A 62,553-nucleotide genomic window follows, 5' to 3' on the forward strand; every position below is an offset into this window, starting at 1 on the left:
CTTGGCTTGGTTGCTGAGTGACTGAATGGGGACAAAAAGAAAAGGAGTACTTGTGGCACCTTAGAGACTAACAAATTTATTAGAGCATAAGCTTTCGTGAGCTACAGCTCACTTCATCGGATGCAATGGGAACAGAGGCTACTGCATAAAGCAATTAAAGCCCTTTCCTTGCCATCCGGTTACCAGTTGTTGTTTTTTTTTAACCTGATGGATCAGTCTAGGGTTTATGCTAATAAACAGCCTCTGACCTGAGTAGTCTCCGCTCTGTAAGTAACGAAGCTTCCTCGCTGTTATTGTTAGTTAAAGGGTTTTATTCCATCTCCCTGTAACATATTCATACATTGTCTCACGCCCACATCTTGCTACTGAGAATAGTATGGTAACACCCATTGTTACATGTTCTCTGTGTATATAAATCGCCCCACTGTATTTTCCACTGAATGCATCCGATGAAGTGAGCTGTAGCTCACGAACGCTTATGCTCAAATAAATGTGTTAGTCTCTAAGGTGCCACAAGTCCTCCTTTTCTTTTTGCGGATACAGACTAACACAGCTGCCACTCTGAAACATCTCACAATTGGAGTTGTGGGGGGGGGGAGAGAAGAGAGAGCCTCCCCCTTCAAATATACTCTAGACCAGCGGGTGGTGCACCCACCTGTCCTGAGAGCTATTTATATGCTCAGGTACTTCGCAGCCCTCCTCCCCCAGCCCAAGGAGGCAGTCAACTATTTGCCTCCGATGAAGTGAGCTGTAGCTCATGAAAGCTGATGCGCAAATAAATTTGTTAGTCTCTCAGGTGCCACAAGTCCTCCGTTTCTTTTTGTGGATACAGACTAACACGGCTGCTACTCTGAAACCTGAGACTAGATGGGGCTTGTTAACTCACCAAGGGGCTATGGGCTGCCAGCTGTTGTGTAGCAGGGATATTATTTTTCTTTTATATAGCGTGACTCGCCCTTTTTATCACCGGCTTATTGAACACTCTCTGAGGATTTTGTGGTGTCCAAGGTACGGTACATTTGGGCCGCTGCTGTGTGTTAGTCTAGCTGGGTTCAGGGATTAGCCCAATGGTCTACCATGCAGGCTGCAAGAGCTAACAACTGAGGTGCTCGCAAATATACTTTTAATACAGGGGAATGTGCAGTGCTCAGATTTCTAGGAGGCAGGACATGTTGCAGGGAAAGTCTCTGGGTTCAGGCTGAACGTTGCAATGATTTGGGGTGAGTTCCTGGCCCCAGTGATGCTAATGGCTGAACCCCAGTTAGCTTCTGAAGGGGCACCCTTTGTAGTTCATTCTGCTTGGAATTTTAAAACTAGAAGGAAGCAATTGCAGTTGGTCTGATGAATGTGTCAAGGAGCTGAGTTCTGCTTCGGCTGCTTTGGAAAGTCAGCCTGGATCACGTTCAATAGCTTATGTTGCTGAGATCTTTATGAATTAACCCCCACCAGCCCACCTTGCAGCATATTGTGAACCCTGTGCTATTGGGCTACATAGTGCCCCCAAGATCCCGACGTGGAGAAGACCCCCACCGTCACCACTGATTGACCCCCCTGCATGGAAAGAGGACTCAGGTAAAGTCTGTGGCCGCATTCTCCCTTCCAGGTTTCCTGATGTCCAGCCCTACGGTTGCTCCAAAGGTGTCACTGTCTGTACTGGCTTTCCTTTGGCCTGGAGGCCTGTCCGCTCTAGGGGCGCCATAAAGCAGCCACCTAGAAATGCTGCTTTTGTATATGAAACTCTAGACCCCAGGGGATGACAGCTCTTCAAGGGAGCAATGCCTCTGCGGCGCCTGGGATACTTGGGTATCCTTCCTCGAGACCCCAGGGGAGCAGCAGCATCTGCTGTCAGGTTCTGGGAGGGAGTGATCATCGAGACCCATCACGAGGGGGGGGGGGTCAGAGGCAGGAGGCCCTGCAGATCAGTGGAGATATGGGGGGAAGCTGGCAGAAGGAAGGAGTCTGTGTGAGACCAAGCCCTGAGTTACCCAGCTGATATGTCTCAGCTTTCCACACTTTGTGCCTTTCACAGGTGGGTTGCAGATGTTGGGTGAGTCTCCAAGTCCCCAGAGCTGGGTTAGGGGTGTAGAGATCAGTGTTCAGAATGCCACACCGAGGGCTGGGCTGGGTGCAAGACCCCAGCCAGCTACAGCAAGGCAATGCACCCCTCCAGGGTAAGAGGCAGCTGCTGGTTTAAAGTGCCCAGCAAGGCTACGCTGCAGTGCAGGGTAGGACGTGAGGACTAATGCTGCAGGCAGTTGGGGTGGGGGACAGAGCAAGTTGGGGCAGAGGGTGGAGAGGCAGCTGGGCTCTGCACTGAGACTGCAGGGCTGAGGCAGGGAAAGGGAATTCTCTCTGCAGCAAGGGCGGATGTGGAAGGGGCAGTTTGGAGGAGAAGGCAGCAGCGTCACCAGCCAAGAGCCCTGCAGCTGCCAAACAATCCATTTGCACCAGGCCAGGGCCAGCTTTTCACCAGAGCTCAGTGCAAGGGGTGCCGGTTGGGTGCTGAGTTCTTTGGAAAATCGGGCCCCAGAGGTGGGCCCTGAGTGCCTGAAAACGTGGCCTGAAAGGCTCAGGCCCTCGGCTTCCCAGCTCTGCAGAAAGAAAGCAGCAGTGTGCCCCCCCCAGCCCCAGCACACTGCTGGGGTGTTAGCTTAGTTAAAGAAGAGAGACATCAGCTGAGCCAGCCATGCCGCTTCCTGCAGCATAACGTGACTGGATCCCGTCTTGCAGCCAGGGCTAAGTGGGTGTAATACGCTGCATTACAAATCTTTAGCAAATCTGCTCCCATGTGCTTATCATAGACTCATAGAAGATCAAGGTTGGAAGAGACCTCAGGAGGTCATCTAGTCCCACCCCTGGTCAAAGTAGGACCAACCCCCAATTTTTGCCCCAGATCACTAAATGGCCCCCTCAAGGATTGAACTCACAAACCACTGAGCTATCCTTCCCCCCAGCTATCCCTCCCCGCAGAGGTCAGCAACGTGTCTGTGGTAAACATGTCGAAGTCCGCGGTAATGAATGACATAACTCTCCCGATGTCCGTCACTACGTCCGGGAATTCTGTCAAGTGTCCGTCGTGCAACATGGTGGTGCCAACCCCTGGTCCCCCCCCACCTCTTTGACTGTCCCGTCCACGCCCCATCATCCTCATGGATCCCATTTCATGCTCTGCCTCATGGCTTTGCTAACACCGGTGCCCCCCACCCTGGCCACCTGCTTATGCCGCTCCTTGCAGGGGGACCCAGCCGCAGCTTCCCCCAGGGGAGTGTGACTGGCCCTTCCAGGGGCCCACAGGCAGTCTGAGCCCTGCCTGGCCCCATGGGCAGGGGTGCTCAGTTTCAGTTGCTAAGGCAGAGCCCCTGCTGCTCAGAAGCGCTGCACCCCCATCACACAGCTCCTGCCCCCAAACTGCCCCCTTGCAGCTCCAGATGCTCCAGCAGCCATGCATGGGGAAAAGACTCTCATCTCCCCCCAGCCCCACACACACACTGCCAGCTTGTGAGGCTGGTCCAGAATCCCGACAACCGAAACAAACCTGTGCTCTCTCCAGCCTGATGCTCAGGCTCAGCCCAGTGCTAACCCCTCCCTGACCAGTAGGGACCCCTCCTTCCTGGGTGCAGAGCTCCCTTGGGCTCCTGCCCATTGAGCACCTAAAGGAAAAGCAGCCCAGCCCCTGCCCCAGAGCCTTGCTTTGGCTCAGCCCCCACCCTGCCTTGCCCGCAGAGACCACGTAGCCGCGCCTCGCACGCTCAGTGGGAAGCTTTTTATTGTCACAGCTAAAGGCACGTTGGGGACTGGAGCGCCGGAGCAGGGCTGCCGCCACAGGACACTGCTTCAGAGCGGGACAGAGCTGAAGACGATCCCAGGTCTGGGGACAGGGCCAAAGCCAGCAGGCTCCGGGGTCCACTGCATTTCTGCTGCCCACGCTACCAAGTGGCAACTTCACTCCAAGCTGCAGCTTCCGTCTATGGAGCAAAGAGAGCAGGCCTGAGCCAGCGGGACGGTGCCATGCTGAGACCGGAGCCGCCGGGGCTGGGGGGCAAGGAGAGGCTGTGCAACCCGTCTGTCCAGCTTCAGAGGGGAAAGCCTGGCCCAGAGCTGCTTCCCGACGCCCACACAGGGTCCTCTCATGCTCTGGCCTAGCTCTCTTCCTACAGACGTGTCCTGCCCCTTGCCCCTCCCACTGTATGGCCAGGCACCAGCTCCACTCATCTGTCTCCCCACTGGCCCCGTCCTACTCCCCCTGCATGAGCACCAAGGGCCCAGGCTTGGACCCCCATATACAGATGCTCCCCAGAATCCGACCGATGCTTTGCTCTCCCTGTACATGCCCACCCCCTACCCTCCATGCGTCCGGCTACACTCATTTCCCTGTTTGTGACCATGGATGTCTCCCAAAGACTCTGTGCTCCCCAACACGCCAGAGGTCCCCTCACCCACATGCCCACTAATGACACAGGGCTCTCCACACACCTCCACCCTTACCCCACCCACCCCCACCCAGCACGGCCCCAGGATTGGGAACGACTTCTCTCACAGGGCTTGGCTTGTCACCAGACTCACACAGTGAGAGCAAGGCCCGGGTCTCTGCTCCCCATCCCCACCATGCTGCACTGGCCAGAATATGCCCTATCGCGCAAACAGCCCTCTCTCCACCAGCAGGCGGTCCACAGGGGGCAAGCGGGGATGGTACTGATCACACAACCTAAAATGTAGCAACCGTGTTTGGGTCCTTGGGGCCGGATGCCCCTGCCCCAACTGGCCTGATTATAGCCCCATCTAGACGCCAACCTACCTTGTCCTTCCTCAGACCCGCCACACGGCCCTCACTGGGGTACTGTGAAAAACAATCCCATAGCGGAGTCAGGAAACTGCCCCTTGGGCCTTTGCCACTCGTGCTGCAGGTCAACGCCATCCTTCATTTCCACCACCATCTTCTCTGCCCTGCCCCTCAAGTTCTGCCCTCATGGGGGGGCCACAAACCCCGCTCTCAGGGAATCCAGTACCCAGACCCACTCGTCTGATGTAGGAATGTTTCTCTGTCCATTCCGCCTTGGCTTCAAGCCACCACCTGTTGCCCTGCCACCATCGGGTCCCTTGCCATCTTCCCAGGCTGTGTGCGCTCCTCCTCTTCCTATTCTTCCCCTAAAGGTATTGGCAGCTGCACTCATGGCCGCTCCGCTTTGCTGGACTGCACGCACAGCTCCCATGGCTCCTAGTCACGAACCCAGGTGTCATCTCCTTACCTGTCTTTGTGGTGCTCTAGCTTTTCCAGCCTGGGCCAGGGCTCTGGAGAGTGACACTGTCCCCACCTGAGGGCTTGGCTCCCCTAGGGTCCATGTGACTCCCCTATGTCGGTCACTAGCCCTAGCTTCTACAGCCACATCACACTCTCCAGAAGTGGGTCCGCACCAGCTCAGCCCGCTGGGGTCCTGTCACTGCAGATGCATTTACGCCGACAGAATAAGTACGCTTAGCCCAGCAAGGATGCAGCCACAGTGATGCTGAGCCACTATTGTAGATGGGGACTGAGGGGGCGTGAACCCTCCCTCAGCTGTGAGGCCTGCCAGGGCTGGGCCTGTTTGGTATCTCCACTGAGTCCTCTCAGGGGGTGCCAGTGAGCGACTGGACATTCACATCCCTACGTCAGCTGGCAACTGACGGGGACGGGCTCTCATTGACTGTGGGTGCTGGTGCTGGGTGGGGGGGTGGCACCTGTTTTGAGGTCACCCCAGAGCAGGCAGCAGGGCAAGCTCCAGGGGGTGCTGATGGGCAGTGCCAGCTCATTCCAGGGAGGGGATAGGCCCCACCATGGTGGTTCTCCAGTGGAGCCATTTGCAGGCGATAGCAGGTCCCCAGGCGCCTTCTAGCATCTTCAACTGAGCCAGGAGCTGTGTCCCTTTTCCCCGCTGATCCCTGCAATGCTGGGTCCTAGGCCCAGCCCCTCTGTGCAGAAGGGTTATGTCGAGCATGTCACTTGGCGCTGCCCTGCAGGGCTAGTCAAAAGCTGCAGGTTGTGCAACACGGCTGCCCGATGTCGGCAGGGCAAGCCAATGTGAACACCCAACACCTGTGCCCAAGCCCCGCTCAGGCTTCACTTTCGGGTGTGATTCAAGCTGTTAATACTAGAGCCCCTCAGACAGTCTCAGGACGACATGTCCTCATCGCCTCTCCATTATGAGCAGCTGCAATGCTCTTGCTCACCTCCCAGGGGCAGTGGTAAGGTAGCAGGCTCTCAGCCACAGAACCACTCCCACTCGTGGCCCGACAGAGGCCAAGTTTGGTGACTTCTAGGCCGCGAAGCCAGGCGTGTCTGTTCAGCCTAGCTGCTTAGGGGGCTACTTGTGCAGGATGTAAGGGGTGTGGCCAGCAGCTGGGTTGCTAGTTTATATTGTGGGGAGAGGGGTGCCTAGAGCGGCGATCTGGCTAACTGGCTAGTAGCTTCCTACTTTCAGCCTTCCCAATGGAGGTGCCCTTGTGTGCTCTTGTGTGCCACTGCCATTGCCTGGTCGCCAGACAGCGCTCCTGGTTCCCTGTACACTGTGGCAGCTCAGCAGATGGGCTCTGGCTGGCTGCACCCCACACCAGCCTGAAACCCTAGCGCAGCTGTTACAAAGCCCAGTGTATAGCCAGAGGCTCTTTGCCACCCCTGGAGCCTAATATCCCAGCCACAGAGCTCAGCTTAAAGAGATCGCAGTAGGGCAATACGGTGACGCTGTGGCACTCCAGAGGGAGGAAACATGGATCGCCACGGGACAGTTCCTCATTCCAGCCAGGGGCGTCTAGGGGAGCCAGGCACAAATCCGGCTCATCTAGCCGCAGCCGTGGGGCTATAGCATCTGGGTGCCGGGCCTTGTGCACAAAGGCCACGTGAGATGGATAAGGGACGTTCTACTGGAAACCCAGAGGCCTTCCAGCCTGAGCGCACCTCTCTTACCCGCCCCGGGGAGCGAGCTGGGAAGGCTCTGAGAATGGCAATGAGGTCGTGGCCCGGAGAGCCACGACTAGCTGGCAGCTGCTCAGTGAGGGACCTAGGCCCCGCTTTGGTGGACAGCTTTCCGCATCACAACGGTTCTGGCCACATGTCCATGGGGGGTGCTGAGCGCTTTGGAAAACCGGGGCACAGATGAAGATGCTGAGCCCTTGGAATGGGGCTCTCGCTGGCTCTCCTATTAGCAGTCTCCACCCAGCAGTCTCCACCTGATGGGCTATGGAGGATGCACGCCCTACCCAACCCATCAAGGTGCTTATATGGTCCTCCTCACTCCCAAAGTACTAATGAAGGGCCGGCCTGGGGCCCTTCCCTATGGGCATTGGGTGCTCATCCACCGCCTATGCTGCACCAAGGGTAGCATCTGTCTCTAGGGCTGTAGAAGGTGCTGGGAATGTCCTAACTAGAGCCTGCTGCCTATCACCTTAAATCTGGGGCAGATACAGCCCTTCCCCCATGACACAGTCATGTCACCCACTGAGGAGTGGGTGTTACAGGTCCCCCGCTGGGCCAGACTGTCAGAAGGGCAGGGAGGGAGGTTTGACTCTTTAGCTCAAACTGGCACCATTCATGCTTTTCGCTCTGGAGGGCCCCGGTTCAATCCCTGCTGTCCCTCAAAATGGCAGCCGTCAGAGCCTCCTACATACAGTGAGGCAGGAGGAGATTCCAATGCAATGCCGTGGGTTTCAGTAAACCATTCAGGGTTGAGATTTAAAAAAGCCTAATGCCCCAGATCTCAGTAAGACCCAGGCACCGAAGGCTCCTGGACATCTCAGGCTGTGATTTTCAAAGACAAGCAACCCCAGTGCTGGGACGAGGAACAGATCCACAAGAGCCGCCAGCCTTACCTTTCACATCAAGCCTACAGTCCACCGAGGCTTCCCCGAGGGGATTGACCGCTTTGCAGGTATAGATCCCTCCGTCGAATGGGCTAGGTTTCCGGATTTCCAGCGAGCAAACCCCCTCATTGATCACTGCAATGTACTTGGGGTCTTCCCGAATCTCCATCTGGTTTTTCAGCCAGATGATTTTGGGCTGAAAGACAGCGAGTTTCATTAGCCATAGAAATGAACTCGTTTCCCGAACAGCTGCTCGCGGCAGCTGGAGGCACCTCACCAGCCCAAAGCATCTTCCTGTAGCCAGTGCTGTGCCTCTGGTCGTCTTCACGGCTTTTTTGCACTGGTCCTGGCAGTGAGACCTTTGAAGAGCCCCTTTGCCATGGTGAATTAGAAACCACCCAGCTGGTGTGATCTGTCAGTTTCTGGACAGGAACCTCAGGGCATGCAGCAGGGCCTTTGGGGGAACAGCCGTCCAGGGCCCCATGCCCATCGCTGACAGGGCAATGGGGTAGCTCCCTGTGTGTGCGTGTAATGGGCTTGGTGCAGCAGAGGAGTGGGTTAACCACACAGGTGGCACTGTTCCCTTGGTGGTGGTAAAACACCTTGATGCCATGGAGAGGGGCACCTTAGATACTAACACACTTGCCCTCCGCAGCCCCGTGGGGAAACCGGCAAGTATTACTAGCCTCGTTTTAGAGATGGAAAAATTAAGGCTGAGGTGACGTGACTTGCCTGAGGCTGTAAATAAGCAGCACCAGCAAGATTAGAACCCAGGTCCTGCAGCGGCTGGCCCCGCATTCCAGCCACTGCCTCGTCAAGGCCATAGTGAAGTCCATGTGAGGAGGGCAGTGCATGTGGCTGGGGAGCCCGGGCAGAGTTTCTGCACCCCCCCTCCCACAGGGTTGGCGTGCTCCCCTAACCTGCCAAAACAGGGCGCTGCAGTCCCAGTGCTCTCAGATAACTCCTCCAGCCCCTTCAGACACCGACCCCACTAATGGAGCAGCCTCCGAGCCCACTCCTTCCTGCCGGTCATCTGGTGCCACCTAAGCACCCAGCACAGTCACACTGCAGGCTCTGGCAGTCGCTCAGGCACCCTCCCCGTGACAAGACGTGCAAGGGAGGGCGGAGGAAAGGCGGGGTAAGGAAAGGGCGGAGTCTCACCTTGGGGAAGGCACGGACGCAGCAGAAGAGCTGGGTGTTGTAGCCTCTGGTGGTGGACCTGTCCGCCAAGGGCTGGGTGAATTTGGGAGCTTCGGAGAAGTCCCGGCCCAAGTATTTCTCGGGCTGGTAAACAATTTCTAGGAAACAAACAGCAGGTCACTGCAGCAGCTGCCTGTGCCCCGGTGCTCGTGCCAGACAGAGGTGGGGCTCGGGGCGCCCTCAGCCGAGAAGCACGGACTCCTCCAGAACACCGTCCTCCCAGGAACAGAATCAAACCCTGCCAGGAGAAGGTCACTGGAATGTGACCCCGCCCCATGCTCTGTACCAGCCCAGGGGAACCCCCACCCCACAACAGCCTGATGTCCCTTGAGATCCCACCTCAGCCCCCCAGCTTTTCTCAGAGGCCCAACATCTCATGCTGGGAGAGCAGCTCTGAGGCCGTGCCACCCCATGCTACCTGGCAGGAGATCACAGGAGAGAAAGCAATGGGTTGCGGGGAAATTACCAGGGAGACCACTCCTCCTGGAAAAAAAGCTATTTTAGAAAGGTTTAAGAGAGTCATTTATTGGGACTATTTTTCATATCCTTCCGCCTTTGGAGCTAGGGGCTGAATCCAATGTTAGGGATCCCAAAGAGGTCCACAGAGCTTCCCAAAAGTGCTCTAAGCTAGCTGTGTGCCTTTCACACCGTACCGTCCACTACCGCAGGCTCTTGGGTGGGGTCAGGAACAAGGGCTGGGCTAGGACTCCCCCGTTCTAATGAGAGATCGCTCCCGTTTCGAGGCAGGCAGGGCCCGAGCCATCGGAGCTGAACGCTGCAACCTTTCGACGTCAAGAAAACCCTGGGTCTCCTCCTTTCACTCACATCAGCATTGCTGAGCAGCGGCCGGCTGCAGCTTCCCCAGCCAAGCTGTCTGGCCCCCGCCCTGGGATCTGGCTGGAGATCCCGCTTCTGCCATTGGCCACCTCTTAGGGAGAGTGTCTCCTCCCCACCCGGCCGCTCCTCTTTGTTGGGCGCCCCCAGCACCCACCTGGTTTCGGGATGTGGGCCAGCTCCGTGGTGACAGCCGCCATGGCGCTGTGCCCGCAGGCGTTCTCCGAGAACACCCGGAAGGAGTAGCTGTTGCCGATGATGAGGTCCGAGACAGTGCAGCTGAGCCGGGGGCAGCGCTCCACCACGGTGAACCATTGCTGGAAGCCAAGGGGAGCCGGGCTGTTAGTGCAGGGACTGGCAGACCCCACCCAGCCCCCGGGGCTCTTCCCGTTGCAAGCCCCAGGGCTGGGAGAGTGGGGTCAACCCTCCGCCATGGTTACAGCACAGGTTGGCAGGCAGCCCCTCAGCCCAGACCCTGGGGGGAGCCCGGGGCCCTGGCGCTCCAGCTATGGGCCCGGGCTCCATCCAGGCACCGAGTCGGTCTTTCCATGCCTGCATCCCCGCTGCAGCCCCTCTGCCTTGAGCAGCCGAACCCAGCTTGGCCGAGGCCTCACCCTCCCATGAGGCACCGGGCAGGAGCTGAGATTCCCTAGATGGACACGCCGCCCGAGCCAGCATGGCAGCCAGCTTTGGCCCCCCTCCACCCTCCCCCATCTTTTCTCTCCTCCTCACCTCCGCATTAACAGCTCTCTCCCTGCTCCACGGCACTCCCAGCCATCACCCCACTCCACCTTCACCCTCTCCTCCAACCCACTCGCACCCACCCCCCCCACTCAGTGTGAACCCCCTGCCCTGCCCTCCATCCCACCCTCAGCGAATGCTGCTCACCCCAGAGCCTGGTGGTGGCCTGGCCCTTCTGCTCTCCTCAGACCTCTGCTGGATCCTTGACCTCAGCCCCTCTGACCTGCCCAACACTCTCCATTGGCCCGTCGCTCTCCGCAGGCTCTTTTCTCCCGGATTTTACCATCTCCCCTCTCATAATCCCTCCCTTGAGCCTCCCCGCCAGCCCCTCACAGCCAAGATCCTCAGACACGCAGCCTTGGCAGTCCAGCTTTAACATCTCACCCCAGGCACCCAGTGGCCACCTGGCCCCTTCTCCAGCCTCATCTCCCTGGACATTCCCACCGTCTCTGATCCTGTTGATTGCACCACCTGTCTCAGCTGCCTCTCCCGGGCATGGCTGGTTCTCCCCCCGCCTCTGATGCCCTCAAGTTACAGAGAATCCACCACTGACACTAGTATAAACCTGCAAGTGACCCATGTCCTATGATGCAGAGGAAGGTGAAAACCCCCCAGGGTCTCTGCCGATCCGACCTGGGGCGGGGGTATTCCTTCACAACTCCAAACATGGTATCATAAATAAAGGGAAGGGTAACCACCTTTCTGTATACAGTCCTATAAAATCCCTCCTGGCCAGAGGCAACATCCTGTTACCTGGAAAGGGTTAAGAAGCTCAGCTAACCTGGCTGGCACCTGATCCAAAGGACCAATAAGGGAACAAGATACTTTCAAATTTTTGGGGGGAAAGGCTTTTCTTTGTGCTCTTTGTTTACATGTTTGTTCTCTCTTGGGACTGAAAGAGGCCAGACAGAAATCCATCTTCTCCAACCCATCCTAATCTAAGTCTCCAATATTGCAACCAGTATAGGTAAGCCAGGCAAGGTGGATTAGTTTATCTTTTGTTTTATGTGAATTTTCCCTATGGTAAGAGGGAGGTTTATTCCTGTTTTCTGTAACTTTAAGGTTTTGCCCAGAGGGGGATCCTCTGTGTTTTGAATCTGAATACTCTGTAAAGTATTTTCCATCCTGATTTTACAGAGGTGATTCCTTCACCTTTTCTTTAATTAAAATTCTTCTTTTAAGAACCTGATTCATTTTTCATTGTTCTTAAGATCCAAGGGTTTGGGTCTGTGTTCACCTGTACAAATTGGTAAGGATTATTATCAAGCCTTCCCCGGGAAAGGGGGTGTAGGGCTTGGGGGGATATTTTGGGGGAAGATGTCTCCAATTGGGCTCTGTCCCAGTTCTTTGTTTAACACGCTTGGTGGTGGCAGCGTACGGTTCAAGGCCAAGGCAAAGTTTGTACCTTGGGGAAGTTTTTAACCTAAGGTAGTAAGAATAAGCTCAGGGAGGTCTTTCATGTGGGTCCCCACATGTGTACACTAGAATTCAGAGTGGGGAAGGAACCCTGACACATGGTGAGTAGTTAGACCCTGAGCATGTGGGCAAGACCCACCAGCCAGACATCTGGGAAGAAATTCTCTGTAGTAACTCAGAGCCTTTCCCATCTGGTGGCCCATCTCCAGCCGTTGGAGATATTGGCTGCTAGCAGTCACAGATCGGCTCCGTGCCACTATAGGCAGACTCCTCACACCATCCCTTTCTTCACCAAGAAGAAAGTCAAGGAAACTGTGGGCTCCTTACTGAATGAGGGAGGCAACCTAGTGACAGAGAATGTGGAAAAAGCGAATGTACTCAATGCTTTTTTTGCCTGTCTTCACGAACAAGGTCAGCTCCTAGACTACTGCACTGAGCAGCACAGCATGGGGAGGAGGTGACCAGCCCTCTATGGAGAAAGAAGTGGTTCGGGACTATTTAGAAAAGCTGGACGAGCACAATCCATGGGGCCAGATGCGCTAAATCCGAGAGTGCTAAAGGAGTTGGCGGATGTGATTGCAGAGCCATTGGCCATTATCTTTGAAAACTCATGACGATCGGGGGAAGTCCCAGATGACTGGAAAAAGGCTGATGTAGTGCCCATCTTTAAAAAAGGGAGGAAGGAGGATCCTGGGAACTACAGGCTAGTCAGCCGCACCTCAGTCCCTGGAAAAATCATGGAGCAGCTCCTCAAGGAATCAATTCTGAAGCACTTAGAGGAGAGGAAAGTGATCAGGAACAGTCAGCATGGATTCACCAAGGGCAAGTTGTGCCTGACTAATCTAATTGCCTTCTATGACGAGATAACTGGCTCTGTGGATGAGTGGAAAAGAGTGGACATGTTGTTCCTTGACTTTAGCAAAGCTTTTGACAGTCTCCCACAGTATCCTTGCCAGCAAGTTAAAGAAGTATGGGCTGGATGAATGGACTATAAGGTGGATAGAAAGTTGGCTAGACTGTCGGGCTCAACGGGTAGTGATCAATGGCTCCATGTCTAGTTGGCAGCCCGGTATCAAGTGGAGTGCCCCAAGGGTCGGTCCTCAGGCCGATTTTGTTCAATATCTTCATAAATGATCGGGAGGATGGCGTGGATTGCACCCTCAGCAAGTTTGCAGATGACACTAAATTGGGAGGGGAGGTAGATACACTGGAGGGTAGGGATAGGATACAGAGGGACCTAGACAAATTAGAGGATTGGGCCAAAAGAAATCTGATGAGGTTCAACAAGGACAAGTGCAGAGTCCTGCACTTAGGATGGAAGAATCCCATGCACCGCTACAGACTAGGGACCGAATGGCTTGGCAGCAGTTCTGCAGAAAAGGACCTAGGGGTTACAGTGGATGAGAAGCTGGATATGAGTCAACAGTGTGCCCTTGTTGCCAAGAAGGCCAATGGCATTCTGGGATGTATAAGTAGGGGCATTGCCAGCAGATCGAGGGACGTGATCGTTCTCCTCTATTCGACATTAGTGAGGCCTCATCTGGAGTACTGTGTTCAGTTTTCGGCCCCACACTACAAAAAGAACGTGGAAAAATTGGAAAACATCCAGCGGAGGGCAACAAAAATGATTAGGGGACTGGAACACATGACTTATGAGGAGAGATGAGGGAAGTGGGATTGTTTAGTCTGCAGAAGAGACAAATGAGGGGGGATTTGGTAGCTGCTTTTAACTACCTGAAAGGGGGCTCCAAAGAGGATGGATCTAGACCGTTCTCAGTGGTAGCAGATGACAGAACAAGGAGTAATGGTCTCAAGTTGCAGTGGGGAAGGTTTAGGTTGGATATTAGGAAAAACTTTTTCACTAGGAGGATGGTGAAACACTGGAATGCGTTATCTAGGGAGGTGGTGGAATCTCCTTCCTTAGAAGTTTTTAAGGTCACGCTTGACGAAGCCCTGGCTGGGATGATTTAGTTGGGAATTGGTCCTGCTTTGAGCAGGGGGTGGGACTAGATGACCTCCTGAGGTCCCTTCCAACCCTGATATTCTATGATTCTATGATCCCTGTCAAAAACTTATCAAGTTCAGTCTTGAATCCAGTTAGGGTTTTTTGCCCGCACTGTGCCCCTTGGGAGGCTGCTCCAGAACTTCACTCCTCTGATGGTTAGAAACCTTCACCTAATTTCAAGCCTAAACTTGTTGATAGCCAGTTTATATTGCCCAATAGAGAATCCAGGGCCTGTCCCATTACTCAGTCCTTGGGGCCACCCTTGGGGCCAAAAATAAGCCATGTAGCCGCAGCAGTGGGAGCAACAGGGAGGGGTGAACAGAAAGAGATTCCTCATCTGGGCAACCCTGATACCTTCCCCCTCAATTGTCATTTTAGCCTATTAATTACCCATAGGGCAGATGAAAAAACAAAAACCAACACAGCCCACAACTCCGATTTCCTCCAGGAGGAGACACGTGGTTGTCTTCTCTGTGCAAACCTCTGATACACAGATGGGCAGATTTGTCTCCCCTTGGGATAACCTCGAGAATGACTTGGGGACCTTTTGCTTGGCGAGCTACAGAAAAAGGCACTGACAGAAGATGCCGTTCTTGATAGCTCAGATCGTTACTGAGATACCAGCCTCATGATTTTCTCTTTGACGTTGTTCTGGTGGAGAATCTTCCCTCAGCTGCAAAAAGTACAAGCCACTGAATGCCCCGAGCAAGACAGACAAGGCATGGCAGCTGGCCCTCAGCCAGGGTGAGTCGTTAATGCACAGGGTAAGCAATTTGCTCATGGAGAGGCTGCAGTTGTTGACACAACAGAGAACAGTTGCCCTTGTGCCTGACTCAGCGGGTCCTGCCTGCATGACATTCTCCCTTTCGCCTGCGCCCAAGCATCATTCAGCAGCGACTGGTCTTTTAACAGGTGCCTGTGGGGTTGGGCAACGGGAATCTCACTGCTTTAAAGGCTGAAAAGCAAGAGATGCTGAAACTGGCAGGCCTCCTCCCGTCCCCAGGCCACCCCACCTCCCCGCCTTCCTCTTCCCTATTCCCAGATGCTTCCTCGGGACAGTCCCTCCCGTGACCTCCTCCAGTAGCAGCAGTGGGGAGTGGGGGGAGCTGCCATGACCTCTACATCTGCCCACTCCCCCGCCCGACAATTAATTCCACCCTCCAACCCCCAGATCAATCCTGTCCCCCATCAATTCTGCCCCTCCATCTGTTCTGTCACATCTCTCCTCCTGCAGTTCCTGGGGTTCTTCACCTTCTTCTCCCAGGCCTGGGGAGGGGCTGCAGCGGGGTCCCCTCTCCAGGCAGGATGTTGCATGCAGGGAGGGGAGAGGCAGAGCAGACCCCGTTGCTCACAAGGGGAAGAGTGGGGAGGAAGTGGAGCTGCTGGGGTCTCTCTGCTCTCCCTCAGTCCCCCGCTTGACAAGGTGGCATGTCATTGGGAGGGAGGACAGAACCTTGTCTACCTCCTGCACAGATCTGATTGGCTGCTCTTCCCCAGGAGGTGGGTAAGTGGGGAAAGCAGCCAATCGGGGGCAGTCCCCAAGTGGTACTAACTATGTGCCCCACTGAGACAGTTTATGGCCCGGGTCTGCGTCCCGTTGCACCGTGAGGCTTGAGCACTGGGTAGTGAGGGGCCTGGCAGTGACTCTCCACTCATATCGGAAGGGCACCCGCCTCTTCCTCAGCCCTGGGCCCAGGGCTAATCACTGCTCTCCAGCCTTCAGGGCAGCAGCCAGCCACCCCATAGGCAGCAGCAGCTGGAAACGAGATGCCCCGGCTAGAGGCACCGCACCTCAGAGTGCTTCCCCGGGAAAACTCCACTTGACAGACCATCTCCATGGCAGGTGGTTCTGATCACGTCTGTCCCTCGAGCCCCATGCCCCACCACCAGCTCCTCCTTCTCCACGTCATCACACACAAGCTTCTGCTCCTTTCCTTTCAGGTCCTGCACAGCTTAGTGCCTCCCTGCTTATCCACATCACGTGGCCCTGACTTCCCCTCCTCTGCTGCCCCTACAGCGCCAACCTCCGCGCCCAAAGCCACTGGTGCATCTTCTTCGGATCACCCCCTGGGGTGGGCAGCGTCCTCCTGGAGTGACCTGTGCCCTCGCCTCTTTCAAGCCCCTCTCCGAGGCTCACTTCACTGGGCCACCTACGGGCGACTCCCAGCTGAGAACGTCGGGTCTGTAGGGACCTTGGACAGACACCTGATTTCTCGCTCACTTTGTTATTTTTTGGAAATAGCCAATTTCAAACCACCTCACTGTGAACAGAGCTGGCCTGGGTAAAGGCATGGGCCACCCCCCACCCCATGCTTTCCAGCTGTTACAGCCACTTGCTTTGTCTTGCCTGCGAGCCCTGGCTGTGCAGCACCCGGCCCAACGGGACCCGGATCCCGATTGGGGGCTGTTGTGCAAATAACCGAACACATGCAGAGCTGGGAACCCAACCCTTTCGGAGGCACCCAAGAATGCCCCGTGCAAAGCACTCCTGGGCTGCGACATGAGGACTCGCCTACACTGCGCAAACAGACCCCAGGAGGGGGCTCCATCTCCACAGCGCTGCCTCCTGTGGGAGGTTATGAGGCTATCGACACCAACACCCCCCCGTCCCCCGCTGCCATGTCCGCAGTGTCTGACTCAGCTCAGGCCGTACACCCTCCCCAGGTCCTGCTGCTCAGAGGGATATGCCAGGCAGTCGCCACAGACTCACCCCACTCTTCCTGTCCGATTTCTGGACCGTGTACCCTTTGAGGGCTGCGTTCCCGTTGTCCTTCGGCGGGCTCCACTCTAGCGCCACGTTAAACCCCCACACGTCAACCAGCTTCAGGTTCTCTGGAGGGCCCGGCTGCTCTGCAATGACAACCAGAGACTCATACCCGCCATTGAGGGCATCTCCTGGCAGGCACGGGGTGGGCACGGCAGCTCACAGCAGTAGCCAGAGAGCTCATGCAGCCACCTGCCTGCGGAGACAGCAGCTGCTTTGCTGAGTCCATGGGTTGTGGCTCTGTGGATCAGTATGGGGTGGGAGTAACTTGGGGAACCCTGGCTGGTCCCTCACCCAGAATCTGCCCCATCTCTTACGAATCTATAGCGCCCATCACCATGGTGACAGAGCAGGGAGAGACCTGCATGTGTGTCTGTCTAATTTCATGGGTTATTCATGTGTGCAGGAGCCTACAGCAGCATCCAGGAGTCTAGCAAGAATATGTACCCTGTCCCCCAATCCCCACATCAGTTCTGCCCCCCACCCCATAATGACCCTCTCTCCGTCCCTACCTGCTATCCATTTTGTACCCTCTAATTCATCCCTTTAGGGCATCTTAGCCTTATGCCCATAAGCAAACCCCAAACCCTGCAGTGTTTCTCATGCAGACCTTTCCTCCTGAACATACATAGGGCAGTGGGCCGAGCACCCTGCTCGGGGAGGTGCTGCAGGAGTTTCCAGCGTCTCACACATAAGGACAACGAACCCACTCTCTCCCCACGTTGCTGGGTGCTGGCAACACCATCCCCAGCCACACCAGGGCTTGGCTAGCCCAGCTGGAGCTGCCAGGTGGCAGAAGTGAATCCTAGGGGTCCCGTGCTGCAGGGAATCTTGCTTGATGGCTGCAGGCCCATGAGAGCCAGCAGAGGCTCAAAGCTCCATCCAGGCACTGCCCCGTGCCCAGTGCTTGTACCGTTCTTACCGATCACGCGGATGTCAATGGTAGCTTTGTCCTCCAGCCTGTCTATCTTGACGCTCAGCTGGTACTGGCCAGAGTCACTGCGCTCTGCCTTGCGAATGAAGAAAATGGTGTCCCTGTCACCATTGCGCACGGTCACCCTCTTGGGATCCAGAGGCTGGCCGGCTTTGCTCCAGCTCACCTGGGGCCTCGGCTTTCCCTAGGACAAAGGTGGAGGAGAAAGCTCAGGAGAGCAGGTCAGCTCCATTCCACCAGCCGAGCACCGCCCAGCCAGCTCTATGCCAGTGGTCCCTGTGCGGTCTTTGCTGGTGATGCACAGGATAGGGCAGAGACGTGCCTTCTGAGAGCACTTTTGAGATGTCAGATTTTTAGGGGGCGAATGGCTTTGCCTAGTGGGTGAATCTGTGGCTTGTCTGCAATGCCATTTCCAATGCCCCGTCTTCCGATTTCCCCTGCAGCTGTGGTACCTGGGAGCAGTCGCTGCTAGTCAACAGCCTCAAGAGGACAATGCCAGCTGGGTCCACGCATGCTAAGACTACGGCTAACAATACAGCATCCATCCAAAAAATACAGCATCCATCCGAAAGCGGATAGCCTGTGGCCCTGATCCTCCCGTGGGAGCCACAGAGGATCATCTCGATGGCCCCGCCCTGCTCCCGGCTCTGGCCACCCACTCTTACAATCTAGTCTAATTAGCTGCAACAGTGTCCAATTCTCGTTTTGTCTTGCCTTTGCTAGAGAGACCAGAATGTGCGGACAGCGGGGCGGGGGGAAGGTTGCTGCTCTGGAGCACTCAGCGTTTGCATTGAGTGTCACCCACTGAAGGGCACTGACAGTTAATTACGGCCGTGCTTTAATTGGCACAATATCCAGATCACAGCACCAGGCACCTGGCTGGAGAATGCACAGCACTTTGCAGGCACCTACTCGGCCGCACGAGCCAGGGCAGGAGGATCGCAGGGTACGCGGAATAGACCTTTGCAGCTGTTTGGTTAGGTAAACAGACAGGGCGGCCCTAGGGCAGAACGCTCAGCCCCCATTGGGGCCCCTAGGCTCTTCACATGGCGTTGGGGCCAACAGCTACCACTGGGGCCAAAGAGAGTTGGGGGATGCCCTGTCCTAGCCAGTCACTGGTGCACGTGGCGTGCAAGGTGAGCAAGGGAAACACAGCCCCAAGCCCCCGAGTCACGCTCCTGGTAGCAGGCAGGAACCCCCTCCTCCACTCTGCAGGGGTCCCACCAACCCCTCTCTGCGTTGGGGCAGGGCATGGAGGACAGCCCTGGGGATGCAGCAGCCTCCCTACTCCTGCCAGGTGTGAAGACCCTGATGGTATGGCTCTAGCCCCTCCCACCCAGTCAGTGGGGCAGTAAGTATGTTCCCAGTACCCCCCATGTGGTTGGGGGGTAAAATCCCACTGGGGCCTTCCCCCAAGACCTGGTGCCAAGGAGCTGGGGGAGGGGTGAATGGCTTTGACTGAGGGGAGAAAGGGCATTTCCCCATGCCCTGTAATTGTCAGAGCTCCTTTCTCCCTCCAGCCTGTCCCATATCTCAGCCCAGCTCTCCGCCACCTCCCGAGTAGCGTGGGCCCGGCTGACCTCCCAAGGCCACCACCTGGGCTCTCAACCAGGCCTCCTCGTCAACCCTCCAGAGCCAGGCAGCATCCCATTATCATCTCTTCTTCCTCCGGCATGTGGCCTTCCCGTTCTGTCCCGGGGGCCTAAACTCCCCTCCAGGTCTCCTCTGCCTTGACCCTCTCGAGCCATGCAAAGTGCAGCTGCTGACACCTCTCTATGGTGCTTTCCTGGCTCTCCTCACCTCGCGCCTCTGAGCACCTGCCGACCTTTACCATACTTACCCTCACACAGGCCTGAGAGGCAGGGCACTGCTAGTCCCCATTGGCCAGCTGGGGAACTGAGGCACACAGAGACTAAGGGACGTGCCCAAGGTGGCACAGGGACTCTGTGGCAGAACCAGGCATTGAACCAGTGGCTCTTCAGTTGCAGGCTAACCACTCTTTTCTCTTTGCTCTCCACATGCCTTTTGGAGCCCTCCACTAGCTCCCCCTGTTTCACCCCACCAAGTTCAAGCTTCTCTTCCCTCCCCACTTGTCCGCCACTGTCTGTTCTGGTGGTCTCCTTTGAGCCACCTGCTACAAGGATGGAGCCCCCCTCCTCCCCCCAGCATTTCCACACATGGGAGAGGGCTTGCTGTGTAGACAGAGGCCAAGCCCAAGAGCTATTCACTGGAAACATCAATCACCTACCTGGAAAGGAATTAACAGGTTCACCGCCTCCCCAACGGGCCGGATGTACGTCTGCCGCAGGTGGCGCGGCACTCGGATCTTCGGGTGCTCTAGACAAAGCAGACGTCACACACGCCCGTCGTTTTCATGAGAGCTTCGGGAAATCAGATCTCGGGCCCCCAGAGCACTTCTTGTCCCAGGTATCCCCAGCTGCTCCCAGCCTGGGCAGCACAGGATTGGCTGACTTGGCACTAAAATGCAGCCACCTCTTGGCTGGAGCGTGGCTACTAGCTCACACCAGTAACACAACACAAGGGGATTACGGAGCAAGTGGGGAATTACTTCTCCAGCAGAACCTGGGCAGGTTGCTGTTGGGCCAGAACATCCCGTCTCTAATGAACAGGGGCTGCGGAGCTGTTACTGCCCACAGGTGGTCACGGTGTTGGTATTTTTATTGCAGCTTAATGGCTGTGACTCCTGCAGTGTAGCACGAAATAATGCTATTGCTGGGACCGGAACTCGCTCCAGAAAGAGCGCCCCCTACTGAGTCACCCATGCCGCTCCCTGCAGCATAGCGCCCCCTAGCACCACTCTGGGTCATTGGGGTCAGTGCTCACCCACTGGAGAGAGCGCCCCCTACAGAGTCATCCAACACCCCTCCCTGTAGCACAGCGCCTCCTAGTGGGGAAATTGGTTCTCTACGGACTCAGGAGAGAGAGCCCTTCTAAAAGTCATGCAGCACCATTTCCTGCAGCAGCTGGGGTTCCCTGCTTGACTGTGAGCTGAGAGAAGAGTGCAGGCCAGACGGTGAGGGGTACGAACTGGGACCTCTGGTGCTAACACCATGTGCTGGAAACTTACTTCTGTGTTCCCTGGGGAACGTACAGAGAGAAGCAGAGAATGTTTGCGTGTGTATACGGACTTTCTGTCTCCTTTACCAGAGTCAAAATAGCAGCAGGGTAACTCTACCATGGCTGCATTTGTTGGTAGTTCCTTTGGGGGCAAAGGATTTATGCTAGTACATAATAAGAGAAGCGTGTGCCTCTCCCAGGATTAAACGTGCAGGGGCTTACCTCTAGGAGGGATATTGTATTGTGGGGGTGTCTAGAATCAAATCTGAGTTGAATGATGCCTAAACAGCTGTGGGAGTAAAACATAGGCAGTGCGGTGCGGGTAGCGAAGGAATGCCTGACATTCCCAGATGGCCTGCCCAACAGCTGAGCTAGCATCTCCTCCTCGCACGCTTCTATTTGGTCCTGGAATTTCTCCCTGATGCCCACGCTTGCCCTTATCAGTCTCAGTGGAACAAAGCAATCTCACACCCCCAAGAAAAAATGTTAATTCATGTGTATCCTTCTCAGCACCTATACACACACATCGTCAGGTGTAACTTACCCTGGCAGAGACGTCATGATAATTGTTTCCCCAGGTATGAAACACTTCTTCCTGCCCTAGTTACATGTGAAATGTGCATTGTGTTGACTGTCCAACAGATACATCACAATTCCCGATTCCTGCTTTTAACTGTCTGTCTAGGGGTCTGCTGCTATTTAAAATCTCTTCTGAGCACTCCACATGATTTGTTGAAACAAGTAAACTGCATCAATAAATAAGTGAAAATTGAAGATAACAGATGGAGCAGAGTGACGTACGCACAGTAGGGTTTAGCAGAACAAACATGCAACATTAATAAGCCATGCACAGTATTTGTTCCCAGCACAGCGAGGAAAGCAGTGACAGGTACATATTTAGAATTAAATGCAAAAATTAGATTAATGCCACTTTCTGGTTGAGATTTTAGCTTAACAGAAACCAGGAAACTCAAAACTGTAACTTGGCCCCAGGGCATAAGCATGAAGGCATCAAACTGGCCAACATACCATAGATACAGAAAAATAAAATACCACGCAAGGTGGCCAAGTTACAGTTTGCTCAGGAGCAGAGTTCCTTTTTTCATTTCCAATGTTTTCGGTTTGGCGGCTGAACCAAAATATCCATCCCCCCCCAAAAAAAATCTTGTTTGATTCAACCTGAAATAAATGTTTTCATCAACTAACTTGAAAAAGTTTCATTTGGAATCAAAATGTTGGTCGACTCAAAATAAAATTATTATTTTTTAGTTTTTCATTCTAATTTTGGCCTTTCAGGTGTTTCCCACCCTTTATGTGTGTGTGTGTGTGTGTGTGTGTGTGTGTGTGTGTGTGTGTGTGTGTTATAAACTGGGCAGATTTAAAACTGAAACACTGTTTTGAATGAAAAAATCTAAACAAAACGTTTTAAAACAAAAGAGTCGAAATAAAAAATGTCACCTTTTTTGGAAACAATTTCCAGTTGAAACTATTCATCGAATTCAAATTCGGCAAATGTTTCGGACCCTGAAAAATGCATTTTTCAGCAAAAAACAAAGCAAAAGAATTGCTTTATTCACTAACAAAATTTCACCCTGTACTATTCAGGACCCATCTTTGAATTTCCTGATTCAAACATTTGCCCACGGTAGTGCAGTGTTCTTTATTTAGCATGCGTTTTCAGAAGTGACTGTGTTTTCAGAAAGCTGCTGGGTGATGGTTAGTGGCCTGTGAGATACAGGAGTTAAGACTTGATGTTGATCTCTTCTGACCTTAAACTCTGTAGGCCCGTCTTACTGCGTGGCAAGCCAGGCATGTGACTCTAGAGCACACCAGCTTGCCGTGCAATAACTCATCCTTTGCACGTTGCTACAGTGCAGTGAAAGTCCCAGAGTGTGGCTTAGTTCGCATGGAAATTGGTGTGCTATAGATTCACATGCCTGGCTTCCCACCCAGCAAATCACCATGTAGATTAGCCCTGGCATGTCTACACAGGGACACTCAGGAAAATTAATCTGAACTAACTAAAGGTGTGAATTTACAGTGGATTCGTGAAACCACATTAAACTCCTCTGTGGACACTCATTTGGAAATAAACGGCCTTAATTTGATTTAGTTTAATTCACTTGCAGAGTGAACTAAAACAGGCCTCCTCTCCACTGGGACATCAGCTAAAATTACCAGTTGATCTGCTTCTGGAAGCACAGGTGTTGACAAGGTGCTGGTGGCTGCAGGCATATTAAACAATGGTTTGTGTACAATTGCTCTGAGCAGGGTTAAACAACGCTGCCTGCAACATCCTGGCAGAGGCCAGAGGCCCTGCATATGCTAATAACACACTGGAGCTAAGGTGGCAGTAGCAATCAAAATACATCAATTCAAATACATCAAAGAATCCTTATGTGAATACCGACACAGTTTGTGCTCCTGCCTGACGGGATTACAAATTGCATTACCTCCGCTGTCAACTGCGTTCCTGGGGAGGGGGCTCATCGAGAGAACATCGTCCACCAGCACGATGGTTTAATCCTAATCCCTCTCCACAGTGATCATAGAAACCATGATCTGTAACCACATGAGCTGATGGGACGCATAGTCCTGCTGCCAATGATGTACAGGGCCTCAGCATTCCACACTCCACATGGGATACTGCAGGGCAGGCGTAGCAATGGCCATTCAAGCTTTACATCCCTTTTTCAGCTGCTGATAGCTTTATCAGAGTTTTCCTGTGGGGTTATTTCTCAGAAGCAATTTATTTTCTTTTGGGGGGGCGGGGGGAGTGTTTAAAGAAAATCCACTGAGCTCTTTGAGTTACAGGAACATGAAAACACACAGGTTAACAATTTCTCAGTCCTGTCTGCTCTTGGCTAGCTGACAAATAGCTTTGTGTTCCCATGTCACAAGTGGCATGTTCATAGCCCGCCGAGAGGAACAGGAGCTTTGCTGAGTGTGGGGACCATGATTCTTTAGCCAGTTCAAAGTGAGTCACGTTCCCATGTTGCACACAGACAGTGCGTAACTCTTCCGAGCAAAATAAACTGGCATCATTCTAGCACACAGACAGTTGCATACATGTGTGTGAATGTGCAACAACACATGAGTGTGCAAAGGACAAGTGAGCCAACAGATGATATGAGTGTATAAATAGAGGAGTGTGAGTGCACACACTGAAATAACACAGCAAATGTTTATTTCAATGATTAGAACGTTCAAATGAACGCCTTTTGCTGGCGGTCTGACGATACATGGACATTCCATGAGCTATCTAGTGGTCTTTCAGGAAGTGTCTAGACACAGGTCAGGGACATCCAAATGGTGTGCCCTGAAATCAATGAAAGTTGCACCCATTTATATCCAGGCTGAATTTGACCCAGTAACTATTATTTGAGAAATAGCATTTGATCACAATCGAAAACCATACTGTAATGCATCAGTGGGCAGAGTTAAGGGTTAGTGAGAATTCAACCTTAGCTGAGCACATACTGACTTCCGTGCTTCTTTGTGCTATCATAATGTTGCACCAGTGTCGCCTCTGTATAGGCTGCACAGAGTGAGGACAATACCATACCAAGTATCTCTCTGATGACAACAGGCTGTTCCAGGACAGCTGGAACACTCATGCCCCCAGCATTCACTGCCTTCACGCGAATCTGAAGTCTATCTCCGGATGTCAGGTTGCGGATCGTGAACCAGGTAGAAAGAAAGAGTTCTTTGTTAGCAGCTACCCAGTCTTCAGCTGGAGCAAACAAACAAAAGATCTTCCTTAATCAGACAGCAGGTTACAAGCGGAAAAAAGCTAACTGCCAAATAAAGTAAATGACGGAAGTTAAATGGATTCTGACAATGTTCATAGGCCCAATGTGGGACCAGTTTTGTGGCAGTGCAATGCACCTGTCTACAAAATCTAATTCTCTCCATACGGGAGTTTCCCAAAACTACTTCAATGCACCTGTGCCACCGTTCAAATCCCTAGCTAGCAAGTTGTCAATTTCATTCCCCACAGAATGCAACCCAAAAGACCTCTGTGCAGCCTCCTCCATCCGCAGCAGAGCTGGTTAAAGAGTGAGTAATGCTGGTTTGGTGAGTTTTAATCAGACTTGCAGTGGGACTCTGCTTACTTGATTCAGGCAAAGACAGCAGAAAGTTATAACGGTCAGGTTATCCAGTCAGGGAATAGAAACAATGCCATGTGGCTAGAGGTGACCATTTGCACAGTGTGACTATGGAACGGTGAATACCAGATACTCGAAGGAGTGCTCATGCAGGCTGAAATTTACTCACACAAAATATCCATCAAACAATCTGGAACAGCAGACAACTTTCAAACAGGAAAAAGGGGCAAAACTCACTGAATAAATTGCTCGTTCTGAACTGTTCACCCAGCGCTCGGCCTCAGTAAACCAACACTCACCAGCCCCCTTGGATCCACCAACCAACCAGGGCTTGTTAGCCATCCCCACCAGCCAGCTCATTCGTATTTATCAACCTCTCAGAAACAAAACTAGTGTCCCATCCAGTGTCCAAATGGGGCACAGCCTGCAGAAGGGAAATGGCCCACAAGTGAGGAACTTTACACATTCAGGTGCTGCACAGAATCTAGTGCATTGCTGCTTCCCCCTCGGGACCGTACAGCTGCGAGCCTCAGGCTCCATCCTGCTCCACTTTGTACGTTCCCACTGCACCTCTGGTGAGTCAGTAGCGTAGCAGGCAACACCACAAGTTGCTGGTGAGTTGACAGCCACATAGCAGGGCTTGTCATCCACCCTAACATACCAATCTTCATGCCCTGGCCTCCCCAAGCCAACTCATTGGGGCTCCCTGACCAGGGCTTGACAGCTGCACCAAAACAAGCAATAGGCTAGGACTCCTCTACCATCCGCTAAACACTAACTAGGGCTTGCTGGCCAACCTCAGCCAGAGCTAATCAGCTGCCTTCAACCAGCCACAGCTTGGGAGCACAATACCTCTAACATGCTAGACAGCCAAGGCTTGGGAGCCTCCAAAAGTCAATCAAAGTAAGGACTGCCAGCCATGCCATCCAACCAGAAACATCCATGCCTTGGAAGAAGTCCTCAAGACCCACCGGTCCGTCCCCCCCAAAGCAGCCCCCCAGAGCTAGCTTGCCTCAGCACCCAAACAAGCGAAGGTCAAAAGCCCTCCCTTCCACCCCCAGCCACCAGCAAGGTTTGTGCATCAGCCAAAACTTTCCAACCAACCAAAACTCTCATGCCGGCCCCAACCAACCAACAGCCCAGATCCAACCAGCTAGCCAGGGCACAACAGCTACCCACTGCCAGATGGCCAGGGCTCCCTTACCAACTAACCAGGCCCTATACAATCAAGGATCATAGCAGACTGGATATTAGCCCAGCTCTCTCCAAACAGGTGCTTGGTTTAGCACCAGACGTGGGACTGTCAGGTTGTGAAGCACTTTTTCCTCCTTCACTACACAGTTCAGTGTTAGGTGCTGGTGGCAATGTAACCTACATTAAGGCAGCTTCCCATCCTACCAAGGCTCATGGGTTACCCCAAGCCAGCCAGTGCCCCTAAACCTCTCCGGGGCTAGCACTCTGCCCCAAACCCACCAACCAGGGTCTGCGGCAACCAGACATCATGGACCCCCACTATCCAACTGAACAACCAAAGGTTCACATAGCATCCTGCTCACACAACCCTGCCAGGCTCATGAACCGCCCCACACATCCAGCTAATGTTAATCTCCCACCAACAAACCCAGCCAGAGCTCCCCAGCATCCTCCAAAACTCAACGCACCAACAAATGCAAATAGGGCATCCCCAACCACCAGTCTGAAAAACACAATGGAGCAAATCCTTCCACCAGCCAAGGATCAGCCCCAAAGAATCAGCCAGCCGACGCCAATGAGAACTTGCCAAATGCCACCAGCCAATAAGGTCTCCTTCCCTAGGCTGCCCTATTCCATCAACCAGCAAAGCAACCAGTGGGCTAATCAGAGACCATCAACTTGCCAACCAGAGCCTGCCAGCTGCCACCAGCCCGCCAAGTTTCACTAGCCTAGTCCAATCCAGTTTGCCACCATCCAGCTCATCACCAGTCCTCAACCCAGGAACCAACGCCTACAGCTTCAGCCAAGCATAACTTGCCAGCTCTCCCCAATCCTCTCTTCCTATTCCTTACATTTCCTTTCAGATCCATGAGGATTAAATATTTCCCCTCTCTCTGCCTATCTCCACCCCCTCACCAATCATCCTGAGTCTGAAGCCAAAATATATTGCACCTGCTGATCAAACATAACGCCAACATGTTCAAAATTCAGTGCCTCAAATTAGGGATCTATGTCTATATATAGGCACCTAAATATATGAACTGCTTTTCAGAGGCACTGAACAGCCACAATACCTGCTGATTTCAACAGACCACTGAAAATCAGGTCATTTATTTAGGAGACAAAATAGAGACACAGACCTATATCCTCAAAAGGATTTAGGCACCTAATGTCCATTGAAATCAATGGGAATTAGGTGCCTAAATACCTTTGCGGATCTGGGCCACAGGGCCCTGAAGTGAGGTACACAAGTTTGAAAATTCGGGACTGACCTTCTTAGTGCCCCTCCGTTTAGCCCTAGCCTCCCACCCCCTGCTGTTCCTCTGCAAACTTTTTCCTCCTCCTGATGTTTTTACAGCTTTCTTGCATCCAGATCTACATTCATATGTAGTGATTCAAATGTTCAGAGACTCCAACATAGGACAAGGAACCACCCTGCTGTTCCCACCGCTGTCTCTTGACTCCAGTATGCAGCTCAGGAAGAGAGACTTGGCTTCATAGATTTACAGATTCCAAGGCCAGAAGGGACTGCTGTGATCATCCAGTCTGACCTCTGATATAACACAGGCCAGAGACCTGCCCCAATATAATTCCTAGAGCAGAACTTTTAGAAAGACATCCTATCATGATTTTAAAATGGTCAGCCATGCAGAATCCACCACGACCTTCAGTAAATTGTCCCAATGGTTATTTACCCTTGCCATTAAAACTATACACCTAATTTCCAGATTGAATTTGTCTAGCTTCAACCTCCAGCCATTGGATCATGTTAGACCTTCCTCTGCTAGACTGAAGAGCCCATTATTAAAAATATGTTCCCCGTGTAGCTACTTATCGACATAATCAAGTCTCTTTATCCCATGGGAGCAATGCTTCCACTACCGGTTGTCACTGGAGATTAAACCTGTGGCCTTCAGCACCAAAAGCATGGCCCTCTTCCCGTTGAGTTATTGGCGTCAACCCACTATCTGGCACCAATAGTAAGCTCCTATCCTCTATAGAGTGCTGGCCAACTTTTATTTATTTGGAACTTTCAAAGAAAAAAGAAATTTTACACAAAAATGTTTTGCTGGTTTTCAACCAGCTCCTCCCCTGTGTGGCCTGTCCATGAGTCAGGGACATGACACACTCAGCCAGTGTGTCACACAATCTTCCCCATTAACATACAGCTCTTCATGCTTATAAAGGAGTAAAGCTCAAGCCTACTTCCATCTCTGCAGCACTCCACCAGGTATCCATCCAGGCCAGTGGAGCCTGCCTGCTCTGGGGCTTTCCATGTCAGGGACACCGAGTTATCATTCACGTCCTCCACTGCCAGGTGCAACGGGCAGCTGGGTGGCTCTGTAATAAACACAGACATGTTAGAAAGACACAGAACCCCCATTGACACAACCCCTCCGGCTTGGCCTGTTCACTACACACAGCTTCTCAATGCATTCCCCTAGTGCCTAACACACTCCCACCTCAGCCTCCCAACACCCCCACGGGACTCCCACCCCAGCCTCCCCCTCCCACCCCATCCACTCAGAGATACCCACCCCAGCCTCCCCCATCCATCCCCAGCCACCCACCACAGCCTCCCCCACCCACCACCCACAAGACACCCACCCCAGCCTCCCCTGCCCAACCCCCCAAGACACCCACCCCAGCCTCCCCCCGACAAGCCCCAGCCACCTACCCCAGCCTCCCCTGGCCCCCCATCCACCCATGGACACCCACCCTAGCCTCCCCTGCCCACACCCTGTGACATCCACCCCAGGCTCCCCTGCCCACCCCCCTGAGACACCCACCCCAGCCTCCTCCATCCAACCCCAGCCACCCATCCCAGCCTCCCCTGGCCCCCCATCCACCCATGGACACTCACCCCAGCCTCCCTCACCCACCCCCCACAAGACACTGAGACACCCACCCCAGCCTCCCCTGGCCCCTCATCCACCCATGGACACCCACCTCAGCCTTCCCCACCCAACCCCCACAAGACACCCACCCCAGCCTCCCCTGCCCACCCTCCGAGACACCCACCCCAGCCTCCCCCATCCAACCCCAGTCACCCACCCCAGCCTCCCCTGGCCCCTCATCCACCCATAGACACCCACCTCAGCCTTCCCCACCCAACCCCCACAAGACACCCACCCCAGCTTCCCCTGCCCACCCTCCGAGACATCCACCCCAGCCTCCCTCGCCCACCCCGCACAAGACACTCACCCCAGCCTCCCTTGCCCACCCCCATCCACCCAAATACACCCACCCCAGTTTCCCCTGCCCAACCCATTCCCTCCTAAATGCATCCACCAGCCTCCCCATGACCCAAAACTCACCCCATTCCCCTCTGCCCACCCCAGCCCTCCAATAACCCACCTCAGCCCCCTTGCCCACACCCATGCACCCAGACACACACATTCCAGCCTCCCCTGCTCATCCCAGCCTCCCAATACACCCCCAGCCTCTTCATCCACCCCCATCTCCCAGTACACCCCCCCCCCAGCCTACACTGCCCACGCCCCTACTCCCGGATACCTATCAATGTAAGAGGGGCCATACCAGGTCAGACCAATGGTCTGTCTAGCCCAGTATCCTGTCTCTGACAGACAGGGCCAGGTACTTCAAAGGGAATGAGCAGAACAGGGCAATTAATGAGTGACCCATCCCCTGCTGTCCAGTCGGAGGTTTTGGGACACCCAGAGCATGGAGTGTGTCCCTGACAATCTTGGCTAATAGCCATGGATGGACCTGTCCCCCATTGAATTATCTAATTCCTTTGGAACCCTGTCATACTTTTGGGCACCTCAGCCTCCCACTGCCTACCCCATCCCCTAAATACATCCCCTCCCCCTGCCAGCCTAACCGCCACCCCTCTATACACTCCCAGCAGCCCCCTGCCCAACCCATCCCCTAAAAATACCCTCCCCCACCGGCCAGACTAACCCTCTCCCCTCTTTATACCCCCCAGTCTCCCTCTGCCCACCCCATCCCCCTAAATACATCCCTCCCTCCACCAGCCTAACCTCCTCCCCTCTTTGCACCCCCTGCCCACCCTATCCCCTAAATACAACCCTCCCCCACCAGACTAACCCCTCCCCTCTATGCACCCCCAGCCTCCCCCTGCCCACCCCATCCCCCTAAATACACCCTTCCCCCACCAGACTAACCCCCTCCCCTCTTTGCACCCCCTGCCCACCCCATCCCCTAAATACAACCCTCCCCCACCAGACTAACCCCTCCCCTCTATGCACCCCCAGCCTCCCCCTGCCCACCCCATCCCCCTAAATACACCCCTCCCCCACCAGACTAACCCCCTCCCCTCTTTGCACCCCCTGCCCACCCCATCCCCTAAATACACCCCTCCCCCACCAGACTAACCCCCTCCCCTCTATGCACCCCCAGCCTCCCCCTGCCCACCCCGAACCCCGAGGATAGGCTCCCAGGTCCGCCTGGTTCCCCGGCACAGACGCTCCTCTCTGATCAGATCCCTGTTCCCCTCCCCTGCACCTGCTTTAGCCTCCCCGCGCTCCGGAGCACTGGCCGGGGGCTGGGGCTCAGGCGACAGGGCGCCCCCTGCTGGCGAGGCGGGAGCCGCTTCTGCTGCCCGGGTTTCGGCCGGTTCGGCTGCTGGGGTCGCCTGGGCCAGCTCTGGGTCTGGTTCTTTGCCGGGCATGACCGTAAGGTCTGGGGGCTCAGCTCTAGGGGGGAAGAGGGCTCTGCTCCGGATGGGACCGGGTCTCTGCTCCGGATCTGGGGGCACCGCTCCGGGTGGGACCGGGTCTCTGCTCAGGATCTGGGGGCACCGCTCCGGCTGGGACCGGGTCTCTGCTCAGGATCTGGGGGCACCGCTCCGGCTGGGACCGGGTCTCTGCTCAGGATCCGGGGGCACCGCTCCGCCTGGAACCGGGTCTCTGCTCCGGATCCGGGGGCTCCGCTCCGCCTGGAACCGGGTCTCTGCTCCGGATCTGGGGGGCTCCGCTCCGCCGGGAACCGGGTCTCTGCTCCGGATCCGGGGGCTCCGCGCGAGGGGACCGGGTCTCTGCTCCGGATCCGGGGGCTCCGCTCCGCCTGGAACCGGGTCTCTGCTCCGGATCCGGGGGCTCCGCTCCGCCGGGAACCGGGTCTCTGCTCCGGATCCGGGGGCTCCGCGCGAGGGGACCGGGTCTCTGCTCCGGATCCGGGGGCTCCGCTCCGCCTGGAACCGGGTCTCTGCTCCGGATCTGGGGGGCTCCGCTCCGCCTGGAACCGGGTCTCTGCTCCGGATCTGGGGGGCTCCGCTCCGCCGGGAACCGGGTCTCTGCTCCGGATCCGGGGGCTCCGCTCCGCCGGGAACCGGGTCTCTGCTCCGGATCCGGGGGCTCCGCTCCGCCTGGAACCGGGTCTCTGCTCCGGATCCGGGGGCTCCGCTCCGCCGGGAACCGGGTCTCTGCTCCGGATCCGGGGGCTCCGCGCGAGGGGACCGGGTCTGTGAGTCGCTGGAGGCTCTGGAATTTTTATAGGCTCCGGCTGCCACCTGTCACCTCCCCGCAGCCCCCTGCCGCGGGCGGGGGCCGCCGCCAGGAATAGCCGCCCGGGAGCTGCGCGTGCCGGACTCCCCCCCCCGGCCACCCCCCCGGCCCGGAGCTGCGGGGCTCCTGACTCCGCCACCCCGGGACCGGCCCCGTGCGCCGCCGCCCCGCAGCGGGCCCCCAGCGCCCCCAGGGCAGAGCGGGGCGCTCCCCAACCCCGAGGGCCACAGAGTCTCCTAAAGTGAGCCGGCTGTGGGTACTGTTCTCCTGACCCCCATTCCCAGAGTCACCCCCCCACACCCCCACTCCCTGACCCACCCCCCCTCCTACCCTGACCCCCACTTCCTGAGTCACCCCCCGACCTACCCTGTTAAGTATCCTCACACCTTCTTGTCAGCTGTCTAAATGGGCCATCTTGATGATCACTACAAAAGTTTTTTTCTCCTGCTGATAATAGCTCATCTTAATTAATTAGCCTCTCACAGTTTGTATGGCAACTTCCACCTTCTCTGTATAATGACAGGTTTCAGAGTAGCAGCCCTGTTAGTCTGTATTCACAAAAAGAAAAGGAGGACTTGTGACACCTTAGAGACTAATACATTTGTTAGTCTCTAAGGTGCCACAAGTACTCCTTTTCTTCTCTGTATGTATATATATCTATCTATCTTCTTACTATATGTTCCATTCTATGCATCCGATGAAGTGAGCTGTAGCCCATGAAAGCTTATGATCTAATAAATTTGTTAGTCTTTAAGGTGCCACAAGTCCTCCTGTTCTTTTTGGGGATACAGACTAACTCAGCTGCTACTCTGAAACCTGAACTCCATGAATGACTCACCTGTTCCCGCCTGCCACTTCCTGGGTCACTGGCATCCATATTAGTCATCTTGGGTTGCAAACAAGGTGAGCAGGTGCCCCCTCCTTCTCAACAGGGTCTAGTGGACATGGGAGCAGGGGTTACTCAGTCCAGTTGCCTGTGGGCCAAGAGGGGAGGAGGCTTTGTTCTTTTAACAGAAATAAAGTCCACTCAAGTTGTATCAAATTCACCCACAAAGCAAGAATAGCACTGAAGGATTAAGCACTCTTTGCTCTCTCTCTCTCTCTCTCTCTCTCCCCCTCCATTTTTACCACACTCATCTCTGCATGCCAGTGCCTAACAGAACTGTCATCACCACTGTATAAAGACCCCACGTGGTCTCTTTTCCTCCCTACCTTTCCCTGAGGCAACCAGAAAGTTTTCTCCTCTTTCTCCACATTTGTAGTTGTCTACGTTATGGCTGGGGAAAAGTTTTATGGTGTCTGTTTCCACCTTTCTGGGCCAGCTGCAGAGAAAGCTCTGTCCGCTGCCCTGGTGGGCTTTGCCCTGGGGGCGCACGATTTCATAGTCCCTGAGAAACTTGCCTGCCTAGGGAAATCATGGCTGCAGAGAGGCAGGCTTGGGCCAGTTATCTGGAGGGTATTAAAGCCTGAATCTAAGCCACTCTGGGGCACAGGGAGCCACTGCAGTGAGCAGTGTACCAGGATGATGTTCTCGCAGCAGCCCATCTGGCTGAGGAGATGGGCTGCTGCACGCTGGACTAATTAAAGCATTTTTAATGTTGGGGGGCTCATTCCTAGGTGGGGTGAGCTGCAGCAATCCAAGAGGGAGGGCATGAAAGCATAGAACACCACGGCCTAGTCAGCGTCTGCAAGGAGAGGGACAAGCTCTGAGCAGCTGTGCTGAGGAGGAGACATTTTTAGCCACAGTAGTCATCTGAGTATCAACATCAGCAGCACAAGGTCCAGAAGGCCCCAGGCTGCACACTGCTCTGAGCATCTGAAAGCAGACTCAGTAGAGGGCAAAGTTTTAGCGGTGGCCAGATCTTCCGAATGTTTCCCTCTTCAGTCACCAGGTTTAGTTTCAGCCAACCGCCAACCATCCAGGTGCCAGTATCAGCCAGGCACTGGGCCTGCTGAGAGATAGGAGCATTCACAGTGGCAGACGTAAATGATATGTTAAATGACGTGTAATCTGCATGTTGCCGGCACTTGAGATTCAGTCCCTGAGTCCTGCAAAACCCGCCAGGACGATACTTTTATGGGGAGCCAGAACAGCATCTGCTGGCACTTCCAGTATTTCCAGTATTTGCATTCTCCAGCACAGCGCTCACCTGCCAATGTGTCCGTGATATCTCATGATCCCCCCATGGCCTCGTGGAGGTGTTAAACAGGATGAGGAAAAGAACAGAACCAGGTGGAACTCCACAAGGTATTCACTATTCTTTAGGAACTGCAGAAAGAAAGGGTTGGGCCCATCTTGGCACTTTTCTGTTAACTCCTGCTTTAGCTTCATGCCAGGAGAGTAATTGATGATGATCATTAGCATCCAAAACCACCGAGAGATCCACTAATATGGATATGGACATTCTGACCATAGTCCAGCGTCATTCTCCTTCTGTCCATTCAGCAGCATGGCCAGCATTATTTTCATTCCACACCCCAGCCCGGAGGGATCTAGAACACAGGTGTAGTTGTAAATGACTCTTTACTGGTTTTTAAATTACTATATTCAAAAGTAAAAGGATACCAGGCAGTAGCAGGTAATGTCTGTTAAATCAAGAGATGGCTTCTTGGGTACCAGCTGGATACCACATGCACAGTCCCCTCTGAAAAGGGGTATTGACAATATCTGTTAGTAGTAGTCCTAGCGGTTGTCAAGTCACTTTCACAAGCTAGGAAGGAAGTGGGTCTGAGGCCTAGATAGATCCTTTACGGTATTTAGGCTCATAAGGTCCATTGAGGCTCTGGGCCTGACTCAGATTTCCCTCAGCATTTCTGCTATTTTTTGCTGTGTTAGATGCAGGCGTGGGTTTAGCCTGGGTTCCTTTCCACCCCCAGAAACCAAGGGTGCCAAACTTGAGTGGTGCTGTGACCCCATGCACCAGGTCAGGACGCCGGGTGCAGGGAACTAAGCCTCGACCCAATGGACAGGAGCTGCTGCTGCGGGGTGAGTGAGGAGTGGGCTAGCTCTCCAGACCACCACCACCACCCAGGGCCTCCCCTCCCACCAGGCTGGGATTAGGGTTGCAGTGCTGGGACAGAAGGTGCTGTTGAGAGTGGTTGTTGCCCCTCCCTTGACTACAACTCAAAATCACGTCCAAGAAGAGTGCACCCATGTTTTTTATGGAACACTAGTAATGCACAAGTTAAAAATAAATGTCTTTGCAAAAACTGCAAAAGCACCTAAAACATGTCTGGTTATGCTAAAGAATTGAAAACTCAGAATAAAAAGCAAAAATGTATTTTAACAAAGGGGGGGGGAATAAAGAGTGAAAAAACAGACCATTTTTCTCTCATATGCTGTACCAAAGCACAGCTTGTGTTATAAATGACTCCAGCCATATTATATTGTAAATAAACTAAATTAATCTGTGTATACATTCGGGTTACTAAAAACAAGGGAAATGTAACACCAAACAAACAAACAAACAATATATCCTGTTAACCAACTTAAGCTATTTAAGGGTGCATCCCACAGACTACAAACACAGGAAATATCGGTACACAGTGGAAAAAACCTGCCATGTTGAAAATATTTTTTTAAGTGTGTTATAAATAACAGACTGGTCCACTACACTTCTGCCTACTATACATGGACAAACGAGGATGCAATCAACTATAGAAACATTATAAAAACCACTAGCCGGGCCAGGTCAAACTGTTATTTAAACTGTATATTACTGAGCAAAGTAAGTTCACGCATATACCTGTGGTTTTAAATCTTTCTCACTAAAATATGGCAAAATTTGGTTACTGCGTAAAAATAAATGTATCATTACTGCATATTTCTTGGTTAATTAATATGATAGCATCTTATCAGAAATGAGCACAAAATTCAAGGGCTGGTCAAAAAATTATTTCACAGTCTGGTATCTTTCAAAATACTGGCTACATTTCAAGATGATCTAAATATCTTCTTGAAACAGGGGTAATATATATATATATATAAACTCATGAACTATTTTGACTACCAGGCAATGGAAACCATTTCTAAACTATGGTACTGACGGCCTGGCCACTAAGAAATGGTACACCATTTACAATATGCAATATGCTAAACTGTAAAAGCACAAGTACAAATTAATAAATTATTATCATGGTAGGGAAATTATATGTACCACTTACCATGTAACTTTCATAACCAGCTCATTAAAAAGGAAAAAGGAAAATTGCCCAACCTTATTAACAATAAACAGTTAGCTAATTGATAAAAACTCTAGCTAACTGACAGTGTGTTAAAGCATGTAACCAAATTCCCTTTAAGAACCATTTGAGGTCAGTAATACAACATCCTAATTAAGGCACGTGTTATTCAAAACAATCTTGCTTAGTATCTGGTTCCATGTACACTTCTCTTACGGTATCACTACCAATATTGGATCCTGACACCCAATATTTAATAAATTGGCTACTGTCCATTCAGCAGTATCTACACTGAACTGGAAGGTATTATCTACAAAAACAACTGAATCTACGTCAACTACTGGTGTATCATGCACCAACGCACACCTGATAAGCACCCCACACAGCTTCTTATGCCAGGGATGTTTTTAATATCACAACTCTAGAAAGGCTCAGCACAGTATCACAGACAGAGAAGCCCGACGCTCCTATCTCCTGCCCAGTAAAGCTTACCAAATGGTAAATGTCAGCGGGAAGGGTGACCTGTAACATGAATGGACAGTACTGTGTAGTAACTAATTACAAGAAATGTCACTTGTAATGTCACTACTCCAGATTTCTATTTTACTCCTCATGTACGAGCCTGTGGAACACACTAATAATGCCTATCCCAGTTTTTCAAAACAAATCTGTTATCCGAAGTAAGCTCAATACCAAAACAAAGTTAACATTTACCTACCAATTTTAATGTGTGTATTAATCATTTTAAAACATGATTAGCCAAAAAAGCCACACAGATTATTCACATTAGCAATAACATGCACAAGGCAAAACAGGCCTCGAGTAACTTGGTCCATAGTGGGGATCTCGACATGCTGATTTCTTGCACTTGGATGAAGTTGCGTTTAAGACTTTGCTTGTGTTACAAGGTGGATTAGTTTTAGCTGTGGTAATTATGTATTGCCGCTTACACCGTTTGTTAAAACACTTTAAATTACATATAAAGGGTTCTCACCACTAATTCATATATTAAATTGGCAAAAGTATCACCTTGACTACAACAAACAAGACAACAAGCAGGGGCCTTGTTGAGTAATATATCCTGGCTAACATAAATATATATCAATAATACATATTATCTGCACCATATATATACATATTAGTATACATTAGTATACCAACAACATTAATCAGAAATATTATAACAGTGATATAGCATAAACAGGCCTATATCAAAATCCCGTTCACTTATGCTAAGTATCCAATAACACCTTAGATTTGCTGAAGTAAGCATTTCACTTAAGCAGATAGGAAACTTGTCAAAATCAAGATACATTTGTTCTATGTCTTAGAACAAGCTAGAGAAGGACCTTCATGGATCAATACCAAAACAAAGATCAAAAAAAAAGAGAAGGAAAGATCAGAACAACAAGTTAGGGAATTGGGACAAGCTGATGGATTGAATTTTAGTGATGTGTAAAGAAATGTATAACTTGTAAAATCATATGCATAATACCAGCTAAAATGTGTAACTTGGGGGAGCACACCTTCTGCACAAGGTAAGTGTAATATCCCTGCACAGAATTGCTCTTTGGAGACTGGTATCATATAAACCCATTTTCCTGCACCATATTCACAAACATGACTAACGTTGGTTCTTTCTCTTAAATATATTTCATAACAAACCAATATAGGGTCAAGCAATACAAATCTTGACTGAAAACCGAAACATTTTGAAATATTTCCGTTTTCAGGCATTTAGTTTATTGATGAAAAATTGTAATTTTCTGTGTCTTGTGGACATTTTCCACAAAAATGGTTTAGGAAGAGATTTTTCAGCCAGGCCTAAGAACAATATATACCCATCTCCCAGAGAGGTTGTGAGGCTTCATTAATTATTGCTTGGAAATTGCTTTGAAAGTCTCAGATGAAAGATGCCACCTAACTGATAAGGTATCACTCTAATTCCCAGCACCCTCCGATAGAATCTCTGGAATACATCTTGGAAATTTACCTACCAACTCTGGAATCCCTATTTTCCCTTCATTCAAGAGGGTGGCAAGAGTGGACTAGCGCAGAATGGGGAAAAACTGTTTCCTGCAGTTCAGTTTTTCCCAAGGTGCTTAGGCCCAGATCCTCAAAGGTATTTAGGTGCCCAACTCCCATTGAAACCAATGAGATTCAGGTGCCTTAATACCTCTGAAGACCTGGATCTAGTATTGTGACATTTGTGTTACCTCTCAGTCCATATACAGGTTTGCTTATCACCAGAGCACCTGGATTCCAAATGCATGATTAAGGAGAGCACCAATCCTTTCTTAACGGACCAGAGTCCTCACTTCTCACTCATCGTAGGCCCTTAAAATTTGTCTTCAGAAGCAGTGTATTGAGAGAAGGCTCGTGCGAATGGATGAGTCCTATTGCACCCTATAAGTGGTCAGGCTCATCCAGATTTTTAGCGATAAGAAATTACGCAGCCAAGAATCTTCCCCCAGATCTGGCCTGGGCCCCCAGCACTTTCACTCTGAGGACCATCAGGCATTTAGATCTCTGTTAACCACAGCTGTTGTCTTGGTGCATGGAGATAGAAGCTATCTCTGAGACAGCTGGGCTGTAGTCTGAGGCTCCTGAGATTAAGACCAGCAGCTTGACATGGATCCAGAATTAGACCAGTCATGATGACATTATGTAAATGCAGGAGGACATGCCCTCATGTCATAGAGCAAAGTTGTGACACCAAAAGCCCAAAATAAATTCAGGACTCTTTTCTTGTCCTTGTGGGAGAGGCTTGTGAAAGAAGGGTTGTTCTGAGGGATTAGTAGTAGTTAAACATTGACACTGTGCGTGAAACTTTAAAGTGCGCAGAAGACACAATCCTGCTCTGACGAGTTTAGCTTCAGTCTGCAATACAGAGAAGTCCTCCACAACTTGCACCCGGCGTCTAAATCCAGTGTTCACAATCTCATTAAGGGCAATGGTAGGTGTAACACCTAAGCACGGTTCTGTAGAAATCTGATATTCCCAGATAACTGATGGGAAAGTTCAGAAGATATTTACAGCTTGATATCTTCAGTCTGCACATCTTCAAAGTCACCTCACTCTGATCACTTATTCCCCACTCTGGCTCATGTTTTTTTATAATCAGTGATCAAGTCAGAGCAATACCCATGTAAGCAGGATCTCAGTGAATGATCCTCTGACAGCTAGCTGGGAGGGGGAGAGACTTTAGGTGTGTTTATGTAAATACAGTTTGCTCCTGCTCTGCTTAGATATTCAGCAGATAGAGTGGTGTCAAAGTGATCAACGTTGGCTGATGTTGGGTTACAAATCACTTTAGTACCGAATGCAGGGGTAATGAAATATGGTTACCAATGTTATAATTATTGTAGGAATACAGGGAAGCAGGACTGTGCTTAATCTGTCCCAAATGAGGGGTTTCAGAGTAGCAGCCGTGTTAGTCTGTATTCGCAAAAAGAAAAGGAGTACCCGTGGCACCTTAGAGACTAACAAATTTATTAGAGCATAAGCTTTCGTGAGCTACAGCTCACTTCATCGGATGCATTGAGGGGGTCACCCTCAGTTGAAATACCCTTATTAAGTCAGGGGCTTGAATACCAGAGTCCTGTGCAAATAAGATAGGTGAGAATAAGAGTCCTGTTTAAAGCTGGTTTCACAGTAGCAGCCGTGTTAGTCTGTATCTGTAAAAAGAAAAGGAGTACTTGTGGCACCTTAGAGACTAACAAATTATTTGAGTATAAGCTTTTGTGAGCTACAGCTCACTTCATTGGATGCATGACCTTTCCCCAACTGTTCTTCTGGAACTGGTTTAACATGTTTCCTACTTCTCTTTTTTCCCCCCACCACTTCTTCAAAAAAAGAGCTAAACAAGCTTTATTAGCAAAAAGAAAAAGAGTACTTGTGGCATCTTAGAGACTAACAAATTTATTAGAGCATAAGCTTTCGTGAGCTACAGCTCACTTCATCGGATGCACGAAAGCTTATGCTCTAATAAATTTGTTAGTCTCTAAGGTGCCACAAGTACTCCTTTTCTTTTTGCGAATACAGACTAACACAGCTGCTACTCTGAAACCAGGCTTTATTAGGAATCTCTTTGTATTTTATATGCTCAATCTGCACTAAAACCAGGTGTGGTAGGACTATGTTTCTGCCATGCTAAGAGCTAAAAATCACTGATAGCTGAAATCACTCAAGATGGGGCAGGGTTTCTGCCCAGCCTGCAAAGAGCTGGAAATCACTAAGGACATGGCTACACTGGAAACTTCAAAGCGCTGTCACAGGAGCGCTTTGAAGTGTGAGTGTGGTCGCACGAGCGCTGGGAGAGCTCTTCCCACTCTTCTGGTAATCCACCTCCACGAGGGGATTAGCTCTGAGCACTGGGGAGCCTGTCCACACTGGCATTTTAAAGTGCTCTGACTTGCTGCACTCAGGGGGGTGATTTTTCACAGCCCTAAGCCAGCAAGTTAGAGTGCTATGAAATGTAAGTGTAGCCAAGCTCTGAGAGACTGATGTCCAGAGGTCACAGCAAAGACAAAGCAGGTAGTAGCAGAAGGTGACTGACAATCGGCAGGCGAATGAGTGGCTGGTGAGGCGGTACAGTGGGCGGTTGGTGGGGTGGCCAGGTGGTACAGTGAGTAGCTGCAAGGCCCAGTGAGTGGCCAGCAGGGCAGCTGCCAGAGAGGGGCGGCAAGCGAGTGCCTGAGCAGTGGAGCAAGTAAGGTGCCTCCTTACCTTCACCCAGGGTAGGAGGTGAACTCTGTAGATGCACCTCTGAATTCTGGGTCTGCACTGGCCAAGGACAGCAACTGTGAGTGGGGTGCAGAGAAGGGACGGGCACGTTAAAGGGACTTTTGGGTTACTGGACTCAAGAACCTGAGGGGAAAAGGACACTGCCCAACTTACTTGGGGGTGGGTCTGTTGCTCATGGTTTATGTTTATGAACCCTGTTTGCGGTGTTTTCCCAAATTAACACTGAGTTACTTCCCGCCTTTTATTAAAAGTTTATTTTCTCCACTCAGACTCTGTGCTTGTGAGGGGGGAAGTACGGCCTCTCAGAGGTGCCCAGGGGTGGTGTGTAATTTTCCCAGGTTACTGGATGAGGGCTCAAGCCAGATCTGTGTTGTATCAATGGCAAAGAACCCTGAGATATTGAACCCGGTCCTGGTTGCTGCTGGCTCCGCCTGGCAGAAGGGTTACACGTATATGGAGAGATGATGGGGAAAGAGAAGGCTCACAGATCCTGACAGCAAATGTCACTCCAGAGAAGCCCATTAAAGGCAAACAAAGTGCCTGTCATTTCATGTTTCCCTGGGCTCTCAGAAGAGGCATTTCCCATCTTAGCATCATCAGGATATTCACAGCAGGCTGAGTCAAATCCCTTGGATACACAGCAGGTGGACTTGGACACAGAGAAGCTTCCCATTTTGCGTGTCACACACAGACATTTACCTCACTCGTAAGCAATGATGGCAGGCGGGACCTCTTGAGAGTGGGCAATGAATCAGGTTCCACCTGACGTTTGTCCCTCTCTGTTGTACCCTATTCTTCAGCACCTCGGTAGTGCAGTGCACCGGGTCCGCTCTCAGCATTCGTTCATCTGAGACAGTCTTTGGTTTTGTTTAGTTCTATAATTTTATTAATATTTCCTTTATTTCTGAACAGTGCATCCAATCAAAAATAAGGACACATTTCACATGCTCAGTGTGGGATCTCCAAGCTCCTTTGTACACTGGCTCCGACAGTTGCTATGAGTCCTTCTGCCAGCAGATGGAGACTAGGGGGAAAAAAGTCCTACATTTTCAAAAGTGACTTATTTTGGGTTCCCAATTTAAGGGACCTGAAAGGAGCCTGATTTTCAGAGAGAGAAAGAGAGGGTGCTCGGCCCCTTCTGATAATCAGAATTAGGGGCCTTGAATGAGGTACCCAAAATCACCAGTCACTTTTGCAGAGCTGTTTGAGGTGAGCCCTGGATAAAGCTCCCAATCTGAGGTTTCCAGAGCCCTAAAAACAAAACACATCTTTTCATTTCTGGAATTGGCAACTTCAGGTAGAAATGGCCCCAAGATCCACCCACACAACAGAACAACTAGCACCTGGGCTGGCATGTTAAGAGAATTAGAGAAAACAGTTCAGTGGACTTTTATTCCCAGCATCCCAGTGGGATGAATGCCAATTTAGCCGACACTAGTGGGACATACTATACACACTGCCCAGTTGGTTATACTGGCACAGACTGTGGTGCCTTCAAAAATCAGATCAGCTCCTAAGCTGGAGCAAGTCGGAAACTTTCTGACAAAACAATTTAGCTGGAAAATGCCGATTTGTCGAACCCAAAATGTTTTGTGGAAATATCTTGAGTGTGAACCCTGCCTGGTTTCCAGGGTAGCCTGGCCTTCCAGGGTCCATAGCTCAGGGGCAGCCCACCTGGTGGACTCCCCAAGGATGGTGGGAATCCCCAGGTTTCCAGGTTCCCTGCTACAGAGCCAGGAAACCCTAAGAATCCTGGCCATTCAGTGCCTGGCAGCAGTGACAACTGACAAGACTCATCTCTATTTCATTCAGAAGCTGTCAGGCTCTGCATTTTTTGTTTCAGAAACACCAGGGGTCGGTGTTTCACAAATGAAAACTTTTCAGCATTTCCAGTTCACAGGAAATTTAAAGAATGTTGATTTCAGTCCAAACTGGAATGAACCCAAATTTCAAAATGTTGAGATTTCCCACAAACTGGAAATTCCAAGTTTCTGCCAGCTCTATCCAAACAGATATAGGTAGGGGACTGTAACATCCTGGGAATATCCACTCTCAAATCCTGGCCTGGCCTTTGCACAAATGAAGAAGAAATGCCCACTGATGAATCTAGCCCAGGTTTATAGTGGAGGATGGGGAGTTTTAGTGATTGCTGGGCAGATGCACATGTATCTAAGATGATATTTATTGATAAATCAAAGCAAATGTTTATTAATGTCGTATCCTTGCCTTAGGCCACACCGCATACAAAATAAAAACATGCTTTAGAATCAGCTCAGTAAAATGGATACACAGGTTTTTAAAAGACAAAACTTAAAAACACAGGATTAATCCTGTTCCCAAAATCAGTTACACCTTCACAATCACCCTGCCTGATGATACACAGTGTGAAAGAGGCACATGATGAGCTATGAAGAAATGAGAAAGACACGTTCGGTGAGGAAATACCTTTTATTGGGCCAACTTCTGTTGGTGGAAGGGACAAGCTTTTGAGCTTCACAGAGCTCTTCTTCAGGCAACATAATGTAATTTTAACTCTGGTTATTTAGTTTTGTATATTTACTGATAAAGGAATTGACTATGTAGTTCCTCCAGCACTGAATTTTACTGCACTAGGGAGGGTTTTCAAAAAGTTCCTAAGGGAGTGTGGTACCCAGCTCTTCTTGAAAGTGAGTGGGAAATTGAGCTCCTGACACCCTAACTCCAAAGGCTTCCCGTAAGGTCCTTCCTAGTGAAAGTGACATCTTCATACACTGCCTGTAGTGTTTGGCTCTATGACAGTTCCTCTCAGTCTCTGGCCTGCCCTCCTGATATAGGCGAGGCTTTCAAGCCTGAAATAGCAGCTGCGGGCTCCAATAGCTGCTTGCTGAGCCAGTTGCTCTGCTGTACTATATCAGCAAAGAATTTAGCCCCTTGTTCTCAGAGCAGTTCCTATTTGGCTGCTGAGATGGGTCAGTGTTGGCTGCTCCAGGTGTTTTTCACTGTCAGTGACTGTGTGTGCATGTGCGTATGTTCATGATTGTGACCATTTGACCTCCTGCATAACACTGCCCAGAGGACCTCATCCAGGTATTTCAGCATCCAGCCCATAACTCATGGCTGAGCTAGAGCAGAGCTTTTAAACAACTATCTTGGCCTGGATTTTTAAAGGTATTTAGACCCGTAATTCCAATTTAAATCATGGGAGTTAGGAGTCTAAGTACCTTTGAAAGTCTGGCTCTAGTCTTGATTTAGACTCCAAGCAATGGAGAATCCATCACACCCCTTGGTTGTTCCCTTGGTTAATTACTCACTGTTACAAATTTGCACTTTATTTCTGGTAGGAATTTGTCTCACTTCAGTTTCCAGCCATTGGATCCCGTTAACGATATTTCTGTCTACACAGGAACACTGTCAGTGATACATCTGGATGTCTTCAAGACATAGCGAGCTTCCTTGGTATGGTTCCTCCTGGGGACTGAGCTTGCTGGGTAGTCCCAACAGATGATGTTGGTGTGGATGGGACAGCTGTTAGCGCAGCAGGTGGCCAGCCTCTATCTCTTTGAACTCTGCCCTTAAAGTGACAAATACATTTCTGGTGGTGTTACAAGAAGAAGGAGGAGGAGCAGATGAGTCCTTCAGATGAGGACTCTGAAGACAGAGAGAACCTATCATTTCCCCTTAAGGAGCTGAGCTGCTCCCTAGTGCCCAAGGCCAGATCTGAAGAAGCAGACACAGCAACACTGGTCCAGTCCTAGCTGGAAGGATCAATGCAACAGTATCAGCAACCACGCATCCAAGAGCCGTAGAGCCCTTAGCCATTGCCCTCAAGTCTAAACACTTACTTGGCAATGACCCATCCTCATATCCATGGTGCTTCTTTGCAAGCTGTTCCAAGCAATAAGTCCAAGGGGAAAGGAAGGTACAAGGATACTCACTAGACACTGGAGTTCTCCCTCCACGGGTCATGTGCTCCTGAGTCTCTTAAGCAATTTGAAAAATCCCAGCCTGGATATTATTGCTTCTGCAGAGCAATTTGCAATGGCTGTTGGATCTCAGCCCAATCCCCAAGCTGTACAACCGTCATGAGACTCGTCCTGTGAACTGCCGACCAACCGCGGCTGTGCAGGGGGCCAGACACAAAGCCCCTCTCTGCTACCCTCCCCTTTTAACTATTAAAACACTCCAAAGAAACAGAGGAGGCTGCAGAAACAAGGAGAAGCCCAGATAGAGTAAATCACCCTCTCTTCTCCACCAGGAAATCTCCTCTGCAGGGCCTTGTGGTAGGGGATTTGTAAACAGCAGACTATCCCGGGGAAAGGCTGAGGACAGCTAATTAGAGACCTCTTGAACTGGGGCAACGATATCTGGAATGCTCAGGGTCAATCAACCAGAGACTGGTTCCTGGTGGATCCCCAGGCACCTCATCCTGGTTTGGAAGGGATGTGGGGATGGAGAGCTCTTCCCCCATGAGTGGGCGGGATGCTCAGAAAGAGGGTGATTTGATTGGACTGTATACCCTGGGGTGTTACTAATCTGCATCTCCTCTCAACCTCATGCTCTCGCTCTCTCTCTCTCTCTCTTTTGGGAATCTACCCAGTAACCCACTTCATGGGCAGTGCATAGGATTCACTGGGTGTAATTATGTTACACTGGGAACGTAGGAGTTGCCAGGTTGGGAGTATATCTAGCACAGGCTCCTGTCTCTGCCAGCAGCCAGCTCCATCTGCTTCAGGGGAAGGTGCAAGAAACCCCCTATTGCAGAACAATGGACTATGCCCCTAAGGGGAGCTCCTTCCTTTCAGTCAGTGCTTGACTCACGCTGCAAAAGGAATTCACCTCCAAACAGGGGCAAGGGATGTGACCCATGATGGAGAAGGATAAACCAAAACCTTCACTGAGATACAAGGCCTCATTTTTAGCAACTGCATGAGCAATGTGTTACACACAGGTCTAGAGCTTCTTGGCCAGCAGAGCTGGGCTTGGCATGGGCCCAAGGGAAGCAAAGGTAGCTTTAAGACTCCTTTGGCCACAGAAGAATGGTGCCCATGGCTCCAAGGGGTCGCAGACAGATGTTGCCATGTCCCAGCCATGCCCTCTTTGCCTGGATGCATGGGGCAGGGGCTGTAGGAGCAACTCTAGTGCCTCTGTGCCGCCAGAAGATTCACTTGCCACGGAGGAATCCTTTGCTCCCTCTGTCTCCTGGATCTACAGATCTACTCAGAATTTGCCTGTTCAATTAGGGCAGTTCAGTTGGGGATGAACTGAGGATGAGCAGATGGGGATAGTATCTCCCATACTGTCACTGCTGGGGCTGAGCATTGATAGTATGGGAAATGTGGGTAAAAGCAGAGAGCAACACCACTCCTGTCTGATGTGAAACCCAGACTGAACAGGCAACATTCTGCTCTGGGAGAAAGACTGATTCACATCACTGGAGGGAAGAAGAACTGGTCCAATCTGAGGGCAGCCTCATTAACCCAGGGGGCTATGGACCAGGCACGGAACTACTGAATCACTGGATTCAGCTACGAATGATTAGATCCCGGCTGCTTTGACCAGTGTCAGGGAAAAACGTGGGGAGAACTGCCTTTTCTTTCCTGGTTTTCAGTGCGTTTGGGGAGTTGTCACCAGTGGCCTATCAAATGGACTGTCCTTCATGCCAATTAAAGCAAATGGAGAGATTTGGGGGTGGATATTTCTGACGATTGGTTAATGCTTTCTTTGGGAGAACAGGGACAGCAAGTGGGGATTAAACCCTGGCTCAATATACAGATCTGGCAGTGAACAGACTTTGCCCGCATCACCTTGGGCTGAAAGTCCCTGTCTGGGGAAGATTGCTGGGAAGTGGAGATCCAGCTACACTTAGAGATCCCAGATTTATTTTGGTCCATCTTCCCCTGAAGCCCTACAGAGAAACAGCAGTGGGAGAGGAAGTAGGGGCGGCCATTTCCCACTGTCTTTTACCCTTCTGTACGCTGCCACCTCTGTTACACACACTCGTACACACAGTGTGCATGCAGGTGTCTTTTTGCATATAGTTATTTAGAGGGAAACTAACAGTCAAAGTAGCTACATGATCTTAGAGTGGTAGTGCATGTCCACACACACCTGCCCCAGCCCTACCCCTTGGCTGATGATAGCACCCAGGTCTGTGTGCCTATAGCTCAGACTGACAAGGTAGGTGAGGGAATATCTTTTATTGGACCAGCTTCTGTCGGTGAGAGACACAAGCTTTTCAGTTTACACAGAGTTCTTCTCTGGGTGTGTGTAAGCTGGAAAGCTTGTCTCTCTCACCAGCAGAAGTTGGTCCCCTAAAAGATCTCACCTCACCCACCTCGTCTCTCTGATCTCCTGGGACCGACACAGCGACTGTGACCCTGCATCCAACCACGTAGTTCAGACTGTGAGCTCTGCCTGGCTCTGAGCACACTTCTGGGGGCTTGATGAACAGGTGTCTCTATCAGCTGGGGAGGAAGCAGAGGCTGTGTGGATACAGATGACCCGTGATCTCTTTCTAGAGATGGACAAGAGCGAGGTGGCCACCCTGACACCGCAGGGTCTGTCATGGCTTTTGATACAACTGACCCTGCTGTGCCACTTCCTGACCTGGGGGTTGGAGGAATGGATCTGTAGGAGGTTTGCGCCTCCTTGTTTGTGAAATTCCAGCTTCCCCCTCAGAGTCCTGCAGGCCTCCAGGTTATACCCCCTCCCAGTCAATGTGGGAGAAGGCTTCCGCAAGGAGTCGAGGATACTCTGCTGTCACCGGACCCAGAGATCCCAGGGACTGTGTCTGTCTGAGCCAGGGATCTATAGACTCTTAAACTGGCACTGACTTCACCCCTACAAGCCGGACGTAGAACTTGACAGATGCAGTTATTATCCAGACTACAAAGCTCACTGGGGAGCAGGGTGCCGGAGGCAGGAAGAGATCTGCCGAATTAGGCAGCCTGAGAGACCCTGTTGGTGAGAGAAGCGCAGTGGAAACGGGAGGGAGCTGGGTTACTCCCCAGCCTACGGACGCTGCAGGATCCAGGGGGTGAGAGGGGCCACAGAACATGAGAAGCCGGGTTCATTTCCCAGCCTATCCAGCCCATCAGGATCCCGTGGGGCCACAGCTGCTGTGGAATGGGAGGGGCTGGTTCATTTTCTGTGCCAGGTTCCGTGACTCGCAGCAGGCGGTGAAGGCCACACGCTGCGTTAATATTTTCCTGAACGGCTGTTAATGATTTATGAATAAAACTGAACCCCCCCACACCCACTATTGTGTGACATGGTTTTCACTTTCCCCTCTTTCCCGAGTGCTGCTGGCTGGAGCTCAGGGCTGTTTCCTCACTCCCTGTTTCTGGGAAGCTGTATTGTTTGGAGGTTCAGGTGGAGTGAGTGCAGCCAGATATCTGAGCCTGTCCCAGCTCCAGGGTAAACTTAGCCTGGCCTTTCACAAAGTATTTGCTGTGGCAAAATGCTGCGAATGCCAACAAATACTTAGGGATTAGCAAAATGTATGGAATGGCTCAGCAGAGAGCGTGGAGCTGATTCAGCCTCCCAGAGGCAGGGAACTACCCAGCTGCCTCACCAGCCTGATCCCTTCACCTCTACCCAGGGCACCACGGGGAACAGCCCCTAACACGGGCACTTATTGTAACTGCTCTTTATTCCTTCAGGCTTGAAGGTAACTGGGGGAAGATGGTGGGCCCCAGAATGTCCAACTTAACCCCATAGATACAGGCTAACAGTAGAGCAGAACATGCCAGGCACCAGAGGCACCATGGGCCCATGATGGAGCAGGAATGCTGCTTTATTCTCTGTTGCTTCCTCCGTATTTTTTCCTTCATATTTCCACGGGAATTTCGTGCTGGTGAAAGGGGAGAAGGTGGCGGCTGGGCAGAAGCACGCAATCCCCATCACGCCACTCCCATGACGCCTCCTTTTCCTCTGGCATTCGCCCCGTGACGCAGATCGGCCCTGGCTTGCCTCACGGTCTCTCTCAAGGATCAAGGTTGACACAAACGCTCCCCCGTGCCCACCCATTTTCCCACTCGAATTAAGAAATAAGATTTCCGCAGTTGTAGAAGAGAAGTAGCACCTGTGACCAAACGCACCCTGGTGTTTACACCCTGTATGCCATTGTAATCATCTTGGTACAAAATATGCCTCAGGAGGTATCATTTGAAAACTAATAACTCCCTGGTCAATAATGTCATGGTAGAATGTGCGTAGCAAAGTTACAAATTCCCCCTGAAAGATGTTGGAGACTCACGTTCAAGCCCATGTAGCCCCAGTTAAGCAGGACTGGTCAAGCATGGTCTAAACAAAGGAATGTGTGTTTACCTCAGTTTACATTTAAATTGTAAATAGGATCCCCAGACAGAGGGGGGGAGGGGGAGGAAAGACAGGAAAATCTGCAATCCAGAAAATAGATGAAAGAAGAAACAGCATGCACCCTCTTGCACCACAAGATCACCTTCTTTGCTGTTTGAATGAACTTCAACTAGGGATAGCCCTCAAGAAAATGCATTTCAAAAGATAATTGAACTATAAACGCAAAGAGCAAAAACACCAAGTCATCGCTCCCCATTCATCTCTCTCTTTCACCTAAAACGACAAAGAAAATGTTGATCCTGGCCTGAGAGTTTGGCCAGCAAGGTGCTGAAAACACACAGTAAGGGACTTCACTTTGAACCGAGTCTAGTTTGTTACATTTTGAAAGCATTTTATCTTTAACCATTTCGGTTGTACTCAGTTGTACTCACTGAAAATCTCTCTCTTTGTAGTTCAATAAACTTGCTTTATTCTGTAATTCAAATGAATCCAGTGTTATGAACTGTTTGGGGAACTCCATTTAAGGCAAACTGTTGTATGTTGATCCCCTTAGAAGGGCAACAGACCTAATATACCTGGACTGTTGAGGAGAGGGCTGGACAGAGCAGAACACATGATTTTGGGTGGAAATCCAGGCATGGGAGCGTGTTGGGATTATCCTACAGGTAGTAACCAAGGCTGGTGGGAGCCAAAGTGTGGCTGGTATTTGCTGACAGCTGCTGGACCAGAGCTGTGGATACACAGACACTCAGGTTGGGACCTGCATGCTGTTTGTGAGGAGCACTGGTCGGGTGCTGCAGCAGTGATGCATTAGGAGGCACCCCAGGTTACAGAGCAAGTGGTGGCACAGCCCCTCACTGGTCTGGCGTGCACCCTACAATGTCATAGTACCCTGAGTCATTGACTAGAATAAGAGGAGAAAATATTGGTACTAAAAAGCTTTGTAATCCAGTGGAGAAAGGCAGACCAAGAACCAAGGGCTGGACGTCTAAGGCAGAGACATTCTCATTTGAAATGAGGGACACAGGTAAACAGTGAGGGTGAGTAACCACTGGAGCAAACTGGATATTCTCCATCTCTTGATATTTTCAAGTCAAGGGTGGGTGCCTTTCTGGAAGGTGTGTCGGTCAAACAAGTTACTGGGCTCCATGCTAGGGCAAGGTGGATGAAATTCTCGGGCCTGGGTTACACAGGAGGGCAGACTAGAGGATCTAATGGTACCTTCTAACCTTAAACTCTGTGAGCCTCTGATTGGCATGCAGCTGGAAGAGAATCCAGCTCCCGTTCGTGGTCTCTCTGATCAGACTGCTGGCTCCGTCTGCTAACAGCCTTCGCTCAAGACAGCACAATGCTAGATCTGAACCTGTGATGGGGCAGCAAAGAGGCCTTACGGCCCAGCACCAATCAATCATAGAATCAGAGAAGATTAGGGTTGGAAGAGACCTCAGGAGGTCATCTAGCCCAACCCTCTGCTCAAAGCAGGGCCAACCCAAACTAAATCATCCCAGCCAGGGCTTTGTCAAGCTGGGCCTTAAAAACCTCATAGGATGGAGATTCCTCCACCTCCCTAGGGAACCCATTCCAGTGCTTCACCACCCTCCTAGTGAAATAGTGTTTCCCAATATCCAACCTAGACCTCCCCCACTGCAACTTGAGACCATTGCTCCTTGTTCTGTCATCTGCCACCACTGAGAACAGCCGAGCTCCATCCTCTTTGGAACCCCCCTTCAGGTAGTTGAAGGCTGCTATCAAATCCCTCCCTCACTCTTCTCTTCTGCAAACTAAACAAGCCCAGCTCCCTCCACCTCTCCTTGTAAGTCATGTGTCCCAGCTCCCTGATCATTTTCATTGCCCTCTGCTGGACTCTCCAATTTGTCAACATCCTTTCTGCAGTGGGGGGCCCAAAACTGGATTCAATACTCTAGATGTGGCCTCACCAGTGCCAAATAGAGGGGAATAATCACTTCCCTCGATCTGCTGGCAGTGCTCCTACTAATGCAGCCCAATATGCCGTTAGCTTTCTGGGCAACAAGGGCACACTACTGTATCATATCCAGCTTCTCATCCACTGTAATCCCCAGGTCCTTTTCAGAAGAACTGCTGCTTAGCCAGTCGGTCCCCAGCCTGTAGCAGTGCATGGGATTCTTCTGTCCTAAGTGCAGGACTCTGCACTTGTCTTTGTTGAACCTCATCCGATTTCTTTTTGCCCAATCCTCCAATTTGTCTAGGTTACTCTGGACCTATTCCCATCCCTCAGCGTATCTTCCTCTCCCCCCAGCTTAGTGACATCTTCGAATTTGCCAAGGATGCAATCCATCCCATCATCCAGATCATTAATGAGGATGTTGAGCAATGCCTGGGGCTAGCCTAGTGTGGGCAAGGCATGTGTTCAAATGCCATGAGTCAGGCGGCCCAAAATCCTGAACTTGGCTTAGAACTCATGTGCGCTTTTCTAACTGCTGGGATCTTTTTCTTTCCTTTCTGGCTTCTGAGCCTTTAGGGTCACACCCAGGGGGGCACATTGTCAAGCTGTTCTCCACAGCCATGACAGCTAGAAATTTTCTTTAAAAAAAAAAAAAAAAAAATAGCTCAGATCACCACACAGTCTTCTGACTCCAACCAACAAGGCTTTACACAAAGTAGCAGGAGACCTGGCAGCCCTGCCATCCAGGCTTCATTCCCTGACTCACCAGCTTCTAAATGTGTATTTGCTAGAGTAGGGGGAATGCTTGGTGATAAATGATACAGTCAACACACAGAGCCAACTTTTCTGTTCATGACCAAACCCTTTTTTTCTAATGTTACTCTCACACTCTAGGGAAACCCACCCTTACCCTGTTCCTAGGGCTCAGGTGTAACCCTGCAGGTTTGCAGGACCTTTTACTAGCAAAAGAACCTTACACAGTAATATCCATAGCCTCTATTTATTAACAATCACCAAAAATAGAATGCACATGCTACCCATATATTGCTCACCATGCCCAATAAGTTTCAGAGTAGCAGCCGTGTTAGTCTGTATTCGCAAAAAGAAAAGGAGTATTTGTGGCACCTTAGAGACTAACAAATTTATTAGAGCATAAGCTTTCGTGAGCTACAGCTCACTTCATCGGAATGCATCCGATGAAGTGAGCTGTAGCTCACGAAAGCTTATGCTCTAATAAATTTGTTAGTCTCTAAGGTGCCACAAATACTCCTTTTCTTCATGCCCCATAAGATAGATGAACTTTTCTTGATGGCCAGTCAGGATCAGGTCATCCAGGGACTCCAGTTTCTGCACGGTGTCATTGGGCAGAGTTTTGAGGTCTGGCAGCTCTGATCTTTGGTGTGTCCGGGAGTTGGTTCCCAAAGAACTTCCTTTTGGACCCCAGTTTATATAGTGACATTTGAGTCCTGTTTAACTATACCTTAACCAATCATTATACTAAAGTTTTACTAATCAATCCTAACATAGTGTAACAAAATTCTCTAACCAGTCCTACCCCACCACCTTAATTCATTTACACATAGCAAAATGAATTATGTAACAGACAGAAACACTCAAAGAATCAGGCAGAGATCATACAGATAAACCCTAGGGAAGTATTTCAGAGTAGCAGCTGTGTTAGTCTGTATTTGCAAAAAGAAAAGGAATACTTGTGGCACCTTAGAGACTAACAAATTTATTTGAGCATAAGCTTTCGTGAGCTACAGCACACTTCATCGGATTAGGGACCATAATGACAAAACAAAGAAGTGAGGATGTCACAACCACAACTATTCATAAGCGATTTCTTGAAAGACAGGATGGTTTGATCTGTTTCTTTATCTGGTGACAGTGGGGGCCATTAGGACGGGGTCTCCTTCTTAACAGCCTGATATTACATTGTTATAGTGTAATTTAGATGGAATGTGAGGATGTGACTTCCTGCTTCTCAGCTAATGGCTGCTGCTCAGCTGCTCTTTTAATCTGGCTGCAGACGAAGGCCTTAGGCCTTGCAATATAGCTGCAGACAAAGGCCTGATCCTTACACTAACTTGTTCAGTCTGATCATTGTTTTACCATATATTTAGGTGTGTGGATTTAACACAACAACAAGACGTGTACCTAGGGCTCTACATCCTCTAGCCAGTTGTTAACAGTACAATCAATGCAATGAAATCCAAACACCCTTAAAGTGAAAGCATATAGCTCAGTGATCCAGCATTTGATGACAGCTGAAGAGACTCCCTGGTTCAAATCCAGGTGCTTGCTCACTACAGGAGCTCAGACTAGGTGATCACTGATCTTATACTCTGTGAATCTTTCCAGCCGAAACTCAGCTAACCAGTAGGGTGACCAGATGTCCCAATTTTATAGGGATAGTCCCGATATTTGGGGCTTTTTCTTATATAGGCAGCTATTCCCTCCTCCCCCAACCTCCGTCCTGATTTTTCACACTTGCTATTTGATCACCCTACTAACCAGACACCAACTGAGCTGGCTTTTCACCCCTTCACCATTTGGTGAAACATACCCTCATTCCTCTCCAACAACTGTACCAAACATTTTTATATGAATAAATTGTAGCCTATGGGCCACTTGTACTTGTTGAGTTCTTAGTTACATGGTGTCACAGAGCATTGCTCCTGCTTACTGATTATAGTTTCACTCACCCAATTAGCAAGGGCAGAGTGGCCAATTAAGGGGGGTCTTAGTGGGAGCAGTCTGTGACATTAGAAGGATCTAGGTCGCCAGGATGAAGGAATTTTTAGGACGTGATACACCTTTTCCTCCCCAGGATGCTGCTGCTGTCATATAGTTCTATTATTTAACGGATGGGCCTTAATTGAAATGGCTGCTAAATTACTGCTCTTTCCACCCTTTGTGAATTTTGTTTAATCACAACATCAGCTAAGCAATTTGGGCCAGGGTCCATCTCTTTGTCCTGTGTCTGCCCTGTGCCTAGCACAGTGGGGCCCTACCCATGGCTGGGGCTCCTATGCGCTATGGTAGTGCAAATGAGAACCAATCATTCTTTTTTCCCCACAGACATTCTGCGAGCGAAACACCACTTCCAATATTCTGAATTCTTGGTAAACAGTCCGGCCACACCATACTGGAAAGGAGAAACATGCACCTGTGCTAGCCCCATCGCAGGCTGATTGCCTCCAGCTTGCACGCTCGCCATTCTGTCATTCGTGTTCCTATGCTGCTGGCAGTGCCCGGTTTGTCTCGTCGGTTACTCATGGATAACCCGTGTTAGGGGCGGCTCTACCTGATACTGGGGCCGCACTAGAGGGCTCTCTCTTTAGCGAGCCCATGCACCAGACAGTGCACATGGATCCCTGGGCTGATCCATCTCTAATCCCATATTGTGTCTCCAGCAGTGGCCAGCACCAGCTGTTTCAGAAGAAGGTGCAAGAAACGTCCCCTAGTGGGCAATGATGGAATAACCTGCCTATGGGCTTGGGGGGAAAGGGAGGTTTTCCTTAACCCTTCCTAGCCCAATCACACCTGCCTAATCTGAGCTGTTCCCCATTAGGTCCTTTCTGGTGTGTACCTCCACCCACTCAGTGTGACACTCTGTCCCCCACTAGCAGTGGCTGGGCCATACATAGAGACGGAGGATCCTGCTGTATCCTGGGTTAATTAAATTGGCTTTTTTTCCAGCTCTGGAAGTAGAGACTTGTGTGCTAAATTCCAGAGGCTCAATCCCCACAGGCAACAACCCCCCCCCCACCCTGTAGCAGATCGAGCACTCACGGCCACGTGTAGCAGCTCACTCGCTCACCGGCATGGCGCCTCCTGCTGGTTGCCTCAGGAATTAGCTCCTCAGCCTCAGAGCACCTCCTGCTGGCCAGTGTCTCACCTGCCACAGGCCCCATGTTCCTCCCAGACCCCACTACCCCTTTCCTTGGGGTGCTGCCCCACGGCAGTGCCCCCACACTCTGGGTCTCCCTTCCCAGGGAAACCCCCTCCCCCTATGCTCACCTTGCCTCAGTAGGTGCTGCAAGTCATCATCTAGCCCCCTTTCTTTGGGGCAAACTACAGTCTGTGATAGCCACTCATCATTGGCAAGGGGGTTGGACCTGCTGCCTTTCCCTGCAGCCCCAGAACCTCCCTAGGCCTGCTGGTCAGACCACAGCCTGGGCAGGTGAGGGACCAGGAGTCCCCAGGTCCATCTTTCTCCAAAGCTTGAGAGAGACTGCCTGCCTTTGGGCCCTGCAGCCCTTTTATAGGGCCCAGCCTGGCCCTGATTGGCTGCCTCCCAGCCTTTTCTGATTGGCTCTCAGCCCCAGCCCTCTCCCAGGCTTTCTAAGCCGGAACAGGGTGACCACCCCGTTACACCCCTCCCACAGGGGAGTTGTGTTCCAAGATCTCCCATGCTGAGGGGCTTCAAATAACCTTTATTCCTCATCTAAACCTGCTCCTTGCTGAAGCCCCCTTGCCACAGCACTCTTTTCAGACAGCAGGTCCCTTTGCACAAGATCCAGTCTCCTTTCATCATGAGCAGCTCGGGAGGCGAGGAGTTACAAGGCATGTGCCCTGTGCCTTCTCCAACCCCTCGCATCTGCTGCCCCCTGCTATGACACTCAGAGACCTACAGAGGCACTTCCCTAATCCTCTTGGAGCTGCCACAGAGCGGGTAGTAAACTGACTCAAGTGCACGTTCCTCCGGCAACCCAGCCATCCACACCGCTCTCGCTGATCCTCCCCGGAGGAGGTTGGCACCTCTATCTAATGACTAGCACCCCAAGCCTGGGCACATCATTACACAGAATTGCTTCTGTTAAAGGCAAATAGAAAATCAAGAGCCCAGGGAGGAGAGACGGAGAGGGGCCTGATGGGGCTCTGCATTACACAGCCATGAATCAGGAGTCACCCCATTGACATCACGCTGGCATCTAATCGGCCGGAGTGAGAGGGAGGCGCAAAGATATTTGTGCAGAGTGGAGCCACTGTTTAAAATGCACTGAGTTCCTACTATGTCAGGGGTGCAGGGAGAGCTGTATGCTGTGTCGCTCATTGCCAAAGAGCTAGATAGAAAAACGAGCGAGGGGGGAAGAGGCCTGAGCAAAATACAAAGGAGCTCACCCCCAGCTTTCAGTCAGAGGCATAAAAGCCTCAGAGCTTAACGGTACAAGAAAGGGGAAAAGGAGCCTTCTGCAAGGATCTTCCTCTCTTAGGCAATCAGGGGATTTTCAACACAGCAAAGTACTTGGAGTCTCTCTCGGGCCTCCCCCCGGAGCAGTTTTGGTGCTGTAACACTGCCCTCGGGGGGTGAAAATTCCATAGCTTAAGAAAAGACTGAAGATCAGATCAGGAAAAATTCCTCCTGACCCCATTGTGAGAGGTTGGCTTAATTAAGCCCTGAAGCAGGAGGGTTTAGATCCCATCCAACCCCCTTGAGTTTTCTTTTAGTGTTCATGACTGTAACTCTGGATATTCTTGTTAGCCATGAAAAGGTCCACCCCTTTTTTTAAAATTTTGCTATGCTGTCAGCCTCAATGATGCCTTGCAGCAATGAATTTCTTCTCCTCTACCTGTCTAAGTTCTTATACTAGGAAGAAGATGTTCTTCTGTGGAAGAGCTCTGTGTATCTCGAAAGTTTGTCTCTTTCACCAAAAGAAGTTGGTCCAATAAATATATTACCTCATCCCCTTGTCTCTCTAATATCCTGGGACCAACACAGCTACAGCAACACTGCAAACTACAATGTAAGTTCTTATACTGCATCTAAGCATCTGCCCCCAGGAACATCAGGTGGCTGGCCACCCCTGGGACACCTTATGGAGTTATTCAAGTACCTGTGTAAGCAGAGTCTGGATGAGATGTCCCCTGACATCTAGTGGTAAGCTGTGGATAAAGACTTCAGAAGCTGATCTCATTTGCATGGACATACCCACCCTGCCTATGTGCTCATCGTGATGGGATTGCTTGCCCAAATTATCAGTTGTGGCTGGTGTTGGATCCTCAGTCTCCTTGTTATTGGGGCAGGAGTAATTAGGGGTTGTTATCCTCGTTGTGTGAACCGAGGGCAGCAGAACTGTACCTGGCATATCCCAATGGAGGGACTCACCCTCAACTGAACAGCTCTTGCTAGGCAGGGGACATGGGTTTCAAATCCCCCAAAAAGGAAGGAAGGGAAAAGCTAGTGAAACAATGCAATGCGCTGCTACAATGCAGTGTGTAAGGTACCTTCTTTACCCCCCTCCCCACCTAGGGTGGGAGATGAATTCTGTAGATGAACCTCTGAACTCTGGGGCTGTACTGGCCAAGGAGAGCAACTGTGAGTGGGATACAGAAAAGGGATGGGCACATTAAAGGAACTTTGGGTTACTGGACTTAAGACCCTCAGGGGAAACAGACACTGCCCAATTTACTTGGGGGTGGGTTCTTTGCTCATCATTTGTGTTTATGAACCCTAGTTGTGGTGTTTTCCCAAATTAATGCTGAGTTATTTCCCTCCTTTTATTAAAAGGTTTTGCTACACTCAGACTCTGTGCTTGCGAGAGGAGAAGTATTGCCTCTTTGAGGTGCCCAGGGGGTGGTGTGTAATTGTTCCAGGTCACCGGGTGGGGGCTCAAGCCAGTTTTGTGTTGTATAGTTGAAAAGGCACCCCTAGATACTGAACCCGGCCCTTGTTGCTGCTGGATCCACCTGTCAGAAGGGTTACAGCTATATGATTCATAACAATCTTTATGGCACAGCAATGCTAGCCCAACTTTTTGTGTCCATCCTGCAAGGGCAGTGACATACAAGGAATTACAGAGGCTTCTACCAGCAGCTGTGTATTTGCATATGCAAGGCGCATTGTAAACACCCAGATCTTTGCTTGGGAGAACATGATGTTTGCAGAAAGTAAAAATCCAGATTCAATTTATTGGCCTGGCAGTAAAGTTTGTCTCTCATGGCAACAAGCCGAAAGAATAAAATGCACTCCCTACAGTGTGTCCATTTTGCTGTCACTGTGGGTGGCTCTGCAATCCCTCAGAAAGGAGCTTTCAGTGCAAATGTTAAAAGTTCAGCCTATTTAGCATTTCTGAGTTTGCTCAATTGTGTTAGCCGCACAAAGGAGTAGTGTTTCTTCAGGGATGTGTTGTAAAAAATACTCTTGTCTCTGTTTTCTTCCAGCCAGAAGCAACCTCAGCAGTATCCAGGCTGTAGCAGAATGGGACTAGATCTATGGACTTTCCCTAAGAAAAGATCAAGATTTGAACAAACCCCAAAGAAAAGAATGGATTTCAGAACCAGTGCCCGAGGAGGGGCAACAACCATTCTGTCAGCATGATCCTCTGCTCTCAGCTGTTCTCAGGAAACTGAAATTACAGGGACCTTTTCCTCTAGGCATAAGAAAAACTGGATTTTTTTTCTTCTGCAAACATCAGATTCTGCCAGGGGAATCACTCTGCACTGCATGCTGGGTATGCAAATTTGCTGTTGCTGCCCCATGCGTGTAATTTAGCCTCTACCATGCTGCCCTGAGTTGGTGGAGCAGAATGGTAGAGGCTAAATTACACTCCATTATACTCGATTGAATGACCACTAGCAGTGACTGCCTATGCCACAGGCTCTTAGTATGAAGACCCCCTACAATTCCCCCGACACGACTGCCAATCCTGCAGCACTTTGCATCCTCGCTCATCCCCTGGCATTGGCTCCTCACTGCCGCCATGGGAAAAGCATCCCTTGTTGAGTCGCTAACTCTGCTTTGTGCGACAGGTTCCATACCTGAATCTCCAGCGCCAAGCTGTGCAACAGAGAGCTGAGCTGGGGCCTTGGTCTGACGGAGGAATATGCACCATCTATTGAGTCTCCAGCTGCTCCTCCTGCAGCACAGCTCCCCGCGGAGTGTGACGGGGGTATTGCAGGGAGGGGGTATCTCGGTATTATTACACTATTGTGTGTGTTTGAAAAGCATCCACCAATATTGCAAATGGGTGAGCTTCAGGCTGGCCTGCAGCCACCAGAAGTGATGAGCTCCACAACAGCAGCTCTGTGTTTGAGACCCTGCTGTCCCGGACAACCCTGAGCTCCAGAAACGTTCCCGCTGAATTTAGCAGTGCGGAGAGTGCCCATCCCGCCCCCAGTCTCTGCAGTGCAGCACCACTTCCTATTACAGCGCTGGAGCCAACGTCAACTCTGGTTGATGGGATGGATTGCACGCTCAGCAAGTTAGCAGATGACACTAAGCTGGGGGGAGAGAGGTAGATATGCTGGAGGGTAGCGATAGGGTCCAGAGTGACCAAGAGAAATTGGAGGATTGGGCCAAAGAAATCTGATGAAGTTCAACAAGGACAAGGGCAGAGTCCTGCACTTAGGAAGGAAGAATCCCATGCACCGCTACAGGCTGGAGACCGACTGGCTAAGCAGCAGTTCTTCTGAAAAGGACCTGGGGATTACAGTGGATGAGAAGCTGGATATGATACAGCAGTGTGCCCTTGTTGCCCAGAAAGCTAACGGCATATTGGGCTGCATTAGTAGGAGCATTGCCAGCAGATCGAGGGAAGTGATTATTCCCATCTATTCGGCCCTGATGAGACCACATCTAGAGTACTGAATCCAGTTTTGGGCCCCCCACTACAGAAAGGATGTGGACAAATTGGAGAGAGTCCAGCGGGGGGCAACAAAAATGATCAGGGGGATGGAGCACATGACTTATAAGGAGAGGCTGAGGGAACTGGGCTTGTTTAGTCTGCAGAAGAGAAGATTGAGGGGGGATTTGATAGCAGCCTTCAACTAGAATCATAGAATCATAGAATATCAGAGTTGGAAGGGACCTCAGGAGATCATCTAGTCCAACCCCCTGCTCAAAACAGGCACAATCCCCAATTTTTTTTGCTCCAGATCTCTAAATGGCCACCTCAAGGATTGAACTCACAACCCTGGGTTTAGCAAGCCAATGCTCAAACCACTGAAGGGGGATTCCAAAGAGGATGGAGCTCATCTGTTCTTAGTGGTGGCAGATGACAGAACAAGGAGCAATGGTCTCAAGTTGCAGTCGGGGAGGTCTAGGTTGGATATTAGGAAACACTATTTCACTAGGAGGGTGGTGAAGCACTGGAATGGGTTCCCTAGGGAGGTGGCGGAATCTCCATCCTTAGAGGTTTTTAAGGCCTGGCTTGACAAAGCCCTGGCTAGGATGGTTTAGTTGGGATTGGTCCTGCTTTGAGCAGGGGGTTGGACTAGATACCTCCTGAGGTCTCTTCCAACCCTGATATTCTATGATTCTAAAAGTCATGCCCCACTGAGTCCTGCAGCACTTATATTTTCATTTGAGGCCTCTCTCCATCCCCTCCTGGTTCAGCTTAGTTTGGGAGATGTGAAAGGTTGAAGGGTTACAGGGAGTTGCCAAGGGAAGCAGCTTTTCATAACATCAGCTACTTCAACGTAACAAAAAAAAAAAATCTGGTTAAGGGAAGTGAAAGCAACAATAAATTATATGTATCTACAAACATATGGGGAAAAGGGGAAGTTTGCAGTAATGATTATAGAAGAGAAATTGAGATACAGATAATTGATAAAGAAGATAACGGTAACAATGAGAAAAATATACAGCTGGTATAGCAAGCACAATAAGAAGCAATTCTTTACATGTATATGGAACAAAAGAAATTGTGGCAATGGGATAGGGCCGTTACCAAACGGATACGAGTACATCGTCTGTAATGATACAGAAAAGGCAGATGTGTTCAATAAATATTTCTGTTCTGTGTTTGGAAAGAAGCTGGACAATGTAGTCACAGTTTACAGTGATAGTGGAATCCTCCCTATTCCAACAGTAATCAGTCTCAAATGAAATGCAGCATTTTTAATCGACAGGATCAGACCACTTGCACCCAACTGTATTAAAAGAATTCATCTCGGCGCTGAATCTCAGCCCCGATGTTGATTTTTAATCAATCTTGGCTTAATGGGGAACTTCCAGAGGACTGGAAAAAAGCTAATTTTGTGCCAATGTTTCAAAAGGGCAAACAGGCGGATCCGGAACTAAAGTCAGATAACCTAGCATTGATCTCCAGCAGAATCATGGAATGACTGATATCGGTGGAATATGTTTAAAAAAAAAAATTTGAAGGATAAAGTGTAATTAATGGCAGTCAGTGATAGGTTGTATGGAAAATACATCCTATGAAACAAACAGGATCATTTTTTGATGAGATCATGAGTTTGGTGGATAAAGGTAAGTGTTAAGATTATGGACTTAGACAGAGACAAACTCCTATGGGATCTCTATCAAGCATTCTTAAAACTATAATATTGACCTGGTGAAGTGAAGAAACAGATTGACAGAGCCAGAAGGGTACCCAGAAGTCGCCTACTACAAGACAGGCCCAACAAAGAAAGTAACAGAATGCCACTAACTGTCACCTTCAGCCCCCAACTAAAACCTCTCCAGTGCATCATCAGGGATCTACAACCTACCCTGAAGGGTGATCCCTCACTCTCACAGACCTTGGGGGAGAGGCCAGTCCTTGCTTATAGACAGCCCCCCAATCTGAAGCAAATACTCACCAGCAACTACACATTACACAACAAAAACACTAACCCAGGAACCAAACCCTGAAACAAACCCCGGCGCCAACTCTGTCTGCATATCTATTCAAGGGACACCAACATAGGACCTAACCACATCACCCACACCATCAGGGACTCATTCACCTGCACATCTACCAATGTGATATATACCATCATGTGCCAGCAATGCCCCTCTGCCATGTACATTGGCCAAACCGGACAGTCTCTATGCAAAAAAATAAATGGACACCAGTCTGACATCAGGAATCATAACATTCAAAAACCAGTAGGAGAATACTTCAACCTCCCTGGTCACTCAATAACAGATTTAAAAGTGGCAGTTCTTCAACAAAAAAACTTCAAAACCAGACTTCAAAGAGAAACTGCAGAACTGGAATTAATTTGCAAACTGGACACCATCAAATTAGGCCTGAATAGAGACTGGGAGTGGATGGGTTACTACAGAAACTAAATCAATTTGTTAGTCTCTCAGGTGCCACAAGAACTCCTTGGAGTCCAGTGGCACCTTAAAGACCAACAGATTTATTTGAGCATAAGCTTTCATGGATTAAAAATCCCACTTCTTCAGATGCATGGAGTGAAAATTACAGATACAAACATAAATATACTGACACACGAAGAGAAGGGAGTTACCTCACAAGTGAAGAAACAGTGTTGACAGGGCCAATTCGATCAGGGTGGATGTAGTCCACTCCCAATAATAGATGAGGAGGTGTCAATTCCAGGAGAGGCAAAGCTGCTTTTGTAATCAGCCAGCCACTCCCAGTCCCTATTCAAGCCCAAATTAATGGTGTTAAATTTGCAAATGAATTTTAGTTTTGCTGTTTCTCTTTGAAGTCTGTTTCTGAAGGTTTTTTGTTCAAGTATAGCTACTTTCAAATCTGTTACAAAATGTACAGGAAGATTGAAGTGTTCTCCTACTGGCTTTTGTATGTTACCATTCCTGATGTCCGATTTGTGTCCATTTATTCTTTTACATAGGGATTGTCCAGTTTGGCCAATGTACATGGCAGAGGGCCATTGCTGTCACATGATGGCATATATCACATTGGTAGATGTGCAGGTGGAGGATTGGGGTCATCTTTCCCCATGGAATTAGAGACAACCACTGTCCCACAATGATATGTAAACTTCATACACTGAGATCTCCCAAAGACAGTGCAGGAAATCGGCATGCCTGTCACATACAGCATTCTGATTAACAGTTTAGCACTGTACAAAACTCAAAGCAGCA

The 62,553-nt window shown here is 50.7% G+C and overlaps 1 protein-coding gene across 2 annotated transcripts; it reads right to left on the bottom strand.

Annotated features, from left to right (window-relative positions):
- Positions 1 to 3,748: 3,748 nt before the first annotated feature.
- On the bottom strand, positions 3,749 to 30,896 carry MYBPH (myosin binding protein H). Of its 2 annotated transcripts, none has more exons than XM_043500600.1 (11): positions 30,594 to 30,896; positions 28,311 to 28,445; positions 24,368 to 24,535; positions 19,973 to 20,061; positions 17,713 to 17,908; positions 16,737 to 16,876; positions 10,022 to 10,181; positions 8,992 to 9,128; positions 7,840 to 8,026; positions 4,796 to 4,837; positions 3,749 to 3,965 (listed from the first exon to the last, which is right to left on the bottom strand). In XM_043500600.1, exons 1-10 carry the CDS (start codon positions 30,757 to 30,759, stop codon positions 4,827 to 4,829), a joined length of 1,389 nt encoding a protein of 462 aa, XP_043356535.1. In that variant the 5' UTR covers positions 30,760 to 30,896; the 3' UTR covers positions 3,749 to 3,965; positions 4,796 to 4,826. The 2 variants fall into 2 exon arrangements, with proteins under 2 accessions (XP_043356535.1, XP_038236023.1); XM_038380095.2 differs by lacking the exon at positions 3,749 to 3,965 and adding an exon at positions 6,929 to 6,930 and having other exon boundaries at positions 4,494 to 4,837.
- Between the last annotated feature and the right edge of the window lie 31,657 nt (positions 30,897 to 62,553).

Source organism: Dermochelys coriacea, chromosome 21 (genome assembly GCF_009764565.3).
Source record: "Dermochelys coriacea isolate rDerCor1 chromosome 21, rDerCor1.pri.v4, whole genome shotgun sequence".
Taxonomy (NCBI): domain Eukaryota; kingdom Metazoa; phylum Chordata; order Testudines; family Dermochelyidae; genus Dermochelys; species Dermochelys coriacea.

What these genes read in the sequence shown, in the direction of transcription:
- MYBPH (XM_038380095.2), bottom strand. Translation starts at nt 30,759, where the DNA reads ATGCCCGGCAAAGAACCAGACCCAGAGCTGGCCCAGGCGACCCCAGCA. An exon ending in ACCTGTTAATTCCTTTCCAG is followed by an intron (nt 17,909 to 19,972) that starts GTAGGTGATTGA and finishes CCTTTGTCCTAG; the next exon opens with GGAAAGCCGAGGCCCCAGGT. An exon ending in GGCCCACATCCCGAAACCAG is followed by an intron (nt 9,129 to 10,021) that starts GTGGGTGCTGGG and finishes TTTGTTTCCTAG; the next exon opens with AAATTGTTTACCAGCCCGAG.